This window comes from Lissotriton vulgaris, chromosome 3_1 (assembly GCF_964263255.1).
Source record: "Lissotriton vulgaris chromosome 3_1, aLisVul1.2, whole genome shotgun sequence".
NCBI classification, from domain to species: Eukaryota; Metazoa; Chordata; class Amphibia; order Caudata; family Salamandridae; genus Lissotriton; species Lissotriton vulgaris.
In genome coordinates, this window is record NC_141689.1 from 688,829,285 (window position 1) to 688,901,373 (window position 72,089).

Sequence of the window (72,089 nt, forward strand, 5' to 3'; positions counted from 1 at the left end):
ATATAGGTATAATTCACATTACCCTTATATAGGCATAGAAATCATGCCCATATTTAGACATAGCCCATGCAGTCCTAATACAGGCATGGCTACTTCCACTAGTTCCAAAAAGCCACAACGATTTCTTGGAAAACTCGGCTTCAGCAGTCAGGGACATCCCCTTTCTTGAATATTGATTTATCCTAGAAATCATGGCGTTTTCAAAGAACTACCATTCTTTGGTGACGTTATTATGTCCGACCTTATGTCAATCCAGGCACCTTCAAAGTATAAATATGCCTACACTTGCCCTAGCAAACACACAGTGGTATGGAGCAGCTCGACTATCTACTTGCTTGACGCATCTCGCTACAGCAAGTGCCGAAGGAAGCAGACCCTCCAGCTGACGCACTGACAGAGAGGCTGCCTTTCTCTTGCTGAGAATCCAGCTCCAGTGTTTCCAAGCTGCCCCCGTGGAGTGTTGGGAAATCGAGTTCCGGAGACAGAGATACCAGACCTCCTTCATTCTAAAACTAAGGTACGGAGCTGATTAAACCCTAAGAGAAATCATGGATAGAATCTTGGCAAAGAAACTAAACACATACTTACTTCTTCCCACGTACTAGACTTAGGTTAGGTACATCGGGGTAGGCGTATTTTAGAAGCACCAGTTGAGTACTTTTAGTCTTTGTTATTTATGTATGTATTTTATGGCTTAGAAACCATACCATGCTTTTACAGTATTATTTCATAATACTCTTCTTGCTGTACGCATTAAACTTTACAGCCAGTATTACAATTGTAGCAGTTAATTTCTTCTGCATGAGAAAGAAGACTGTTCAATAAAGACTTTTATTGAAAATGCCCGTCTCTCTATTTCTCTGCACCTCTGGTCTGCACGATTGATTTAGTGAAATATCTATCTATTGTTTCCACGACTATGAAGATCAGTTTATTCTGGGGGAAAAAAAAGTTGTCATGTTTATGCGGTTGTCAGAAACTAATCCCTTCCTGTGTATTCGAGAAAGTTTCTAGTGACCTCTGAGCTAGCTGACACTCACAATTTAGTCTAATATATACGATAGAGATCTAGTCAAAATAAATCATACGTCAAATCTATAGGATATATTATTCCAAAGCCAGAGCCAATTGGGAATATAGGAACTACACTACACTTGAAGTCACTCGCATTGCAGGTGGAGCTCATTTCTGTTGGGATCAGGAGCGCTGGCATCAGCAGGCATTGGGTGCTGCAGTGCAAAGTGCAGCGGTGCGGCGTGCAGTGCCCTCAGGTTGCCGTGTGAACAGCGGCTCAATGGCGGCATAAGATGGCATCATCGGTGAGACCAATGTCACGGTGCGAGGTGAAAGCGGTGCTCATCACGGTGCTGGCAGGTCCTGATGCAAGCAGCATCATTGTTGTTGCTGAAGTGCTGTCATCAGCTGATGAATGGGGAGTCGATGGTGCCGGCATTGGTAGGCCAAGGCTGCGGTGCGGGATGAGGGCGGTGCATTGTGTAAATTTATGATCTGTACCCTTGAACCATGGTGCAAGCAGCGGCGTTGATTTTGGCATGGAGCTGCGGCATCGGGGAGGCCAAGGTGTCATCCTGAAGTTAGGCGGTGTGGAGTGCAGTGCCCACAGGTTGATGTGCGAGCAACGGCTTAGTGGCGGCCTCAGCAGGCATTGTCGTGAGATCAGGATTACGGTGCGGTTGTTGCACTCTGCAGTGCCTTTCAGGACCCGGATTCGGCAGCGGCATCATAGACATCATCAAGTTGCTTTTGTTCTGTTGCAGCACCAAAACACACAGTCCCCAGTGCTGAGGGCAGAAGAGCTTGAAGTCTTTTCTGTTCCTGAGACTTCTTTAACAGGGGGCAAGCTCTACCTCTAGCCCTTGGAAAATCTCACAAAAGTAGATTGCAGAAAGTTCAGTGCAGTCCTTTCACTGCCCAAGACAGAAGCAGCCACTGTAGGCCAACACAGCAAAGCACACAGCAAAGTGCTAGTCCCTCCCCTTCTCTGGTGTGATTTCCCGGCAAGGGTTGGCGACGGCAATGTCAGAGGCAGACCAGGCCCTTTGAGGTGCAAGGAAATCTCCTCCCTCTTCCCCATCGCAGTCCAGGCCTATTCAGCCCTTCCCTGACCTACTTAGACTATCTGGAGCCACCCTTGCTTCCTAGCCATCTGTTGTCCAAAACACAGACAGGCAATCCCAATTCCAGCAGAGGCACACAGGATGACTGAGCAGGAAAACACCTACTTCCTAAAAGTGGTATTTTCAATCACAGAATGTAAAAATCACCTTTACTAAAAGATGTATCGTTAGATTCTGAGTTCAGGCATACAAAATTGTATTTTCCCAACTAGTACCCTGGGCCAGTTATGTTTATAAGATGTTATAAACACACTTACCATTCTGTCTAATGGGGAACAGGTAGCCTTGCAATAGTGAAAGACAACATGGGCTGTAATTCACTATCAGGACTTGCCACACAACCCAGGGCATGTCCTACCTTTCACATACACTGCACCATGCCCACAGGGGTACTTTGGGCCTAACTTTGGAGTGCCTGACACCAGTTTAGACCCAGTCATATGCAAATATGTCTCAAACCTGTGCCTCATGGGAACAGTCCAGTCCAAACTGCCAAGCCAGGTCCTCCCTGGATAGGTAACAAGCATCCTGGAACCGGTTTTGGGACAACATCAGCCAGGCTAGCTTGGATCCAGTACGCAGTGAGCCCAGGACCCACGTCTGGGCACACCTGGTGCCTAGGGTGAGAAATTAGGGAAACTGGTCTTAGGATGCTTGATTCTGGTCAGGGTGGCCGTGGGCTGGCAGTTCGTTCTGGACTGTTCCCATGGGGAACAGGCTCAAGCCTGATTTGTATATGGCTGGGTCCAAACTGGAATTGTGTGGTGAGCAATAAAACAATGGATGTAACCCATATCTGTGGCTTGGAGTCAATGCTGTTCTTTTTGTATGTGTCATCCTAAGTGTGAAGGGTATGCCCAGACGTAGTCCCTGTGCTCACTACGTCACCAGATTCAAGCTATCCTGGCTGACGAGAGTAAAACCCTGAAACCGTTCCTGAATTGCTTGTTTCTGATCCAAGAAGGACCTGGCCTGGCAGTTCTGGAAGGACTGTTCCCATGGGAAACAGGGTCAAGACTGTTTGCATATGGCTGGGTCCAAACTGGAATGGCGTGGTGTGCAAAAAACAATGGATTTAACCCAGATCTTTGACTGGGGGTGAATGTTCAATTGATTCAGCTTTCTTTCCATCATCTCTTCTTTTTGGGTGTGTAAGCATATGTGTTAGTTGTTAGTGTGTGCTTAGATGTGTTGGAGAATACATAAGTGTGTGCCTGGGTATTTTAGTGTATGGATCAGTGTGCGACGGAGTGTATCAGTGTATGAATAATTGTGTGGCTATGTGTGTTAGTGTATGTAAAACTGTGTCACTGGATGTGTTAGTGTATCCATCATTGTCTGCTTGGGTGTTGTATTGTATGTAGAAGTGTCTGCCTCTGTGTGCTACTGCATGGATCAGAGTGTATCTTGCTGTGTCAGCGTATGTAGCACTGTCTTTTGCGTGTGTTACTGCATGAATCAAAGTGTGGCTGTGTGCCTTGGTGTATAGATCAGTGTCTCACTGGGTGTGTTAGTGTGTGCATCTATGTGTTCCTGGGCGTCTCACTATATGCATTAGTATATGTGTGGCTGTGTCACTATATGCACCAGTCTGTGCCTGGGTGTGTTAGTGTATGCATAGGTGTTTGCCTGGGAGTGCCACTGTATGAGTGTGTGTGTGTGTGTGGGAGTGTCAGTGTATGCATCAGTGTGTCCTAGGTGTGACAGTGCATGAATAATTGTTTAGCTGGATATATTACTGTGTACATCAGTGTGTGCAGGGTGTGTTAGTATATGCACGAGTGTGTGCTTGAGTGTCCTAGTATAGACATTAATGTGTGTGCAGGTGTGGTACTGTAAACATTAGAGTGTGTCTTGGTTTATCAGTATCAGTGTATATCTACCTAGGGCCCACCCTGGGGTCATTCATTTCTAGAAAAAAGAGGTTTTTAGGCTTAGCAAGGAGTTCTAAATGCTACGTCGACCTGGCAGTAAAACTGCACACACAGGCTCTCCAGTAGCAGGCCCAACACATGTTTAAAGGGCTACTTTATCTAGATGCATCACTAGTAGTATCAGTACCTCAGTACATATATTTAAGAGTGTATCAGCCCCGTTCTGGGTGTGCCACTGAATGTGTAAGTAACTATGTCGCTACATAACTGTCTGTCTTAGTATCTCTATGGGTCTTTATATTTGTATGTATCTGGCTTTGTATATTTACTTACTGGCTCTATTACTGACTGTTGGGGTACATAACTGTGTGTGCAACTGGTATTGTTACTGCTGGATACATTAGTGTTGTATGGGCATGGGAATGCATTTGTAAGTGTCTCTGTCTCTGTCTGACTGGGTGGGTGGGTGACTGACTGTATGAATGTGTGCATAGGGATTTCGGTTGCAGTATGGGTGGGAGGCTGGATGCATAGCTAGAGGTATGAATTTGTGAGTGTGCATGTAACTCACTGAAACTTCACAGTATACGTCATACCTTTTCATCACATAGCACACTGGCATATGGCCGACTTACAGCCTACCTTAGGGGTGACTTATAGGGTATATGGGGAGACTATGGCTTAGCAAGCTGTTTAAATCAGACCAACCTAGCAGTAAAACTGTACACACAGGCTCAGCAGTACCATGCCCATCACATGTTTAAGGGATACTTGGTTGTTCCTGTTCTTCAATACATATGTGAATGAGAGTATCAGCCCCTGTGTGAGTGTATTATTGGATAGGTAAGTAAATAGGTCAGCATATTACTAGCTCTCTTAGTGAGTCTATGGGTATGTACATGTGTATGTAAGTGGCTGTATGGATTGCTTACTGGATATGTTATTTAGTGTTGTGGAATGTAACTGTGTATGCAACTTGCTCTTTTAGTGCTGCATACATGAGTGCTGTGTGGGTGTGTGAATGAATGTGTAAGTACCTCTGTCAGTGTCTGGGTGCGTGAGTTGCTCTATACTTTGTACATAGGTATGTAAGTCACAATATCGGTGAGAGACTGGGTGTACAACTGGGCATATGTAATGTAACTAGGTACCTGTAAATTTTGCAAGTACTCCACAGAGTGTCCTGGCGCTAAAAGGTCTGCAGGACAGCCAGTGTGTGCTAAGGCAGGTGAACTAGTTCTACTGTTGGAAAAGCCACATTTTTAGTTTCCTCCTAAAGATAAGGAGGTCCGGTGAGAGAAGGTAGCAGGCTGTTCCATAATCGGGATGCCACCACTTCAAAAGAGCGACCACCCATATTGGAGCAGGATAACTTTGGGATGGTCAACAGGCACTGAGTAGAAGACCTTAGGGTCCATTGTGGGGCATAGTGCAGAATCCTTTTCCTGATATTGGGTGCCCCTGAGTCGTGTAGGGCCTTACAGGCCAAGACAAGAGCTTTAAACTGGATCCTCTTTCGTACCGGAAGCCAATGCAGGGATTTAAAGTGGAGGGTCACATGGGCCCTCTTTGCCAACCATAAGAATAGCTCTGTCTGCCGCATTCTGGATCACCAGCAGGTGACCCAGTAGATAGTCTGTTATGCCCAAGTACAGGACATTGACGTAGTCCAGCCTTGATACAATCAGGGCCTGGACTACCTTCTTCCTGTGGGGGACCAAGAGCAGGGCGTTAAATTCTTAAGCATTTTCAGTAGCCCAAAACAAGTACCAGCCACAGTTTGAATTTGAGCCTTCATGGACATGTCAGTATCCACCTTAACCCAGAGGTTTTTTACAGTTGTTACTGAGGTCACCGGGGAGAAATGTCCTGTGGCCATTACTGGCGCCACTCCTCGCACAGATTAGAGCTGAAGAAGATAATCTCTGCTTTTTCCGGATTACACAAGTTAGTTTCCTTTGAGCCAAGACACCTTCATTAGGCAGTCGTTTATCTCACTACCTCTGAGCACGGTACCCTTCTCACAGGTGAACAGTAGTTGAGTGTCGTCAGTGTAAGATACAATTTATTCGCCGTATTCCTCCACTAGAAGCACAAAGGGGGCCATACACAGATTTAAAAGAGACGGGCACAAAATTGAGCCCTGGGGACTCCAACTTTCATGAAGGTGATGGGGGCCGAAAAAGGGGCGACCATACTATTTGCTGACGGTCAATAAAAAAAGGAGGTGAACCCTTTGAATACTGTGCTGCCAATACGCAATCCTGAAGTCTTTGCAGGAGTCGGTCTTGGGGCACGGTATCAAAGGCAGCGTGATGGTCTAATAGCACCAGTACCGCATTGCCCCCACTATCCAAGGTGGTTTTGATAGTTTCAGAGACTTCTAGTAAGACCACCTCGGTACTGAAGGTTGCTCTGAACCCTGACTGACTCGGATGCAGTAAGTGGTTTGCCTCCACATATTCCGTAATGACTTTGTTTACATAGTTCTCCAAGACCTTAGAAAAGAAAGGCAGCAGTGAGATTGGCCTGTAGTCAGTAGCTACCAATAGATCTGCTCTAGGTTTTTTAAGAGCGGGAGAATTTTTGCATGTTTACAGCTCTTATGCATTTGTCCCTCAGATAAGGTGGCGTTCAGAACCAAGTTGACAGCTGGATTAATCACTTCAGCAATGGACACCAGTACTTTCGATGGACAAGGGTCAGAAGGAGATCCGGATCCGGATTTAAGAGCTTTCATTATCTCGAGGTATTTGACCATTGAGATAGGAGGGAACTGCAAGAGGGACGCACCTAAATTAGGGTTACTTCTATAGGGAGCACCTGTGTTTACCCCCTCCTCTGTTGGCAGCACATCAAAAGAATCTTGGATGATTTTAATTTTGTCAAAAGAATAGTGAGCAAAGCAGTTGATCCAGTCGCTGGTAGGAGGAAATGGGCTATCCAATGCATTAGGGGATGCAAAATGGTGTACTATTTTAAACAATGTCTTACTCTTGTTCCCAGCCTATTCCATTGTGGTGGATAGAAAAAGTTTCTTTTTGTCACAGACTTTAAAGTAATGGACTTTCAAGGCCCGTTTATAAGTGGTTTTGTCAGCTGGATTAAAGTTCTTCCGCCATACTCTCTTGAGCTATTTCCATGCACTTTTGCTTTTTCAGAGGGCCTCCATGAACCAAGGGGCCAAGGCTCTACTGGCTTTTGCTGACTGAGTCATAGGACAAGCAAGCTCCAGAGAATGGAGCTCTCCAGGAACAGGGTGTGACCTGAGTGCACTGTCCAGTGCCTCTGCAATGAGCTGGTTAAAAGGCCTGAAACTATAAGCACTAGGCTTGCAGTGTGATTGAGGTCTAACTGATTCTTTATAGACTCTAAAAGTACTACTGAGACCCGGATACGGCTTCACACAAATCGGCAGTTTAAAGGCTACAGCGCACCCGCGTGCAGAGACACGGATGACTCTCGGTGATTCAAGAGGCTTGTAGCACGCCTCAAACAGTGCATTGACACCCCATTGAGACTCGCAGAAATAACCTCAGCGTATCCGCTGTAGAGTTTTAGCACTAGTGCTGTGGTTTACAGCACGCTGACTTAAGGTTCTCATGGGCAATAGATTTTTATGCCTGTAACACCGTAACCTTTGGCTACTAGCTACACAGGACTTTCTGTTTATAATTTTAATACATTGAGCAGGATTGATTTTTACACCGGTTTTTAGTTCTCTATGAAGTTTACACATGACTTAAAGACTTTGTATCTTTGACATCTGAAATGTCAATACCAGCCGAGTTGGAATTATCACCGGCAGAGCATTTTGTACCTAGACTTTCACGACTCGCTAAAACCCTGAGGAAGTCGCGGGATAACTCCCATTGGTGACGAAACACTTGACGGCTGGTTATTGTGTACGCTGTTGAATAATAAATTCAAAGAAAACATTGAACATTGCAATTTGAGACTTTTTTGGGGACTTTTCAGAACTTTCATTTGATTAACACCTTGTTCATGTGTGCCCGGGACTCATTTGACATTATTGGTTGTAGGATTTCCTTACACATACTTAGCGGGTTTGGGGAATTATCCCCTAACCAAAGTGTGCAAGAGGGAACCTAATGATGAAGCATGTCACCCTCAGGTGAGTGAGTGACGGTTCTCGTCTTTAAGACAATAATTGTCTTTCTAATTCACATTTTTCCCATTTCTCTTCCCTTCTTCTCTTTTTTAGATTCAAATTACGATTTGAGTATAGTTGCTAATAACCATCCGGATATTTTTGTGAGTATTAGCATAGGAAATAAGCTCAGGGGTCTGCCTAATACGAGCCCAAAAGATAATGGGCGTAACCTGGCTACGTCAGCAATCGACCGCTTGCCCATGCCCATCAGTAGGGGAATGAAGGCAACGTATTTGGGTGCCATAACCAGATCTCATAAAAATTTGTGTTCCGATCTACAGAGCTATTCTAACTTATCAAAGCCCCAAACTTCTGCTCCATATAGAGCAGAGTTAACTGCTTTTGCATCATGAAGTTGGAGGGCAGAAACTACGGGCTAGTGTGCGAGAGGCGGTGTTCTTTCCCTATTACTCCAGCCACTCGTTTATGTCTCAATAGTATCTTGGCTAATTGGGTCTCCAGGACATTATGTCAGAAAATCTTACACCTAGGTAGTTAAATGTGTTGACCCTTTCTAGAGGTACCTTGTCCAGCGATGGGCCATTCCTAAAAGAATTATGACAATTAAAAGCCATACGTTTAGTTTTTGAACTATTTATGACCAATCCCCACTTGTCACAAAAAAGTTGGAATCTATTGATGAGGGATTGCAACCCCACTGGGGTTTTAGATATCAGCAGGGTGTCATCTGCAAACAACAAGATTGGTATCCTTATGACCCCCAATATGGGCGAGTCTGCAGGCACCTCCTGAAGGAAGTCAACTACCTCATTTACATACAGGGAGAACATGGTTGGGGCCAGAACTTTATTGACAGGGATGTGCTCTGTTAATTGCCCCTGCTCCCTCCACCTGACCTGGGTAAAGTTTCCCTTGTGGAGCTGGATTAGTATTTTAAGGATAAATACTAGCCCGTCGAGCATTGCCCACAGCTTGGATCTGGGGACCAGATTGAAGGCAGCCTTCAGATTTATAAAAGCAAGGTAATGACTGCCCTTGCCCGGCACCACTACTTTCCAATAAATAAGGATAAGTCTAAACACTTGATCCATTGTCCCAGTTTCAGGCCTGAATCCAGCCTTTAACAGGGACAGGATAGATTCCTCCCCAATCCATGGCTGGATACTATGCAAATGCACCTGACCAAAGACTTTCTGCATGGCATCAATCAGGCTGATGGGCCTATTATTGGAAGGGTCTTCCTTTGCACCCTTTTTGTAGATGGGGACTACTTTGGCAGGCCCTCCATGGTTCCGGAACCAAGGCTCCACTGGCTATTGCATTTGCTAATAATAAAATATGGCGTGGTCAATGAGGGGAGTCAGCCAAGAAAAGATCACCTGGCAAGCCATCTGGACCCGCTGCTTTGGATGGGACAATTTTATTTATTGCTGCTTTGATCTCCAGCAAGTTGAAACACTCGGTTTTAACTGGAGGTACATTTAACCCGTCTAGTTCCTTAACTGCAGTGGCCTCTGACGTTGAATAGAGCCCTTTAAAGTGGTCATGCCAAACCTGGCCAGTATGTAGATTTGGGGTGGGCTTGTGCCTGATTTACTTTCCCAAGTGACCAATTTCACAAACAAATTGGTGTGTTTAGAAGAACATGCCCCCTTGAGTTGTTGCCAACGGGATTCGTCCCGATCTATCTTTGCCTCCCGATGGGCTGCTTTAAAGGAGTTTCTAGCAGTTTTTATTAGGGGGTGGATTTTCTCTTCGATAGCTGCGGCCAGGACAGGGCAATTTTTATCCAAATGATCAAGCCCACGGACGGATGCCCTCTCCCTATGGAAGTTGCGGGTGAGTGGAAACAGGTGTAACCAGCATTATATAGTGGGACCAGACTCCATGTCTCCTGAAAAATGGACACATCAAATCCTTCCACTAGTTGATTCCAATGAGGTAGTAGGATTTTGCTACTTAAACCCACCCCATTCCATGGCACTATCTTCAGCTGCTGATAAGGTACGGAACAAAAAGCGTCACTATGTGGAGGAACATGGGCATTGGTTGATGAGTAAATTGGTATTTGGAGGGCTGGGTGTGTGGGAATGCCAAAGGCTGACTCTTTCCCTACAGGGGTAGGGAATCTGCTTATGATAGCCCTGGGCTGGGGTCTGCCCTCTTTACAGTTTGAAGTGTTGTGAGAAGTTGGGGTTGTGAAGGGGCTAGCTATGTGATTGGGGCTAGGTGTTATAGTCAATGGGTCAAAATGATGATGGGCCAGATCCAGTCAATCATTAACCTCAACCGAGGAGGTGCCTGCCAGGAGTGGTAATGGCTGTGAGGCTGATGTCCTGACGTGCTCGTATGTTCGAGCTTGCCTAAATTGAATGAAGGACCCATCTGGAGGGCAAGTACGAAATTCTAGGAAAAGGAGGTTTTCCGCCATCTCGGTTCCCTTGAGAGTAATCTTGATGTTATCCAGTGGATGGTTTGGAGAGGTGTGCTTCCGTGCCAAAAGAATGTTGTCTCTGACCACTGATCGGCAACCCCTGTTGTGGTGGATCCAATGTCATGACCATTCTTAAAGTTAATTTTCGGGACGTTGGTCATATAGTGTTTTTTATTTTGAGACAAGTTTGTTATGGCTGGGGTAGCTGAGGAAGGCAACTGAACTCTGCTTCCATAGACACTGGATTGGGCATGTTGTGGGTATATAGCCCTATGGTTGTTGGGGGGGTCTGGTGAGTAACCCTGGGCAAAGCACTATGCTACGCTTGCGTAGTTTGCGAAGTTTGCGCAACTTCGCACTACGCAAGCTGCACGTAGCATAGTGCGACACGCGTAGTGCAGCATAGCGTAGTGCAGCGGTCATTTTTTGCTTCTTCGCGGTCCTCAACGTCATGTTGGCGACCGCGAGCAAGCAAAATGACACCCTGGCGAGATTCTCAAATCGAAGAGGTCAGGTTTCTCATTGCGAGTGGTTGCACATGCTCGTGACCGCTCGCAATGAGAAACTACCAGTTCGCGTTGAGAAAGCTGCCACTCGAGTAAAAATCTACTCGAGCAGCAGAAAACTACAGCTCGTACTGTGCAAGATGCCGTTTTCAATGATTGCACAGTGCCGGATGCTTGTCCGCACTGTGCAATCATTGAAAACGCATCTTGCACAGTGCGAACATGTTACTACGCAGCCCCCGTAGTGCTATGTGAAGTTCGCGTAGTGCGAAGTGCACTTCGCTTAGCGCTACTTCGCGAACTACGCCCACCTTTACTTGTGAGGCAGCTAGCCTCTTAAGTTTGTCTTGGATGGTACTGTCAGAGTTGCTTGCTCTCCCTACTAAAGGATCTTTGGGAGTTTGTCTGCCAGTAAGAGTGTTGAGGATGGCCGGGTGGTGTATAGTGGGCCTGTGAGAGATACAGCCTTTTCTAAGAAGAGTTGACTTCTGCGGTGCTAGATCGTTATTGGAAAATTGCGTCAGATCACTATATGCAGGGGTACCATACTGTGTGCGAGATGGGTCTGTCTTTAGTAATGTTTATCTAGGGTAGTGAGGCTTTCTAGCATGGTTTTCATAACACCTATCTCTTCTCTAAGTGATGTTATAATAAGGTGACTATCCAAGAGCTCTGTTTTGTTTTCTATAGAGAACATAACATTATCAGAAGATGGCAATAAGGACACGTTGTCATTGCGTTTGTCAGTGAGATCCTGGAGAGGTGAAACCCTGTTTGCGCAATGAATTACTGGTTCGAGCTGTGGGATACTAATGTCAGCACTGGCATTAGAGAAAATGAGGGATTGTGGTGTATCCTGAGTCGTCAATGCTAACTTGTTTGGTTCTGTTGTTGGCCCCTTGGGGGGGTTGTCTCTGAAACATTGTTGGAATAACAGGAGCGCAATTTGGGTTTAGGTTTGAGCTTAAACAAGGGCTCAAGAGTGATCTACAGACTGGGGTGCCTGAAGTTGGGGACACAGTCTGGTTGTCCACAAGAATGTCCTCACACTCACTAATCAAGGTATCTATCCGATCAAGGACACAATTGCTGCCCGGATGTTGGGATGCTCGATTTCCTCCGCTTCCTACAACGCCTTCCATGGTTTTCCTCTTGCCCATATTCTGCTTTGAAGAGGCTACCAGTACCAAGGATATACAATATGCTTGCAATGAAAGAGCCTATGTGAACTAAAGCAGTCACAAACAGTCTAGGCTATCCTAGCAGATAAATAAATAAACAAAAGTTCCCCAGGAGCCAGGTAACAGGAGACAGTCAATGGAGCATTCCCACATGATGGCTAAATATTGGTAGCAGAAGGTAAAAAAATGAAGGATAACACAAAGTACCTCTCAAGGCAGTCTCCGATAATCGGCACAGTCCTGGATACAAATGTAAAGGGGGTGGGCCTACCCTGCCTCATCCTGACAATGACGGGCAAGGACGGGCCCGCCCTTGGCCCAGGCTTTTCATGGGCATGTCCCGTGCTGCGGGAGCCCGCGTTGTTCTTATCTTGTGCCTGCTGGTGTTTTTAATGACGCTGTGCATGACGGCGCGATGCAGCCTGGGGCGAAGAGTCCTGACCCCTGAGTCCTGGAGGTGAGCTGTGTGACCGTGCATCCCGCCCTGCGGGAGACTGTGCTGGTTCTTATCCGGCACCTCCTGGTGCTTTGAATGCCTCTGTGCTGTGCATGAGGGCACGTATCAGCCTGGGGCAAAGAGTCCTGGCCCGAGTCCTGGAGGCGAGCTGGTGTGATCTGGCATCACACGCTGTGGGAGCCACATTGGTTCTTATCTCGCGCCTACTGGCGATTTGAATGATGCTGTGCTGTGATGTACTGTGCTGTGCGTGAGGGTGTGGTGCAGCCTGGGGTGAAGAGTCCTTGCCCCAGAGTCCTGGAGGCGAGCTGGTGCAATTTGGCATCCCGGCTGCAGGAGCCCACCCTGGTCCACACCATTGGAGTCAAGCTATCCTGGCTGAAGACGGCTGATAGCCAAAAACCGGTCCTAGGATGCTTGATTCCAGTCCAGGAAAGACATAGCTTGGCGGTTTAAGCTGGACTGTTCCCATGAGGCACAGGGTCAAGGCTGATTTGCATATGGCCATGTCTGAACTGGGGTGCTGTGGAGTGCAAACAAACGATGGATTCAGGCAAAGATCTCTGTACTGAGGTGAATGTATGACATTGTTCTGCATTCTGTCCATCAACTGTGGTTTTTGCATTTGTCACCCCGAGTGGGATGGGTATGCTCAGACGTGAGTCCTATGCTCTCCACACCACTGGAGTCAAGCTACCTGGCTGAAGACGGCTGATAGCCAGAAACCGGTCCAAGGATGCTTGATTCCGGTCCAGGAAAGACATGGCTTGACAGTTCGGGCTGGACTGTTCCCATGAGGAACAGGTTCAAGGCTGATTTGCATATGGCCATGTCTGAACTGGGGTAGTGTGGAGTGCAAAAAAATGATGGATTTAGGTTAAGATCTCTGTAAAGGAGGGGATGTATGACATTGCTCTGCATTCTGTCCATCAACTGTAGTTTTTGCATTTGTCACCCCGAGTGGGATGAGTATGCTCAGATGTGAGTCCCATGCTCTCCAAACCACTGGAGTCAAGCTATCCTGCCTGAAGACGGCTGATAGCCAGAAACCGGTCCTAGGATGCTTGATTCCGGTCAGGGAAGAAATGGCTTGCAGTACAGGCTGGACTGTTCCCATGAGGCACAGGGTCAAGGCTGATTTCTATATGGCCATGTCTGAACTGGGGGTGGTGTGGAGTGCAAAAACACGATGGATTTAGGCCCAGATCTCTGTACTGGGGTGATTGTATGACTGTGTTCTGCATTTTATCCATCAACTGTGTTTTTTTGCATTTGTCACCCTGAGTGGGATGGGTATGCTCTGACGTGAGTCCCATGCTCTCCACACCATTGGAGTCAACTATCCTGGCTGAAGACGGCTGATAGCCAGAAACCGGTCCTAGGATGCTTGATTCAGGTCCAGGAAAGACATGGCTTGGCAGTTTGGGCTGGACTGTTCCCATGAGGCACAGGGTCAAGGCTGATTTGCATATGGCCATGTCTAAACTGGGGTGGTGTGGAGTGCAAAAAAACAATGGATTTAGGCCCAGATCTCTGTACTGGGGAGAATGTATGACTGTGTTCTGCATTTTATCCATCAACTGTGTTTTTTTGCATTTGTCACCCCGAGTGGGATGGGTATGCTCAGACGCGAGTCCCATGCTCTCCACACCACTGGAGTCAAGCTATCCTGGCTTAAGACGGCTGATAGCCAGAAACCGGTCCTAGGATGCTTGATTCCGGTCCAGGAAAGACATGGCTTGGCAGTTTGGGCTGGACTGTACCCATGAGGCACAGGGTCAAGGCTGATTTGCATATGGCCATGTCTGAACTGGAGTGGTGTGGAGTGCAAAAAAACGATGGATTTATGCCCAGTTCTTTGTACTGGGGTGAATGTATGACATTGTTCTGCATTCTGTCTATCAACTTGGTTTTGCATTTGTCACCCAAAGTTGGATGGGTATGCTCAGACGTGAGTGCCATGCTCTCCGCACCACTGGAGTCAAGCTATCCTGGCCAAGACGGCTGATAGCCAGAAACTGGTCCTAGGATGCTTGATTCCGGTCCAGGAAAGACATGGCTTGGCAGTTTGGGCTGGACTGTACCCATGAGGCACAGGGTCAAGGCTGATTTGCATATGGCCATGTCTGAACTGGAGTGGTGTGTAGTGCAAAAAAACGATGGATTTATGCCCAGTTCTTTGTACTGGGGTGAATGTATGACATTGTTCTGCATTCTGTTAATCAACTGTGGTTTTTGCATTTGTCACCCCGAGTGGGATGGGTATGCTCAGACGCGAGTCCCATGCTCTCCACACCACTGGAGTCAAGCTATCCTGGCCAAGACGGCTGATAGCCAGAAACTGGTCCTAGGATGCTTGATTCCGGTCCTGGAAAGACATGGCTTGGCAGTTTGGGCTGGACTGTTCCCATGAGGCACAGGGTCAAGGCTGATTTGCATATGGCCATGTCTGAACTGGGGTGGAGTGGAATGCAAAAAAACGATGGATTTAGGGCCAGATCTCTGTACTGGGGTGAATGTATGACATTATTCTGCATTCTGTCCATCAATTGTTGTTTTTGCATTTGTCACCCCGAGTGGTATGGGTATGCTCCGACGTGAGTCCCATGCTCTCCACACCACTGGAGTCAAGCTATCCTGGCTTAAGACGGCTGATAGCCAGAAACCGGTCCTAGGATGCTTGATTCCGGTCCAGGAAAGACATGGCTTGGCAGTTTGGGCTGGACTGTACCCATGAGGCACAGGGTCAAGGCTGATTTGCATATGGCCATGTCTGAACTGGAGTGGTGTGGAGTGCAAAAAAACGATGGATTTATGCCCAGTTCTTTGTACTGGGGTGAATGTATGACATTGTTCTGCATTCTGTCTATCAACTTGGTTTTGCATTTGTCACCCAAAGTTGGATGGGTATGCTCAGACGTGAGTGCCATGCTCTCCGCACCACTGGAGTCAAGCTATCCTGGCTGAAGACGGCTGATAGCCAGAAACCGGTCCTAGGATGCTTGATTCAGGTCCAGGAAAGACATGGCTTGGCAGTTTGGGCTGGACTGTTCCCATGAGGCACAGGGTCAAGGCTGATTTGCATATAGCCATGTCTAAACTGGGGTGGTGTGGAGTGCAAAAAAACAATGGATTTAGGCCCAGATCTCTGTACTGGGGAGAATGTATGACATTTTTCTGCATTCTGTCCATCAACTGTGGTTTTTGCATTTGTCACCCCGAGTGGGATGCGTATGCTCAGACGTGAGTCCCATGCTCTCCATATCACTGGAGTCAAATTATCCTGGCTGAAGACGGCTGATAGCCAGAAATCGGTCCTAGGAATCTTGATTCCGGTCCAGGAAAGACATGGCTTGACAGTTCGGGCTGGATTGTTCCCATGAGGCACAGGGTCAAGGCTGATTTGCATATGGCCATGTCTGAACTGGGGTGGAGTGGAGTGCAAAAAAACAATGGATTTAGGCCCAGATCTCTGTACTGGGGTGAATGTATGACATTGTTCTGCATTCTGTTAATCAACTGTGGTTTTTGCATTTGTCACCCCGAGTGGGATGGGTATGCTCAGACGCGAGTCCCATGCTCTCCACACCACTGGAGTCAAGCTATCCTGGCCAAGACGGCTGATAGCCAGAAACTGGTCCTAGGATGCTTGATTCCGGTCCTGGAAAGACATGGCTTGGCAGTTTGGGCTGGACTGTTCCCATGAGGCACAGGGTCAAGGCTGATTTGCATATGGCCATGTCTGAACTGGGGTGGAGTGGAATGCAAAAAAACGATGGATTTAGGGCCAGATCTCTGTACTGGGGTGAATGTATGACATTATTCTGCATTCTGTCCATCAATTGTTGTTTTTGCATTTGTCACCCCGAGTGGTATGGGTATGCTCCGACGTGAGTCCCATGCTCTCCACACCACTGGAGTCAAGCTATCCTGGCTTAAGACGGCTGATAGCCAGAAACCGGTCCTAGGATGCTTGATTCCGGTCCAGGAAAGACATGGCTTGGCAGTTTGGGCTGGACTGTACCCATGAGGCACAGGGTCAAGGCTGATTTCCATATGGCCATGTCTGAACTGGAGTGGTGTGGAGTGCAAAAAAACGATGGATTTATGCCCAGTTCTTTGTACTGGGGTGAATGTATGACATTGTTCTGCATTCTGTCTATCAACTTGGTTTTGCATTTGTCACCCAAAGTTGGATGGGTATGCTCAGACGTGAGTGCCATGCTCTCCGCACCACTGGAGTCAAGCTATCCTGGCTGAAGACGGCTGATAGCCAGAAACCGGTTCTAGGATGCTTGATTCTGGTCCAGGAAAGACATGGCTTGGCAGTTCGGGCTGGATTGTTCCCATGAGGCACAGGGTCAAGGCTGATTTTCATATGGCCATGTCTGAATTGGGGTGGTGTGGAGTGCAAAAAAACGATGGATTTAGGCCCAGATCTTTGTACTGGTGTGAATGTATGACATTGTTCTGCATTCTGTCCATCAACTGGGGTTTTTGCATGTGTCACCCCGAGTGAGAAGGGTATGCTCTGACTTGAGTGCCATGCTCTCCACACCACTGCAGTCAAGCTATCCTGGCTGAAGACAGCTGAAACCGGTCCTAGGATGCTTGATTCCGGTCCAGGAAAGACATGGCTTGGCAGTTCGGGCTGGACTGTTCCCATGAGGCACAGGGTCAAGGCTGATATGCATATGGCCATTTCTGAACTTGGGTTGTGTTGAGTGCAAAAAAACGATGGATTAAGGCCCAGATCTCTGTACTGGGGTGAATGTATAACTTTGTTCTGCATTCTGTCCATCAATTGTTGTTTTTGAATTTGTCACCCCGAGTGGGATGGGTATGCTCAGACGTGAGTCCCATGCTCTCCACACCACTGGAGTCAAGCTATCCTGGCTGAAGACGGCTGATAGCCAGAAACCGGTCCCAGGATGCTTGATTCCGGTCCAGGAAAGACATGGCTTGGCAGTTCGGGCTGGACTGTTCCCATGAAGCACAGGGTCAAGGCTGATTTGCATATGGCCATGTCTGAATTTGGGGTGGTGTGGAGTGCAAAAAACGATGGATTTAGGCCCAGATCTCTGTACTGGGGTGAATGTATGACATTGTTCTGCATTCTGACCATCAATTGTTGTTTTTGCACTTTTAGAAGTAGGCATTTCTTGCTTAACTATTCTGTGAATTTGCCTACCTGTAGAATAAATGTCTGGGTTGGCTGACAGTTGGGCTCTTGTGCATTTACTATAGACAGTCACACAAAGGGAGCTGAAGTGTGTCTTGTCAGCAGGTTGATGGGCCTTCCTGAGCTACAGTGGTGGGAGAAGATGCCACTGACACCTGAATCAGGCTGTGCCTTTTGTCACAAAAATCTGTCTTTACGCCCCTGTAGTATGTCTGGAGCCAGGTCAGGGATAGGCAGGGTCTTGGGTGCTACAAAGACTTTCCTTTGAAGTTTGCCTACTTCGAAGGCAGGAAGGGAGATAAGTAATGGACCTCTGATATCTCAAAATTACAACACTTCTGCACCACGGACATTCTGCCTGGAAGGAGAGCTGGATGCTATAACAAGGACTACCACTCTGCCTGTTGCTTTGTTGTGCTGGCCTGCTGCCTGCTGATTCTGTCCTGAGAGTGAAAAGAATTATACTTTACTCTCTGTATCCTGCTTCCAATGTTCTCCAAGGGCTTGTGTATGCTTGCCTCCTGTTGCGAAGCGTCAGGATCATTAAAGACTTGACCTACCAGGGCTGAGAGCCTGGACTTGCCAAACGGTGCAAAATTTGGTTCAGGGCCTTGGAAATGTAACCTGATGAGAAAATCCACGCATCAACTCTCAGCTTCCATCTCTCAACACAGCACCCGCGTGAGGCTAAAGGAAAGATGCAACACACGCTTTGCAGCTGTAAAATAACCACTGCCCTATGTCACTGACATCCATGGCACCCGCTCCAACTTCGCTGCAGCCCCAGCTTCGCCACCGAAGATTCAACGCATTACCTGCTTCGCAGTTGTGAAATTGACTCAGTGCCTGCATCACTGGAGTGTTGCAGCACATCTGCATTTTCGACACATAGTCCCTCAATGCGGTCTCTTCATCAACTTCAGCTCGTAGTAAGGAACCGAGGCCGCATGTCCGGAGTTTGATACACCACCTCCCCTTCCATTATGGAACCAATGCATCACGTTCCCTGGCAGTAAGTAACTGATGCATCACCTCCCTTGCAAGTAAGGAACCAACCAATTACTTCCCTATTCTGGCTTCTCTCCTCCCCAGCACCTGTTTCGGCTTTGAATTTTTATGATTCCAAAGTACTTTGTGCTAAAAGGAACGCATCCATTGATTTCTATGGACTGAACTTATTTAACATTTGAAAAGTGATATATTTACTTGTGTATGTTGGGTTTTTGTTGTTTTATTCTGATGGATATTGCCTACTGTGCTAAACTGGTGTGGACTCATTTTGTTTTCACTGTGGTCCAGTGTGTGTATGTACAAATGCCTTACACATTGCCTCTGAGAGAAGCCAGACTCCTCGTGACAAGCTACCAAGGGGATGAGTAGGGGTTAACTTACCTGTGTGACTCCCTTACCCTGACTAGAGTGAGGGTCCCTACTTGGACAGGGTGCAAACCACTGACAACTAGAGACTCCATTTCTAACATTCACTAAAACTTCAAACTACATGTATTAAATTTTAAGCACCGCACCCTGCCTCATGGTTTACCTATAATCTAAGTTAGGGGTGAAAGGGGAATTTAAGGATTCTGTGTGCCTGGGTGTGTTAGTGGCTCTATGTATTTGTAAATAGGTATGGGAGTCACAATAACAGTGGGAAACTGAATGTATAACTGGGTTTATGGGTCTGTAAGTGTGTGGGTAACTCACTTTAACTTCAAAGTACATATCTTACCTTTTAAGCACATAGGGGCATATTAGCAAGGTCAATTACACTGCTTTAGCAGCACTTTCTGCTGCTAAAACTGCGTAATTTCTACCGCCCAATAAACAAGCTGTCGCTAACAGCTGTTAGTGACAGCTTACTGCCAATAGCTCCCGTTTTCGTACTGCTTTGTAAGTCAGCAATAAACATCGCTAATGACATTCAAAGTGGGCGTTCCCAACATCAAAGCGACTGAAAACAGTTGGTAACTCAAATTCCCCCTATTACCAAGTCCCACAGAGCGAAACAATAACCTGCGCTAACCATGAATATCGCCTGACAGTTATACCTGTTAAAATCCCTACTTAGGCATGCATATAATGGGAGGTGGATTATGGGGTTACGGCCACATGGCCACATCAGCAAGCATTTTGCCAGATTGCCAGGATGTTCGCTGTTTTTTCAGCAATTTCTGGCTGTTTTTCACACTATCGCTGGAATATTTAACGCCATAGCGCTATTCGTTGCTAATACAGCGTTACCATGGCAAAATATTCCAGCAATAGCCAGTGATAAAACTATTCGCACTATGCGCTGTCTGCGATGTTTATCGCAGTTTGTTGGTAATATGGCCCATAGTTCCCTACCCTATAGCCTACCTATAGACTACATTAAGGGTGACACATATGTAGTAGAAGAAATGTTTAAGGCTTCACAACTTAAATGGGTAACTAACTATTACACTATATGACTGGCTGTCTTAGCATCTCTGTGGGTCTTTGTATATAACTGACTGTATAAATAATGTACTGGCTGTTTTACTCAGTGTTGGTGTATGTAACTTGCTGTACAGCTTGATCTGTTATAGTTCATTAGATAAGTGCTGTGTGGAAGTGAGAGCAAATGTATAAGTGGCTCTATCTCTGTCTGACTGGGTGGATGAGTGTCTCTAAGCTTTTGTGAATAGGCATGTGAGTTGCAGTGTGGGAGGGGGATTAGATGTTTACCTGGACATTTTGGTCTGGAAGTGTGCATATGTGTCACTAAAACGTCAATGCACATGTCTTACCTTCTACACACATAGCACCCTACCCTATAGCCTACCTACAGGCTACCTTAGGGGTGATATATGTATTTCAAGAAAGGTTTATGGTTTGGGAAGCAGTGTTAAATGTGTAGGCATGTGTTTCATAGTTCTGTATTTTATTCCACTTCTCAGTGGTCAGTTCTTGTTAACCATTTCTTTGTCTCCTGTAAGAAACCCAATCTGGTAGTGTTTATGGGCGGATTCCCAAATCCGTTGTGATGCTCAGTGCGGGCCCCGTGTAACTCTACAACAGATTTGCAAATCTCTGCGGGAGTCTGTTCAGCCATTTAACATTGCACTACTATGAATTTTCATTTACATTTTACTTTTTCAAGTACTATTGATTTAGAAAATAAGTATTGTACGCATTGCAAACTTTCTAAACCACTCTAATTTTAACTGAAAAAAGTACAGTGTATTTAGGACCTTTTCCCCTACTCAGCTTTATATCAGTTTCCAGAGCAACTCCCTTTGGAACACTCTTTTGCTCCAGTAGATCAAAAGTTCACAACATTGTCTTTAACTAGCATACTAGCTTCAAGTTCAGCTGTAGGAGGTGTGGTTGACTGTTTGGAAATATAGACATATATAAAATAGTGTCATATTTTTTCATATTTCCAGAGCCTATCACAGATCGAATTACTTCCTGCTAAAAACCACTACCTAATTTTAGCTAACTACTTATTTATGACATCCACTCAAAAAAAATTAAAACAGGTCCTGTCCTCCATTTTAGCTGCCTTTCATTATAAAAACTGTTTCATTCAGCTCCAGCCTTCTCCAGTGTGCTACTTCTCCTTGTCTTCAAAATCATTAGTGTGGCTTGTGGGTCATTGCTTTGTGTTTCAGGTCCAAGAGAGTGCTATAAAGAGTGCCATTGACATGGATTTGGGTTTGCCTAATGTGGACATTACTTGGGTAGGTCAGAGAGGGTTGAAATGGCATCTGTTGCTGCCTTTGGTTGAAATCATTGCAGATTGCCAAAATCCAGCCCTCATAATTGTGTACTGTGGTGGTAATGGCATGTTGACATTTACTAGGGACCCCTAACTTATTGTAGATAGGCCCCCTAGAAACTCACCCCGCTTTTAACATACCAACTAGGAGCCAGAATAAAGTTGTTTTGCCCACTAGTTAGGCATTTTTAACTCACTGCACTCCACAACACCACTGCACTACACATAGCTCTAATGATGAAGCATGTCACCTTGGGGAAACCCTGGTGAGTGAGGGGACTCAAGAAAGGAAATTTCTCCTTTCCAACAGATTTTCCAATTCAAATTGAGCGAAAATCCATTCATTTTTCTGCTAGGTTCCTTATGCGACATCTTGGATTTTGTAGGTCTACTATTGCATCAGGAGGGTGGACCAAGCATTTCCCTCTGCCTCCCCCCGTTTTTGATTTTTTTCTATCTTTCACATACACTGCACCCGGCCCACAGGGTTACCTTGGGCCTACCTTAGGGGTGCCTAATATGTAAGAAACGGGAAGGTTAGTGCCTGGCAAGTGGATGCATTTGCCAGATCGACATGGCAGTTAACAAACTGGGCACAGGCACTGCAGTGGCAGGCCTGAGACATCTTTTCAGGGCTGCTCATGTGTGTGGCACAAATAGTGCTGCAGGCCCACTAGTAGCATTTGATTTACAGGCCCTGGCATACTCAGTGCCCTTTACTAGGGGTTTATCAGTAAATCAAATATGCCATTCATGGATAACCAATCATAATACCAATTTACACAGGGAGAACTTGAACTTTGAAACTGATCAGCAGTGGCAAAGTGCCCAAAGCATGTAAGCCAGCAAAAATTAAATCCAGCACAGCATCAAAAATACTAGAGGTAGAGGGAAAAATTCAGGGGAACCACACCAAGGATACCTGGTCTACCAGGTACCTTTGGTCAATTACTTGAACTTCTTCCTCACACCGGCTTTGGTATTATAACATTTGTCAAAGGTAGGAATGGAAGTGGTCAAACAGATTCTGTCCACAGATAGACAAAGGTAGGAAACATATCAATAAATTGTTTCTGTATTCTTCAAATACCATTACATGGGTTCCAGCAACAAAAACAATTTACGGAGAGAAAGGCAAAAGGATTTTCTTAACAACTTGAAAGACTGCATCCTGCTCTATGTGTAGTTATCATTTCCATACAATAAGCTAAAAGGTTCTTCTAAGAGCCACCCATTTCCTAAGATCTATTTACTTTTTGCTTTAAATCCATTTTTAAATATTGTTTTTCAATTTTCAAATCTGTGGCAAATTTGGAGAGCAAAGGCACACATTTAATACAAAATAGCACATTTAGGATTCACAACTCTGTGTTTTACCTTGTGCATCTGGCAATGGCTCTGCAAGTTGATGTCTGAGTGACTAAGTTAGTATTTGAATGGGTGCATGAGTCTGCGGGTCTGTGAATGAGTGCATGAGTGGGTCTGTGAGTGGTTGCATGAGTTCTGAGTATATCTGTGTGTGGGCTTGTGACTGACTGAGTAGATCTGTGAGTGGGTCATACGTGTCTGAGTAGGTGTGTGATTGGGTGTGTGACTGTATGAGTGGGTCTGTGAATGGGTACATGAGTAACTAAGTAGGTCTGTGAGTGGGTGCTTATCTGATCAGGTCAGTGAGTGGGTGTGTCAGTGTCTGAGTGGACCTGTGAGTGGCTATTTGAGAGTCTGAGTGGGTCTGTGAGTGGGTACGTGAGTATCTGTGTGGGTGTACATGTGGGTGAAAAGTGTCTGAATGTGTATGTGAGTGGGTGGAAAAGTGGCAGAGTAGATATGTAAGTAGGTGCATGAGTCTCTGAGTAGGTCTGTGAGTGGGTGTGAGAATATCTGAGTGGGTCTGTGGGTGCATGCATTAGTGTCTGAGTTGGTATGTGAATAGCTGAATGCGTTTTTGAATAGGTCTGTGACTGGGTGTGTGACTCTGAGTGGGTTTTTGAATGGGTGCATCTTTGTCTTGGGGGTCTGGCAATGGATATGAGAGTGTCTCAGTGGGTGTGTGAATGGGTGATGTATATGTAATAAAAGGGGAGTTTAGGGCTTGGCAAGGGGTTTTAAACACCAAATCGAGCTGGCAGTATACATTGCATGCACAGGCTCTGCAGTGGCTGGGCTGACACATGTTTAAAGGACTACTTATGTGGATGACACAATCAGTGCAGCAGTTCCAGGCATTTACAGGCCCTGGACACATGTAGTCCACTCTACTAGGGACTTATATGTAAATTAAATATGCCAATTGTAGAGAAGTCAATCCAACCATGTTTAGGAGAATGAGTACAAGCCCTTTAGTCCTGGTTAGTGTTAACTTGTACAGAGTCCTAAGACCAACAGAAAAAAATCAGCAAAAAAGGGGAGGAGGAAGGCAAAAGTGTTTGGGGTTGACCCTCTAGAAACGGCCAGTTCTAACAGTTGGTATACCTAAAGATAGGAATTCCTCAGATATCAGCTCCCTAATAACTTTCTACCTGTTTGACAAATCCCCCAAAAACTTTCCAGACCTATATAATTTTCTACATTTTGAGATGATGCATATTTTTTAGGTGAATCGTTAAGGGAGTGCAAAGGTAAAAGGTGGTCCCAAAATGTGTTTTTTGACCAATAGATTTTCAATAGAATATTATATATGACATATTGTGGAAATGAAATTAAATGAAATTTCATAAGATTAAACATTATGTTGCTGAGATGATGCGTTTTGGGTACTGCCGTTAAGAAGAGTCTTTTTTAAGTTACAAGGCATTTCAACATAGTGATATCTGCAGTACTTTCACAGAAGTTCACAAAACTTTGTGAAACTACCATGGTACATGGCCATAAACTTATTTAAAAATATATTTTTAAATACATTCCTCTACCTATTACCACTTCGATACAGTGGTAATAGGTAGGGACATCCTACTTGCCTATATCAAAGCAGACCACTGACATAATATCGACAGACATAATATCGACCTACCATAATATCAGGACAAAAAGACTGATTACACTAATATCGAGATGCTATACTTATTTAAAGAAATACACAAATATCGACAACAAAATATCATTAACATCGATATCAGTATTATCGACCCAAAAGATATTGTGATAACTAATATCGAACATATTAAGAAAACATACAAAGTGTCAAAAATATTGATAACAAAAAAATAGCCTACAATAATATTGTTAAAAAAATATATCAACATCTTAAAATTGTTTATAATAATACAAAACATACCCCCAAAAATATAAAAATATTAATTAACACACATAGCACACAAAATAAATCGATTAACACATATTTTCATGACATTTAAAAATAATATTATAAAGGTTATATGGCTGAGATACCCGCCACCCCCTCTCAACACAATCCCCAAGGATGGGAAACCGGAAACAGTTCTGAAGTTTTTGGAGACGGGAGGGAGTGACCCTCCCGGGCCGTATTTATTAAAATATGAAACAAAATTAAAACATTAAAATAAACAGTTTCATATTATGTACAATTTCATTACCACATTGCGATGTTTGGCTAACCTTAACATATCCTCTAGTACAAAGGTTCTCCTAGCCGAACTAACATCCTACCAAACATTTACTTAACTTTTGAAATTGTACATCCTAACGTTTAAGGGCCAACGGCAAGGTCGTAACCGGTGTCAAGATCCCTAACCCAGACATATCCCCCTCACTTGTGAGGGGCGGCACGGAGGCTTACCTCAAGTGCAACTACCAATTTCCCTTGACTTGACGGGGGCCCCAATAAAACTCGACGCCACTTAAAGGTCGTACGAGGACTCGTGTGAGGTATCTAGAAGGTAGCGTAGACCCCCCCCAAACCCCACACAACTTACCACATCTGCCGTCGCAGACGTACTGGCCCCGGGAAATTCCCCAGGAGGGGGCTGTAACCCCTCCTACCCATGAAGGGGCCTTGACCGCCTTCCCTTTCCTTTCGGCGACCCATCCTTAGAAGGGACCGCCTCCCCGTTGAGGGGCCAATGGCCACCTCCCCCGAGCGCCCCCATCCGTAATGGGTGACGCCCACTCATAGGGATCTTCCAATTAGTGCTCACCGATCATGACCTTACCGCCCAACCAAAATAAATATGACATGATAACTAAATAACTAAAGACTAAATATAACAGACAGTAGCAACAACAACTTTATTCAAAGCATGCCTACTGATGAACACTAAAGCAGAATTACTTTATTTGCAAAACATAACACAAAAACGATCATTCTTTATTGCATACTCAAAATCTTCACGATAATACCGCAACCTGTAAACGAAAATAAGAATTATAAATCAAACTTTATTTAAAAACCACTCGCTGTCTTCAGGGGCTGGTGGGTGGGTCAAAAATGGCTCTTCGTTCCGTCTCGAGCTCACGTGCAGCGAGGAGGTGCAGCTTCAGAGCACAGGAACAAGAGGATGCTTTCCGGTCTTGTTCCTCCTTTTATCCGTCTTCAGGGCGGGCGTAAACCCGCCCCTGCCTGCCCCAAGGGCGTGGCCAGCCGCGTCAGTGTCTAGGCCAACCCACTCTAGGGCGGGAAAAGGCGCGCCCCGGCTACGCCGCTTCGGGCATACCAGCCGAGACTCGCCTCCCGCCCAAGATGGCTTCCCGGGGGGATCGTGGTACTCTGCCATACGTTCGGGGGGACCGATTGGTCGCCCCTTGCCATATGGCTGAGATACCCGCCACCCCCTCTCAACACAATCCCCAAGGATGGGAAACCGGAAACAGTTCTGAAGTTTTTGGAGACGGGAGGGAGTGACCCTCCCGGGCCGTATTTATTAAAATATGAAACAAAATTAAAACATTAAAATAAACAGTTTCATATTATGTACAATTTCATTACCACATTGCGATGTTTGGCTAACCTTAACATATCCTCTAGTACAAAGGTTCTCCTAGCCGAACTAACATCCTACCAAACATTTACTTAACTTTTGAAATTGTACATCCTAACGTTTAAGGGCCAACGGCAAGGTCGTAACCGGTGTCAAGATCCCTAACCCAGACATATCCCCCTCACTTGTGAGGGGCGGCACGGAGGCTTACCTCAAGTGCAACTACCAATTTCCCTTGACTTGACGGGGGCCCCAATAAAACTCGACGCCACTTAAAGGTCGTACGAGGACTCGTGTGAGGTATCTAGAAGGTAGCGTAGACCCCCCCCCAAACCCCACACAACTTACCACATCTGCCGTCGCAGACGTACTGGCCCCGGGAAATTCCCCAGGAGGGGGCTGTAACCCCTCCTACCCATGAAGGGGCCTTGACCGCCTTCCCTTTCCTTTCGGCGACCCATCCTTAGAAGGGACCGCCTCCCCGTTGAGGGGCCAATGGCCACCTCCCCCGAGCGCCCTCATCCGTAATGGGTGACGCCCACTCATAGGGATCTTCCAATTAGTGCTCACCGATCATGACCTTACCGCCACAGGTCCGGATAGTTGACCGGCTATCCGGACCCCCCACCACACTCCTACCTAAAGGTCATGTTTAACGTCTTCAGCCAAGCTATGAAGTCTCCTATGAGTAACTCATTCCCCATCCGAGACAAATGAACACCATCCCCCAAGTACATACTGTCATCATTAATACATCCATGCGCGATAGAATGCAGTGCATTGGCACAGAACAACCTACTTACTTTGCTATTAATTTTTTTCACAGAGTGATTTAAAGCAGACACCGAAAAAGCCCCCGCCACACTTTCCGTGGGATCATATGGGACCATGCAATCGTGCACCCTGGAACTCTCCTCGCTAACCAACTTACAGTGGAAAGCATCGCTTCCAGGAGAAGTCGTCTACCAGTGGTGACCAAATCATTGCCCCCAAGATGTACTATGACTACAGACGGCGGTGACCTCGTCCGCCCTAGCAAACCCTCGAAAAATGATTGGAAATGGTCAATACAGAGACCGCCCTTTCCGTAGAAGGACACCCTGTACCCGTATTCCCCAGCCACGTGCACCATGTCACCTGCCTTGAATACGTCCGCGGCACGCCTCACGTATGAGTGGCCCACGACCCACACCTCCTTTTTAACAGCCGGTGATGTCTGACCGCTGGCCCGGTGTTGGGTCGACTGCATAGTCCGCCCCGCCTCGTAGGCTTGCGTAACTGAAAACCAAACAAAAACAAGAAGCGTGAGTACATCATTACGGCTTCACAACATGTGCAAACGCACATACCTTTTATAACAATTGGAGGACCAACGCCCCACACGTTTAACTTGCTCCACATTCAGACCCCTGGCTGTAGCCTCTGTAGCAGCCCCTATCCGAAAGGAATGGGTCCCAAATTCACCCGGGTTCAAGCCCGCAGCTGTAATCGACATCGCAAGCACCCGCTGAAACTGAAACCTTGTCAGTGGGGTGGCGTCAGCGTGTCTCAACAAGGTCCCCCCCCATGATGCCACCCTTTGTGTTAAATAATCCTCTAAACACTTCACTGGGCACATGGACGACCCGGGAATCCTGCGTATAATTATGCAGTCACCCATCCCACTCTGGTCGGTTTTGGACCTCACAAACGAGACAGTCATCGTCTCCCCTCTGATCTGAACGTGCTCTGCGCACAGTCCTCCCGTCACATCCTGCTTGTTCCTTGCCACTAATTCGCTTACCCGCATAGCCCCATGAAATGCCAGCGTAAAAGCGGCTCGGAATAACACTGTCTCAAACTGAGACGAACATGTTGTAGGGAGTCTGGATAATAACTGGGCCAACCTATCCAAACCTATCGGGCGCCTCTCATCTACTCTGCGACCCTCAAGGCGTTGCCACCCACGTAGCGCTTTTTGCACAACGAAAGACGCTGTCGGGTCCTGGATCCCATGAGCCCTAGCAACAAAGGAAATGGCAGCCCGATGTCTCTGGGCCGTGGCCACCGTTTTCCCTGCCAGATGTAATGACATCAGAAAGTTCACAACCCCTTCCTCCTGGCCCCAAAGCTCCTCTCTAGCAGTTCCCAAAAAGGCTAGATAGGACCGGAACGCCCCTTCATATGCCTTCCTCGTCCTGGGTGCTAAACTCTCTCCCACGAGGTTACGAAGTTCGGGGCACCGAGAGACCAAAGAGCTTCGGGAAAGGGTGCCGGCTCCGGGTCCGCTGTGGGCAGAAAACCCCAGAAGGCCTGCATACGAAAACGAGAAAGGGCATCAGCCGCCTGGTTCATGACCCCAGGGACATGTCTTGCTTTGAACAACACATTCAGTTGCATACACAGTAATACGATTTCCTTGAGCAGCCTCAAAACCCATTTGCATCGTGCTGCCTGACTATTGATACACTCAACCACGGTCATATTGTCAGACCAAAATACCACAGAGTGATCTCTGAACCCTTCGGGCCACGTTCTCAGGGCCACGAAAATGGGGAAAAGTTCCAGGAAAGCAATGTTACTTGTCAGTCCACTGTTATGCCACCATGCCGGCCATTTTTGTGCAGACCATCGAGCACCGAAAATGGCACCAAAACCTACACTCCCTGCCGAATCTGTCCACAGCCCCAGCTCCTCAGAGGACACGGCTGGTTTATTCCAGACGACTCGACCATTGAAATCCGCCAGAAATGCCAACCAAATGCGCATGTCCTGGCGGACCTCGGCCGAGAGCCTCGTGCGATGATGGCCCTCCTTCAATCCGCCCATGGTTTGAGCGATCGAACGGGAAAAGGGGCGGGCCATAGGTATCACTCTCAGGGCAAAATTCAACTGGCCTACTAACTGCTGTAACTGATGCAGCTTAACCTTAGCTTCACTCAAACACATTTGCAGGGATGCCCTGAACTTTAACACTTTATCACTTGGTAAACGGAAACAACCTTCTCCGGAGTCTAACTCGATCCCCAGAAACTCGAGGCAAGTCGAAGGACCCACCGTCTTACCTGGTGCCAATGGCACGCCAAACTGATTCATTAAAACACAAAATGCAGCCAAAGCTTGCCCACATTCCGGATCCCCGGCTGCCCCCAGGAACAAAAAATCATCGAGATAATGCATCACATGTTGAAAACCCGTCTTCTTTGTGAAGACCCATTGTAGAAAACTACTGAATTTCTCTAAATAGGCACAAGAAATTGAGCATCCCATCGGCATACATCTATCCATATAATACTGACCCTGAAACATGAAACCCAGTAGACGCTGATCGTCTGGATGTACCGGGAGCAACCGGAACGCTGACTCGATATCAGATTTTGCCATCAGCGCCCCGGGCCCCAGGCGATTCAAAATGGCCACGGCCTCATCGAAAGATGCGTACCGTACCGAACACATTTCCGGGTCTATCGCTTCGTTTACGGAAAGACCACGTGGGGCTGACAAATTATGTATCAGCCGAAACTCACCCGGGTCCTTCTTGGGGACCACTCCTAAAGGCGAACAGACAAAGTTAGCAACCGGGGGTACACTAAACGGACCGGCGACTCGACCTCGAGTAACCTCCTTCCGGATCTTTTCCTGTACCACGGTCGTATGCTGCAAGACCGATATCTGATTTTTGCATTTTTCCACACCCTGAAAGTCCCCCACTGGGATGCGGAAACCATATGAAAACCCGTTCCGCAACACCCCAGCGGAAGCACGATCCGGGTATTCACTGAGCCAGGGAATCATTGCCAAGGTATCAATCGGGGTAGGTAAAGGCGCCCCTCGGACTATGTTGGACCTGTTTGGCACCTCCTCTACCCCCGTTATCACCCGTTTTGGCTCTGCACGTGGACTCAGGATGGGATGATTGCCCACACCCACTACACTCGTGTTTAAATTTGCACGATCCCTGGGGCCTAGTACATTTACTCCTGTTAAAATTCCAACAAACCCCCTTTTTACCTGTATTACCGGTAGGCCTCGAGTGATTGTCGGTACCCGTACCTGATCGAAAAGGCGTCCCCGCATACTGACGGGAGGATTCGCCCACATTACTCCCTACTAATGGCACTTTCAACATACCAGTCTCCTTCATTTTGGACCAGGACACAGAATCATAACAATCCCAAGTTAAGTTTTTATCATGTTCTTTCGCTTTTCTGAAAAGATTATCATAGCAAAACCAATGATTACCCTCGTGTGATACCGAGTACCCCATGATCCTTGACTGATAACTCAGCAATTCGGGTAGCAATTCGGGCCTCCGTTCTCCCAAGATCGATGTGAAAATCCCCCATGCCTTGCCCCAATTGCCAACGTTTTCATTAACCTTAAAGGCGGCCATCTTTGCGCGCCAAACACTCGGATGCATGAGATCCTTCTGACCTTTAACATGCTCCATCTCATAATGATCAGTAAGCAACGAGAAGATGTTTACATATTCCCCTGCCCATATCTTTTCTTTAATAGCTAAAGGAACATGCTGACCCAACCTCTCCCTTCGAGAGGGAGCCGACTCTTCCCTCGCAATCGGCAATGGCCGCTTACCTGAACTGGACGTTGTCTCTGCGACTAAAACCGTCCCCTGTGGCTTCTCTACGACCGCAGCCGGCGTGGATACCTTCGCTGCTTCACGAGTTTCCCGCAGTTGCTTCATTAACACCTGCGCGTCGACAGCCGTGGCGCCCTTGCTACTTTTACCCAACCACGCTGCTACTTGTGCTGCCAGCTCGGGTGGCATGTCTTCCCCGGACACGGGGGTGACCACCACGGGAATCGGATTCCCTTCCTCCGGCACAGGAGTGGGTGCTTCGAGCGGGGCACTGGGACCCGGGGTATCTCCCCCAGCTGCTCCTCTCCTGGGCCTCTTGCCTTTTCCTCCCGGGGCTGTTCCCTCCAAAGGACGTTTCGGGCCCCCTTCCTCATTTTTATCCATCCGCCTCTTTAGGTCGGTCATCTCCTTCATGAGAACACGCAGCATCTGTTCGGTAGTCATTCGCTTTCCCGCCTTCTTCTGCATTCTCCGACCGAGTATCTGTAAAACAAACGAGAAAGATTACAACGCTCAAAAATGGCTCTTCGTTCCGTCTCGAGCTCACGTGCAGCGAGGAGGTGCAGCTTCAGAGCACAGGAACAAGAGGATGCTTTCCGGTCTTGTTCCTCCTTTTATCCGTCTTCAGGGCGGGCGTAAACCCGCCCCTGCCTGCCCCAAGGGCGTGGCCAGCCGCGTCAGTGTCTAGGCCAACCCACTCTAGGGCGGGAAAAGGCGCGCCCCGGCTACGCCGCTTCGGGCATACCAGCCGAGACTCGCCTCCCGCCCAAGATGGCTTCCCGGGGGGATCGTGGTACTCTGCCATACGTTCGGGGGGACCGATTGGTCGCCCCTTGCCATTAATTACACAAAATGATTTAATGTTTCAAAAATTACACCTAAATTATAAAAAAAATTATTTAACATCTAAAACAACATAAATTACATATAATCTACTATACAACTTAAAAAAAAATTACAGTAACTCAAGCTCAATGAAACATTATTTTACATTGCAACTAAAAAATCAAGAATAAGGAGAAACTCAGCCAGATTGCTACAAGAATATTGGACTACATTATAGAAAATTCTGATTCCAGCTAAACAAAATAAGTAAAATAGCATTTAGAAACTACTGCTACTGCAAATGTTCTCAAAGATCTTTTTATATGAAAAAAATAATTCATATACATTTTATAAATTATATCTACTCTACAGACAATTCTGAAGACACTCAAAAACCCACAGAACACTGTGAAAAATCAACTTGCAAATAAAGTAAGTATTAAACTCAAATAAACTAACACAATTTTCAAAAAGTGCCAAACAGAAGTCCAAGATAACCACAACTCCATCCCACTAAAAACACAGTTGAACTCATTTATTAAAATTACTCCTTTTTTCAACAGGAATTTCAACGGGAATACTAAAGGCAAACAGCAAAGAAAACCCGACAGCTTTGATAAATGACAATGCACTTTTTTAGATGATAAAACAGCACAGGAATATTTTTAATAATTGTTATATACATTTCTCTTAGAATATGAAACATTACCATGAATGAAGGGGCCCAATTCATTACCTCCCAGAAAGGAACATTTTTGTTATGTTATATGGGGGCTTAAATTGCAAGAACGTTTAATCAAGTTGTGGCGATATTTTAAAACTTGTGGAGTTAACTATATGTAAATTAATATACTGTACCTGCCAACGGGATTAAAACCAGAAAAGGCAACCAAACAGTGCCTATTAAGAGAGACGCATAGTTGTCTTGACAAAGATGGAATAGTAAATAGAACCATCCAAACGTGTCAACGCTGCACTCAACACAATCCGTGGGAATAGCTTATCCTACAGATAAGAAAGATAGATTGCATCTAGGATTAGCGTTTAAATTGTTGGACTCGGATGTGTTATCATATGACAAAATGTACTGTCGGTATTTGTCTCTCTGTGAATTGTTTTTTGGTACATAAAATTTAGGTACAGGGGTTTCTTCTTCTCTCTACATAGGATTGGATTCAAGTATAACGTTTTTATATTTACCCCCTCAGTGAAACATGGTCTTCCTCATGTATATGTAAAATATATGTTTCTATGGTATATTGATTTAATTTCAGTGTGATTGCAAATCATTTTTATTGTGTTTTTTAACTGCAAACATCGATTTTTAATAAGAATATTTTTTAATATATACTCTACATTTTGCATGGTTATATTTAGAACTGTGTATGATCTAACATATGGGCTAATATTTCTGGTGCTGGTAACTTTTAGACCCAGTACTTATATAACCTTCCAGCAAGGGAATTTAATTTCTACCCATACGGGTTATGTATATACCCAAGAAAAGCAAACAGGCGACAAAGTCAACTGGAAATGTAGTAAATATTAATCTAACAAATGTTATGGGAGGGCTGCAACAAAGGAAACAGCTTTACTATATGTTAGAGAGCATAATCACCCCCCCCCCAAAGTAGCTAAAATTGAAGTTCGGAATGCTTTAAATAATATAAAGAAGCTAGCCCTAGATCTGAAAAGTCTACAACATACAACTGGCCAGCTGCCCTTAATATCGTCACTAAAAAGAACGATAGCTAGAACTAAAAAAAGCTACTGCTACCACCACACCTTTCCCCAACACGTTTGCTGAATAAAAAATACCACCTGAACTCACGGTTAATGATAATGAAGAACAATTTATTCTTTATGACAATAGAGCAACTGACAAAAGAATAATAATATTTGGAACCCCAACAAATTTACAATAACTACAGAACTGTGAGACATGGATGATGGATGGGACACTTGAAATATGTCCCAAACCATTTTACCAGTTATATACAATACATGGACTTTATCAGAATACAAACATCCCCTTTATATATGCTCTATTACCAAACAATCAAAACACCACCTATGATGAACTTTCAACCAAAGTAAAATAAGAAACCAATAATTACTTTCCCCTAAAAATAATCAATGACTTTGAACAGTCAATGATATTGCTATTATCACTTTAACCAATGCATTTGGAGACATCTCCAAAAAATCTACACTAAGGGGCACATTACGAAGGCGGACAGAAAACCCTTCTGTCTGTTGTGCTCGCAGTAAAAAACTGCCCGCATGTACCTTAGCTTTGCCGCCGATCAGATTATGATGCAACATACGTAAAATCAGACCGCAGCAGACAGAATTCCCAAAAGCGTCATAGAGTCAAGGGTCATAAAAGCTGTAAGTCTGACTGTGGCAGACAGGTAAATCTTTTCAATAGACTTAAAAGGCGGCCACTGTTGCAGAATGACCACACAGCCAATTAGGATGAGATTGCAGAGCTTGCGTATCAATAATTGCAGTTTGACCGCCACGGTTGCGCACAGGCAAAATGAATGCGATGAACAAACTTCACTACAATGCTGAAAGTGTGCCTGTACTCTCTGCAGCCCTCAAGCACATCAGACATGCACCAATGATACACCACCAATGTATTCCTGAAATGAAAGCCATGGTCAGCATGGAAGATACATCTGGTGGCCATCACTCATGTGGACACACCCATATACCACAGTAGAAAAAAACAATACATTCCTTGAACAGCATCCTTTGCAAAGCAGGTGTAGAGACAGGGAGAGCTAGAGAGAAAGGACACTAGTTTGGCACACAGCACAACATCACACCCACCCAACTCCACACATTACCACTTCTCATCCACACGCTTGACACACCTCACACTCTTCACCACCACATTGCACCCTACACCTGTCATTCATTTGCACCAAGCCCACTCAAGAAATGTCCAAGTTCTCAGACACAGAGTTGAAAGTTGTAGTAGATGAGATAATTAGGGTAGAACCACATTTGTATGGGAACCCAATTGTGTGCAAAAACCAGAAGTGGGCAAGGTTCTAAAACAAAGTAAATGCAGTAGGGATCCCCCTACGCACACTGCATGACATCAAAAGGCGCTTGACCAACCTCAAGGCCCGGGTCAAGTCTTGGGCCCAGAGGAACTACAAGGTTCCCCAAAGCCCTCCCATTCCACCACTAACCTTCAATGAATGGGAGGGGAAGGTGCTTGCCATACTGCATCCAGACAGTCTCACCGGAATTGAGGGTGGAGTGGAGGCTGGTAAGTACAAACAAAATGATCACATCTCACTGTAATGTACTGTTGTACACAAGTGAGCCTCAATTGCCAAACCAAATCAAATACATGTAGAATGCACGCTTGCAATATGAATGAATCACAAAGCTAGCATTTCCTTCCTCTGCTTCAAATCACAGGTAGGTAGTCAGGTCATGCACCCTGCCCTCCCTCCCAAACAGCATGGAGCATCCACCCCAACCCAGAGCCATGTGGCAGCCATCCCTGTCGACAGTGCCTCCTAACAGGTAGGTAGCCATCTTACTGGGGGGGGGGCGGTTGTTGAGCTCTGACAGCAAGGCCACTACTCCCACAAGGCCCTCTGTACTCTCACTCAAACCACATGGAGCCACCTCCCCACCCCAGAGCCATGTGGCAGCCATCACCCTCCTCTGCTTCACTTAACGGGTAGGTAGTCAGCTCAACACCCTGGCCTCCCTCCCAAACAGCATGGAGATATAAGCTATAAGCAAATCTACTCCCTTGTGCCCGATCGGAGCTGTGTGGTGGTGCTTGTAGGTGGGGGAGAGGGGAGCAGTGTGCCAGGCGGAGTCAACACAAGGCAGTCTTAGGAAGCCCTGAGGGTTTCACTCATATAAGTTGAGGGAGCCTCACACACTTCATTTTGCATATTTCACAAAACATCGTAGAGCTGGCCCTGCCTGTACCCTTGTCGGGAGTTGTTTTTGTACCGGGATTGCGTGGGTGGAGATGTTTTGGACATACCTCTGCTCTAGAGTGCGCCAGCATCTTATCTGCTGGCGATGCATCAGGTAGAGCAGCGGATAGGCCTGTAGAGCTGGATCCATGGTGGCTAAGGTCATATGCAGGTGTTCTAGCTCATCTTTTCGCCTCTGTTTTTGTGCTTCCTCCATCCGCGAAGAGGTGGTTTTTCCGCTGCAGTGAGATTGGCTGTTTGATACATCGTAATCTGGCTGGTGGTTGGTCATGATTACGCACGCAGTTCTTGCTCTATTGGCTCTATTTTCCACCCTTGCACAATGTAAAAATGTGCAGAGCCTGAAACACCAAGGCGGTCGGACAAAGGCCTATGTTAGCCCATTGTAATATGGCAGTCGCAATGATTGCATCAGGAGCTGATAAAATAGACTTTTTCTGCCACCGCCTCTACTGCGGATACACTTCTATCAGCCATCATAATCGACCCCTAAGTGTAGAATATATAACAAATAGCACCTTTGCATATCGAATAAAAAAATGAATAGCACTGGCATACGTCAGGACAGCACAAAATCCAAACTACGGCGCCGCCCGTGAGGATTGCGGTGTTGGGCACAGAGTCACATAGACCACAAAACAACAGTACCTTGGAAAATGAAGTCGGTGACGATGCACGGTGTCGAAGATGACCGATGTCAGCTCTTGTGATGATGTGATGTCAGCGAGTTTCTCCAGTCACCCTCGGCATTTATCGGCACAGCGTTAACAAGATGCAGGCGCTGACGAAGACTGAGTCGAAGCGAGTGTTGGTGTCAGTCACGGACGATCACTGCCGGCATCAGTGGGTATCGTAGGGCGTCAGTGCTGTAAAGCCGGCCGGGCGCTGCGTCGTTGACTTCAAGAGTGGCTCCCTGGGCCTCGGTGCAGGTTGTGGCGTCACAGCAGCAGTGTTGACGTCATCGGAAACAGAATTTCTTCTTTCTCTTTAGTTCCTTCTAGCACCCAACAGCAGTAGCAACCTCCAGGCGGCCACACACAGTTACAAGCACCTCCTGGCAGGTCGGATCTCCCATAAAAGCAAGTTCACATGAGCTGGGGGTTAAATCCTTTTGTTACTGAGACTTTAAAACAGGAGGCCAGCTCTTCTTCAGGCTCTTGGAGACTTTCCTTAAGCAGGGCAAACAGCAAAGTCCTTCTTCAAGCAAGGGACACAGTACCCAGCAAAGTCCTTCTCTTTTCTTTGAAAGAAACAGCAACTGCTGGCCAACCCCAGACACAAAGCAAGGGCAATACTTTTTCTCAATTTCTTCAGCTCTTCTTCTCCGCAAAGGTTCCTCTTGATTCCAGCAATAGTCTAGTACTTATACCCCAAAATGTCTTTGATCCCTTTGTGGAAAGTGGCCTGAGCCCAGTCCAAGCCAGATCTGGGGCCACTTTGCCAGTGCACAACAAAGTCCTTTGTCAGTGTGAGCCTTGGTTTCAGACACACCACAGGGGACGGAGCCAGCATTGTGGCAGCAGGTACAGCCCTATTCAGGTACCGGCGCTACTCCTCCCACCACTCCAAATGCAGATTGGACCCATTCAGCCTAGTGCTAACTCACCCAGACTCCTGGAACTACCCAGGCCTCTGTCACTCCAAAGCCAGACAGTCAATCCACAAACAGGCAGAAAGGTTTAACAAGAACACAGCCACTTACTAAACGTGCTACTTTCAAACACAGAATTTAAAAACCATCCTTACTGAAAGATGTTTTATTAAATTCCGAGTTCAGGGATATCAGACTCCAATTTTCGATCTTACTCCTTTGGGAAGATTACTCCTATGGGAAGATATGCTCGTAAAATGTTACACCCCACTCTGTCCTATGGGCAAGATAGTCTTTCAATAGTGAAAAACCAAATTGGCAGTAATTCATTTTAAAAGATACGTCATATCTGGCCAAATTAAAAAAGGATGAATGAACAGTTGCTGAATGAACAGTTGCTATATAATACTTATTCATGTATTTTTCCTTGACTTATTTTATTGGAATGATTAGGAAATACCGGCAAAAAAGAATCCAGTATTGTAAAGGTTCCTTTTCTAAAAACATGAAAGCATTGTTTCTTGCACGTTGTTTCTTTCCTTTGATACGTTTACTTTGACACGTTATGATTTGCACGTTGTTCCTTATATACACTAAATCACAAGAGCATGTGTATCAGAAAATCCCACCTCACTGCCTGCCTATAAAAGACTGACAGTCCCAGTCACGCGCACTTGCATTTGTTTTGACATTTCCCTACTCACCTGTGGCTCCAGCACACAAGCGAGCACTCCGGATCCTGACTTCAATTTCCGACCGCCTCCTGTTTTCCCTCCGCTTCCCGTGTCATCCCGTGCAGCACTTCCTGGATCTCCGGTTCCTCTGACAGCCATTGGATGTCTTCTGGGTGAACCCTTTGTCTCCTAGCAATCTTCTTGCTCCGGACAGCTTCCACCTAGAACTCAGATACTGCAATAGAAAAAAACCTTCCTTCTATTAACAAGTGAAAGAGAGAACACAGTCAAGTAAGATTTTTCCATTTATCTAGTGCGCAAGAAAGATATGAAAAACAAATACTTATCTTGTTTCAGGATCGAACTTTTTGACATTATTTTGCTTCGCCTCCAGAGTATAATCTGAAAAATAAAAAAGAACCAGAAGAGAATATTACATATCAGTGTTATAATAAAGGACAAATATTGACACTTTGATTTCCTCATAACATAGAACCCAATTATCGTGTTTGATGCAAACATTAGTAGTAAGTGTTTAGTTATTGCAGAAAAACCTTAAAGTAACAATCGGTTTAAGAAAGAATGTTTGTTTACATATTGTTTATTATATTTCTTTTTTAGGGTCCTAGCATTAATAACAATCATTCTCCTGAACTCTGCCAATTACAGTATTTGAAAGGTGACCTAAATCATGAACAACAGTGATACACAAAAGGTATTAGTTATGTGTGAATAATTGAAACAAAGAGTTTAAATACCTATGAAACATTCAGTATAAATAACTATTGTTTCTTATCATTGTGATTTTATTATCAATTAAGGAAGGTCAGCATATTCCTCTAAAGAGACGAAGAGGACAGTCATATTTCAGTACATTAGCAGTTTTGGAGTGTTGTTTTTCACTTTTATTTAGTTTTGGTTATTTTCTCCTCTTATCCCCATCCCCTGGAAATCTAATTTAGCCAAACTGGTATTGTAAGTCAGTTTAGGTTGACTTAGGTTTTTAGGGGACTAACGGAAAAGTTCCTCAAAATCTCTCAAGTGGAATAACCTGGAGTTTCAGGTGAGTGAAGGTTAACAATGGGAGCCTGAATAGTGGACTCGTAGACAGGCTCCTATAGCAAAAACGGTGCCCGCTACAGTTTGCATGCATGGAAAGGGGGACCCATGGGTACCCCAAGGGTCCGAATCTGAGGGCTCCAGATGATGGGGGGCCTACTATGGGCCCCAAAAGAACGATTCCTGCATCTTTTTTGACCAGGACATACCGAATCGTGAAGGCAGTCCGAATCATGCATGGTAATTTCTCACTCGAATGCAGCTGTACGAAGTGTCTGCTTACAAGTCGCACGGATGGGATCGAGTTAGGAGACAATTTGGTCGGTGCGTACATGATCTTTGCAGGGCACTTTTTACTTCGGACCTGTGTACAATTAGGTTGGAAAAAAGGCTATGCATCGGATCCGGTAAAGACACATCCGATTCCAAGGCCTTCCGATCAAAATCGGAATCAACCCATATATATGTAAAAAAATTAAAATAATTGTAAAAACTTTTGTAATAAAAATGTTTAAAAACATACATGTTATAAATGAAGTACACTATGGGCCTCATTCGGATGTGGTTAGGAAATCTTCCCGATCTAATTGGTTTATGAATGGTTTCAGACCAACTCGGATCGGGAGAGTCTGACCGACTGAGTATGATGCATCCGGATGCTTCCAGATACCATTTGGTTGGACTCCCAATGAAGTCTATGGGAGCCTATGTTCCTAACCACATCGTAATCTGGCCCTCGGTCAGGAAGACACGTTCCTGATCCGATTTGGAAAGAGCAAATGCCATTAGGAGCCTTCCTAACCGCATTGTAATCGGGCTCTAGGAGAGAATGCTTTCCTAACCGCATCAGAATCAGTCCCTTAATGTAATAATGTATGAATATTTAAAACATAAATAAATAATGTATCACTGTTACCTAAACAATATTTTGAATGAAGCAATGTTTGAATCCTAATAAAAACATAAATAAAATATGAACATGTTACTGTACTTATTTTACATTAATTTCAACATTGTATATGTAATAAAATATGTATGTTACATCAATGTACTTTATAAACTATGCTATTTTAATAAACTTTTATAAATATATCATTATTCTGGACACTAAATATATATAATTTACAATTCCCATTTCAATTTATTTTAAGTCAGAGAAGATGCTGGACACTAAATATTTATTATTTTCTACTCCCACTCCAAACTATATTAACTCTGGGAAGATACTGGATACAAAAAATATTTAATTTACTATTCCCACTACAAACTATGTTAAATCTGGGAAGGTGCTGGACACTAAACATATTTAATTTACTATTTCCACTCCAACATGTATTAAGGGGGTCATTATGATGGCGGACGGACTGCCACTGCCAGTTCTGCGGTGGAGATCTGTCCGCCATCAAACTTGGCATGACCGCCCGCCCTATTAGGATGGTGGGCGGACCCACACTGCGACCGTGGCGGACCCAAAGACCATATGCCATGAACCGCCACAGGTAATCGGACCGATGGCCTGGCGGACTGTCCAGATAGGGTAAAATGGTGGTGGTGCCTAGCAGGCACAGTCCATCATATTACGAAAAAATGATGTCAGCTAGGCTTTCCATGGCAGCCAAACTGCAATGCAAAGGCTGGCAGGGATTTGGTTTTGGGGCCTGTTGCGGGCCCCTCTTGTGTTGGGGGAGGTGTGGTTATACTTGGAGGGTACTCCAGTACCCCCTGCATCTCCCTGCACTGAGTGGCAGTCTCCGTGTGGTGCCTGCCACGCAGTGCTGGGAAATGTAAAACATGCATGTTTACTACTGCGGAGGGTGCTGCAGCCAGCAGAAGCCACCGCAATTGTAAAGATGCATGATACAACCATCATGGTGGCGGTCGCATCATAATTAAATATGCAGGACTGCCACCGTACAGGTGGAAAGACCCACTACCGCAACGAAGGCAGTCAGGCGAAAGTCCAATCTCCATCGTAATCGGCCCTAAGTAAGGAGGGTGCTGGACAGTAAACATATATAATTTACTATTCCCACTCCAGCCTGTTTACTAATCTTACTCGACTTGTCATCAGCATTTGACACGGTCAAATACAACAACCTGCTAGAACTTAGGATGGGAATATCTGGGTCTGTGCTTACCTAGTTTACCTCTTTCCTCCAAAATAGATCTCAAAGATTCAAGGTCAATCAAACCATATCTAAGCCCGTGCCAGTCATGTTAGGAGTACCGCAAGGTTCTTCCCTCTCACCCACACTATTCAACCTTTTCATGGAGCCTCTCACCGATCTTCTCAGTCTCTTAGAGGTCCATTTCCATATGTATGCAGACGACACCCAACTCTACATCAAGATCCATTCTCTTGAGGACATCAAAGCTCTCAACACAACGCTACAAAAAACTCAAACAAGGATGGCCGAAAACCGTTTGAAACTAAACGCCCTCAAAACTGAGTTTCTCCTAATCGTCCCCCCCAAAAAAATCAGTCACCATCCTGGAATGGATGAAGCACCTAACAGCACTCCAAGGGCAAACGCTCATTGTCCAATCAGCGAAATTTCGAGGGGTGATACTGGTCAGAAGCCTAAAAATGCAGAAGCATATTAGCGCCTTCACAAAAGAAGCAAATTTCCACTTGAACACACTGCGAAAACTAAAACCCTTCTTGCCAGCAAACAACTTTAAACAAGAAGTTCTGGCCCTAGTAATCCCAAGAGTGGAATATGGGGCTGTATCCTTATGCGGCCTCCCCAGGTCGTTGACTCATCACAGTATCAGAGAGGACCTCTCACATATCTCCAGACCTTAGAACACTCAACTGGCTACTGTTTGAAGCTAGAATTCACCTGAAAATGGCATATATGATGCACAAGGCCATACACCACAATTCCCCAAGCTATCTAGCTCAGCAACTGATACTCTCTGCTCGTAATAAAGAATCCAGAAGCTTGGAGAATCTTTTACTGAAACCCAAACAATTTGCCAAGAAAAAAACTTACAACCGGTCCTTCTCTGGAATGGCTCCCAGGATCTGGAATGCCTTGCCCACAGAAGCAAGATGAACCCACCCACTGCTGCCTTCAAAAAAGAAGTGAAAGCAATTCTCATGGCCAAATTCACGTGAACGATTTACTTTTTACTAATTGTTAATTACTGTTGATCACCGTATTTTAATTGCTACTTTCGTACTACTGAGCACATCATATGAATCTTATTCACCTATATTTGTATTCTTCTATGCTGATTTTTCTTTTTTCCATGTCTTACTCTAGTTTTCAATTTATGACATGTAAAGCGCTCTGATACCCCCAAGGGTCTGGTTCGTGCTATATAAAACCTTCAAAATAACATGAAATTAAATAAAATAAATATATTAACTCTGGGAAGGTGCTGGACCCTAAATATATATCCTTTACTATTCTGACTCCAACATATATTAAGTCAGGGAAGGTGTTGGACACTAAACATATATAATTTACTATTCCTACTCCAATTTATATTAAGTCAGGGAAGGTGCTGGACACTAAACATATAAAATGTACTATTGTCACTACAAACTATATTAACTCTAGGAAGGTGCTGGACAGTAAACATATATAATTTACTATTCCCACCTAAAAATATATTAAATATTGAAAAGTGATAGTCAGTATCGATTTTAAAAAACATATTATTAAATAGCAATTAGTCATAACAATAAGTTTTTAAATATTGTAAAAAAAAAATTACATATATTTTACAATATAACAAAGAAAAGGCAAGCGGCAGACCAAGGTCCCACACATCCAGTCGTTTAGTACAGTGTATTTTGAGGTGGTGCAATCACTTCCCACACCCGCCATCCAGAGGTGTCAGAAACCATCAATTTTTTCAAAGAAAGCAGAAGGTGCACACGTTGCAGAGTCAAGACGCAGCAGTCAGAATCATTTCCAAATCACTTCTTTTTATTTTAATAACTCTTTAAAACTGGCACACAGCCAACGCCTTTCATTCTCGTTTTATAACAGCACAGACGCGCATATTATATTTGAATCATACCCTTGGGTGCCCCAATCTTAGAATGTTTTTCGGATGGGGATGTGATATGCTATTTAGAAATTGGTATTGCCTTTTCATTTGGAGCTTCATATTTATTTTTTGCTTATTTGGGCTAACACCCGCACTTCTTTTCTTTCCTTTTCTTTCAAGAACATTTGCAGCATCTCACTTCTTGAGACTAGTCGCTTCTACATTATTCCGCCTTTTGAATTCTCCTCCCTGCTTGATCGCTCATATATTAGGTGAGTCCACGCTTATCAAAATTGGGTTGATATTAAATAATCTTTTTCCTTGTTTGTGTGCCTACCTCTTGTGTTAGTGGCTTTACTTACCGCAATTCTTTCAGGTCATTGCCATATATTTTTCTTTTTTTACTTGTATTAACTTTTTACATGTTCTTTTAGTGCATTGTAAATTAGTTCCGGCCCACCGGTTTCTGAACAGCCTGTACCATTCTCCTTTTTATCTTGGAGTTTGGAATACAGACTTCTATTGATATTTTTATTTTCATTTGCAGTGTTTCTTGAACCCACTTACCTGCTTCTATCTTCTTTCAAGACCATATAAAAGAGGTGAGACGACCATTCTCCTTGCTTCCTTCTCTTCTAGTCCTCATTTATTCATTTGTAGTTCCTTCCATTTGTCTTTCACTTACCTGGAGTCTTAAACTTGGAGATTACTCTTTCAGAAGCATCACCTATTAAATAAATTGGTACATTACGGCCTTCTGGATAGATAGCTTGCTTACATGATCATGTACAATGGTGTATCAATTTTTTTAACAGTGGATACTAGATCCTACCCTATAGAGGCTATCATTTTCGCAATTGCCATAATAGGGTGTTGCTTGAAAATATATGGACATGTAATTTTGTATTAGATATAGGCAGCTTTCATGACAGTGTAGGATACTTCCTTAGTGTGAATTTTTAATGACTACATGTATTTTATATATGTGGTTTATATGTGGGGTCTCTATTTCATTGTTTCTTTTTTCAATTGGGTTTTAACTGTCATCATTTTCTGGCTTCATTTTTCTCATATATGTGTTGTTGTTAAGTATGAAAACGTTGTGTTATTTGTTATCTTTAATTCGGATATGTTTTTCTAAATGTCTTTTTAAATGTTGCTCTAAATGTTTTGAAATGTTTGTTGGATGTTGGTGAATGTGGTTCTAAAGTCATGTTTTGTCTATGAAATTACAGCCCTGACGACGTTCCCACTGGCTAAAAAAACGGGAACGAAATGCCTTGGCTGTGTGACAGTTTTAAAGATTTATTCAAATAAAAATAATTGATTTGGAAATGATTTTGACTGCTGCGTCTTGACTCTGCAAAGTGTGCACCTTCTGCTTTCTTTGAAAAAAATATATTTTACAATATATTACACACATAAATATAAATATTTGATTCAATTGTGCAAATGAAAAAGAAAATTCATATTGACAAAATGTAGATATATAATCCAGTAAAAACAAAAAAAGTTTACTCTCATTATTAAAAAACAAAATGACTCAAATATTACATTTACCTTTTTAAATTTTAAATTTGTAATTTAAAATAAACTACTCAACTTTATCCCCTATAAACACAACATAGTCCACTGCCAAAATATTATTTTGGGAATTTAATATTATAATATTTATTTTATTTAAAATAATACATTTCTAAAACACTCCCCACCCTTATCCCCCATAAATCCAACATCCCGCTCCTAAAAAATGATTTATTAATTATTTTTACATTTTTTAATATTGAATTTTTAAATTACATTCTTTTTAAAACACTCCCGCACCCTTGTCCCCCATAAATCCAACATCCAAATCCTAAAAATAATGTAATGAATTATTTTTAAATTGTTAAAAAAACGTTTACACATTTTAAAACACTCCCCAACTTTAACTGCTCCTAGAAAATATTACATTTTTAAAAAAATATTTGAATATTTATTATATTTTGTAAAAAAAAAACACTCCCCACCCTTATCCCCTATAAACCCAACATCCTGCTCCTAAAAACAAATTATAATTCAAACCTTTTTTAACTTTAATTAACTATTATTATAACATTTACAAAGATGTAATATAACAAACAAAAGACTAAAACGATACATTTTCATGACGATATTTTATCACAACAATTTTTTTAACAACACACTAAATGGAAATTATTAACATCGATATTTTAAACATCAATATTTTGTACCATCGATATTTGAAACTCTATATATTTATATGTTGATAATAAAAATTCAATACCAACAACGGCCCTTACACTGAACACAGCCAAAGTGTAGTAAGAACAGTACTGCTGCCTTTTCATTTTGTAAAAACAGCCATTACCCAATTATATACTGGCTTGTCATTGCCATGAACATGGTATACTGTAATGTTATCACAATATACCATGGCCCAATTTTAATCAATTGGGCTAGCTATATTATTTGATTGTTGTACCCTTGTGTCACTCATGTTGTCAAACAGACAATGCAATTCTTAAGTCAGATTTACAGAGGAACGTGCGTGGACCTCCGTATTGATAAATCTGCAGAAATGCAAGGCAGAACAATTCACTGATTTGCATTACTCTGTACACCACGATCTACGTTCCTGCTTAAATTCAAATACATCTGTATTTCACACCACTGTGGCAGCTTCACTCAATGCTATTCCACTCTACGCCACTCCAGTCCATGCTATTACACTGTACGCAACACCACTGTATGCCACTACAATCTAAGTCTCTTCACTGTAGGTCAATTCACTGGCTGCTACTCCACTATACGCTATTCCACTCTACTCCATATTACTTTATGCTACTCCACTCTACTCTGTTCCACTGTATGCCACTCCACGCTATAATACTCCACTGTACTCCGCTGTATGCTATTCCACTATATACCACTCCATAATATCATACTCACTCTATGCCACTCCAATGTATGTCACTCCTCTCTATGCCACTTCTTTCCATGCTATTTGATTGCACCCCACTACAATGTATGCCACTCCACTCCACTGTATGCTATTACCCTCTACCTCACCACTGTACGCCACTCCAGTCTACACCACTCCATTATATGCCACTACAATATACTCTATGGCACTATGTACTATTGCACTCAATGCCACCTCACTAGACAACACTCCACTCTATGCCACTCCACTGCTATCACACTGTACATACCTCTACTGCACACTAATCCACTATACGCTATTACACACTATGCAGCTCCACACTACGCCTCTTCAGTGTTCACCACTTCTCTGTATGCCACTCCACTATACGCTTCTCCAGGATATGCTATTTCACTCTACACCATTCCACAGTATGCCACTACACTGTACACTACTCAACTCTAAACCACTCTAGTGTATGGCACTCTATTCTATGCCACTAAATTCTACGCTATTTGATTGGACCCTACTCCAATATATGCCACCCACTGTATGCTATTACACTCTACCCCACATCACTGCATGCACTCCAGTCTACTCCACTCCATTATACGCCACTCCACTCTACACAACTTCACTACAAGCTATTACACTTTCGGTCACTCCACAGTACGCTACTACACTATATGCTATTACATTCTACTCCACTCAACTGTATGCCTCACCAGTCTACGTTACTCAACTCTAAGCTACTCAACTCTGCGCCACTCCAGTGTACTCCACGCCACTCTTTATAACTCTACAAAACTATACTACACTCTATGCCAATCTACTAGACTCTCCCCATACACTTCACGGTCCGAATTTGCACTTAACTCTATCCGTGTACACTCTATTGTGCTATACTCTACCGCCGTTTTAAACACTGTACGACACTGCACTCCACTCTACAGTTGGAGATGCCACTCCAATTTGTAAGAGTTTTATAGACTGTAAGCTATGCCCCTTCAATGTATACCACCCCCTTCTACGATAAGCTACTGTACCCTTTGCCACTCCGCTGTACACCACTCCACTCTATGCTATTTCACTCTTTGCCCCTTCACTCTTCTACATTATACTGTAAAGTATTCAACTGTACGCTATTGCACTGTATGCTACTCCACTTTTTGGTAATCCACTCTATGCCACCACAGTGTATGCCACTCCACTCTACACCATTCCACTCTATGACATCCTACTCCACTCTATCCACTTACACTCCACTGTCCTAATCTATACTTCACTTTATGCCCGTACACTCCAATGAAAAAAATACTCTATTCAACTATACAACACTTTTCTATATGACACAGCACTCCATTCTGCTGTATGAGACCCATTCCAATGTTTAACTGTTTAATACCCACACTACACCATTACACTCCACTCCATGCATCTCTACTCTATGATACACCAAACACTCTATTGTACTTTACTCCTGTTGGAAAATGTCCCTCTCTGAAAGGTTACACCAAACTATTTTGCTTCCTATTCCTCTTTTTTCTGACATTGTTTTTGTTGGCATTATGACCTCTAACAAAGGATAAAGTGCATGTGATCACTCCTTTAAACATTGTATAATTGTTTTACACCTGCTTGGCATAACTAATTTCATTTTAAGTCTTGTAAAGTGGTATACCCTATACTCAGGGCCTATAAATTAAATGCCACCAGTCAGCCTGCAGCACTGATTGTGCCACACACACAAGAACCCATTTAAACCTGTCTCAGGTCTGCCACTGCATATTATGTTTTATTTCTTTGGAAGAGTGATCGTAAATCCTCTTTGATAGTAAAGCTGGACTTAACATTACTCTTTGAGAAATGCCACTTTTAGAAAGCTGTTACTGCTCTGTGTGCATGCAGTCTGTCTCCAATACACGTTTGGGGTGGATGACAGCTTCACTTAGTGCATTCCCTCTAAACAGCCACGAACACAGGACAGCTAGGTATATCTGCATTAATCTGCATTATGATGTCTCTTCCTGAGCAGGAAGGGAAGAGGAAGCTGGCATTTGCATCTGAATAGGCAGTGTCCTGTTTCCCACACAAAGGACTGATTACTCCCTAAAGATAGTCTGGAGCCAAGGCTGAGAAGAAAGGATCTCTGTGCACTTCAAAGACCCTTCTTTGAAGTCATCTCCTACTTCAAAGGCACAATGGGGTATACGTACTGGGCCTCTGACCCTACCAAGACAGTACACCACTGTACCTGTGAAGAACCCTATCAGGAAGAAGGACTGTTGTGCTGCTGCAAGGACTGCCACTCTGCTGAACTGTTGCTCTGATGAGCAACCTGTTGCCAGCTTGCTATCCTATGCCCTGCTGAGGAAAAGATCTGGGCCCATTCTCAACTGAACCAAAAGCCATTCCAAGGGCTTGCGGGCTTGCCCCCTGTTCTGAAATCTCAGGGCCACCAAAGAATTTCTCCAACCCTGAACTCTGCCATCTGTGATTTCTGCCTTTCCAAATTGTGCCAATTCAGTCCTGGTCCTTGGAAATGCTTGTTTCTGTGCAGACCCCGCAGAACCCACACCTCGATGACTTTGCGCCAACTGGAACTGAGGCATCACATAGGCAACACTGATGTAGCTGCTGCTGTATGACATTGCTTCAACAGACTGCAGCTTGACGATATTGGACTGTGTAGCTCAATGATGACGCATCCCCTGCACCACAAAGGGGTTAGTTGACAAGGCTTTGCTGACTGCACGGATCGAAACCGATATATTGCCTGCCCCACAGGAACAATGAAGATGTCTGACCTTCTCTGCTACTCACAGTGGATCCTCGATGTTGGTACTTTTTCAGCGGGACCTGAGTGAGTCCTGTAGCTGGCCTGCCCCCCAGCATGGTTGGCCTGAACTTTGGATTCACACCAGTCTAGCATGACCCGATGTCCCTGGTTGGCGCTTTATAATATGAGCACTATATTTTGATTTAATGTTTGAAAATTCATAACTCAGGTTCTACTTATTGTATTTTTGTGATTTTGGATTTTTGTGATTTTGGTCTTGTTTTACTACGTTTTGGTCTTAGGTTTAGCTGAGAAAAAATATTAACTTTACTACCAGTAAATGCCCTTTGTGAATACCAAAATTGTAAAGTTAGACTTTTGTGAATCGGGTCCTCTATCTATTTTTCAAAACCTGTGTGGAATATTTATGTGGTGTTTTAATTGTGTAACTGTGACTATGTGTGTAAGGGTAAGGACAGGTTATTTTTTACTGTGAATCTAACTTACCCCATTTCTAAAACTTCACGCTATGTTACACCACTCCACTTGACTCTACTCCACTGTGCAAGACTTTACTTCACTCTGGAGCTCATTGTGATGGCAAGCAGACATCAGTCCGCCCCCCACCATAACAGTGATGGGACCGACCGCCAGACATGAGGTGGTCCCACCGGCCCAATTAGGCAGTACCTGCCACTTGGTGCAGAGAACTGCAGGGGGAAGTGCATCCCCTTACCCCCCATTCCCCCGGGGGCCCGCAATGGGCCACCAAAGCCAAACACTGCCAACATTTCCATAGTGGCATTACCTCCATTTCAGCACACACATCCTAGTATGGATGGCGGTGCCTGCTAGGCACCACCACCACATTAGTGGCCCAAATCCACCCGGCCGGCAATCGTAACGATTACCGACCAGTGGAAAAGTGGCAGACGGACTTTGCATCCGCCATGAAACCCACCACCATCAAAATATGGCAGGGTTATTTCACATTAGGATGGCGTGAATATGCCATCCTAATGAACCCCTCTATCTTAGTATACAAAAATCCACTCTATGCTGCTCCACTGTTTCACACACTACTGTACTCTATGCAAATCCACTCTACAACACACTACTACACTCTATGCCCTTCCCTAAAACTTTACTCTAGTCTATATCCCTTCACTTCACTGTTCAACACTATACTACACAGTATGCAACTGTACAATACTCTAGTTCACTATACAACATGGTATGCAACTCTTTGTATGCCACTGCATACCACTTTACTGCACTTTAGACTGACACAGTACCCGACTCTACTTCACTACATCATCTGTATGCTATTCCACTCCCCATCACTCAATGCCATTGTACTCTGTAACACTTTATGCCAATCCACTGTACTGCTCTACAACACTGTACTTTATTGTAAACCACTCCACTCTACAAATATCAACTACACTGTATGCCACTCTACTCTACTGTAGTCTACATCACTTTCTAGTACTGTACGAAACCCCACTGCACTGTACTGTGCAACATGGTACTCCAATTTATGATACTTTACTCCGCCCTATGCCACTCCACTGTCCGATAATCTACTCCACTGTATGCAATTGCACTCTACACTATACTGCACTTTATGCCAATCTATGGCACTCTATTCCACTCTATGCTCATCCATTCTATGCCACTGTACTGCACTGTAAGGCACTCAACAACATGCCACTCAACTTCTCTCTAGGATACGCCACTGAACTCCACTTTGCAACAATCTCCTGCACTGTACTTTACAACACTTTACATGATGATACTATACTCTATGACACTCTATTCTATAACAGTCTACAACACCCTACTCTACTATTCCACATCATCCCACTGTACAAATTGCTGTTCCAGTCTACAATACTTGACTCAACAATATGAAACACCCTTGCCACTGCCCTATTTAACACTTGACTGCACTGTACAATACGCTACTACACTCTACTCAACTCCACTAGATTCAAATCTACAATACTCCAGTCTATGACAGTACAGTTGCAATACTATCCTACACTGTACTGTGCGACACTCCACATAACTAAGTCTGGGCGGTGAACTCTGCTCTGCTTGTTATGTTTGTGGAGATTTCCACACTCTGCGTTACGAGGAGCTCCGCTATTTTTTTCAATAATCCATCTCCTGGCGAGATTTTTTCTTGTTCGCGACCAGCAACATCAAGTTAATGAGCGCGAGCGTGAAAACTCAACCTCCCGGCGAGATTTCTCAACACAGGCGGTCAGATTTCTCATTGCGAGTGGTCACTTATGAACATCTGCATTGAGAAAGCTGCCGCTCGAGTAAAAAATCTACTTGAGCGGCATAAAGGAAGCAGCGGCCGCTTTCGCTGTGCATGGTGCCATTTGCGATGTTTTCACAGAATGGACAAGCCCTGAAAATCACTGCAAGCAGCATTTACCCAACCCACTCCACCACTTGTGGAGCTCCGTGCAGGGAGTTTTTTTGCACTTTGCGGAGTTCTGCATAACAGAATTCCACTAACTATGCCCAGACTTACAAATAACAACTTTCCACTTGAAACACTGGACTCTATAATTTAAAATACATATTTATAGAAAATTCTAAAAATCCATTGAAATTCAATTAAACAAATGAAGGTTGAACCTTAGATATATGTAAGAAAACTCATTTTAGCTATGCAAACATAGTTCAAACTACACAAACTTTAAAAATTCTAATTTGTGTACAATTTATCGACTACATTTAAATAATTATATGTAGCAGTCCTCATTACACACTCTATTCAGCTCGCTACCCAGAAAACACTAATTATAACTTCTACTATATTTTCATGGCATATGCTTGCAATCAATGCTCCTGATTGCTAAGTTAGACCTATTGGCTTTGATAATTCTCTAGGAGTGTGCCATTAGTAATGATCATGAACACATCTACGGAGCAGTCTACAGCATGAAGGTTTGGGCCACCAGTAACTTGGGTTAATGGTGTCACCCTGTCTCATTCTATTTTTTTTTTAATTGATAGAAAGAAGGTAAGCTGTACCATAAGGATTCAAAATTGATTAGCCGCTTCGTTACCTCTCTGTATTTCCAATATCACAGTCTTAGGAGTTATGCCCAGGAGAGGTGATAAGAGATACTGAATTATATGAAGAGTATTGGAAGAGAAGGTATTGGACATTTACTCCCTTCGGGGCATATTATCAAGAACAGCGTTAAAAATTATCACTGGTTTAGCGGCAGAAAACTGCAGCTAAAGCGGCGATAATGGGCTTGATCATATGCCCTTGAGATTTCCAATAGAAGACCATGTTCTGGTGTGAAATTGGGCTTCTATTGGAATTCTCCTGGGCATATTATCAAGCCCAATATTGCTGCTTTTGCTGCAGTTTTCTGCCACTAAACCGGCAATATTTTAACGCCGTCCTTGATAATATGTCCCTTTGTCCTTTGTACTCTGCCCTCTATACAATCCCACCATGTGCCAGGTGAAATTGTATGAAAATACTGGCCATTTGAGTAGGAAATAGTCAGCCCCACAGCCATAGAAATGATTTCTAGTCACAACCCATTCAATGTAGGCACACGGACACACATATGCTGCTTGAGCGCCAGCATGCGTGATGGAGTAAGTGGTTGTCTTATTACAGTCTAAGTAGTACTCTGCATTCATATGATGTGATGGAAACACTTGCTCATTGTGAGGGATTCAGAAGCTTTTTTGGCTACGTTGGTGAAGCAGTGCATTGACCAAAACATTCCTCTCTCACGTGCTTAGCCCGACTCTTTTTAAAATATTCATGACCCCTCTGGCGGTCCTGGCGGAGTCTTTCGGGGCTCTGATCATATCATACACCGATGACAACCAGCTCCTCTTCAACTGTGGTAGGGGTGCTGAGGTCAACGGAGAGAGCATCCGTGGGTGCCTTGGGGCTGTTTTCGACTGGTTTCAGCGAAACAGCCTCAAGTGCAACCCTGACAAATCAGAGGTGCTTTTCTTCGGGTGTCAGGCTGACCCGAGGTGGCAGGATTGGTGGCCTGTGAACATGTTCCCTCCCTCGTCTTCCTCTTTGGTGGCTAAGAACCTTGGGGTCAAAATTGACAACAGCCTATCTCTGAAGTCAGGCACCAGCTAAAAACAATGTTCCATCTCTCAAAACACCACCTACAGATACGGAAGACGTGAGCGAATAAAAGCTACATTACTCAGACAAAAAAAGTGACACATCACTCGTCCTGGTTAGGTCTAGTACCAGAAATGCAAGCACATGCACAGGTCCTCTGCTACTCTATTTCATCTTCGATCCTGAGCAAAGTAGTCTGTTGCCAATTTACAGTTGTGACCCCTGCCACTGTCTTCTGCAGAACAGAACAGTAGTCTATAAAATGATAGCAGAAGTAAAGAAAAGTTCTCCCTCTCTCCGGGAAGCATGACAATATTGTTTTGATGGTACACTCACTTACAATAAATTAAAATACACAACCCTGTAACCCTTTTTGATGCCTGATCGGTAACACCAATATTCTATGTAAGAAATTGCTTTTGACAGAAACCTATTTTTTTCTTGTTGAAGGTGCTATTCATCAAGTGCACCACAAATGTGATATAGTGTCTGGACAAACTGCATCCTGCAGTGACGCTGGAATAGAGGAGGCTGTGCTGCCTTAACCAGATCACCAGATAAAAACCATCATTTCACCCAAACAGCGTGAATGATTTGCCAAATAACTAGAAACAAAGCTATTTTGTGCCCAAGACACCTTTTCCATGCAGAAGTAAAACCTTAAGAAGTAAGACACGAACACAAAAAAAACATTCAACTACATGTAGATCCCTCACTTTTCTTTAATATTGGACAAAGGTTCATCAGGTAGCTTAGTAAACATAATTGTGTCAGGCTCCGACTCTTACAGAACTATGGGGCATATTATCAAGGGGGTTTATCTCCGCTTTTTTGGCTTTAAAAGCCAAGAAAGCGGAGATAAAATTATCTCCCTATTACCTAGCTGTCGCTAACACCAGTTAGCGACAGCTAGTAGGAGATAGTGGCCGTCTAGGGCCCCACTTTGCATGTCAGTGATATTTATCACTAATGACATGCAAAGTGGGCGTGCCAAGATGTTAGAGACTGAAAACAGTCGCTAACATCGCTATCTCCTATTACCAACTTTTGGAGATATTTGCGCTAAGCGCGAATATCTCCAAAAGCTAACACCTGCCCTGAGCAGTTCTTAGCCATGTTATCCAATGGGAAGTGGATAACATGGCTAAGAGCATTAGCTCGGTAATGCATGAATATCGCTGAATTTTCTGCGATATTCATGCATTGCGGCGATTTTTATCGCATTTGCGATAAACCTTGGTAATACCAAGGTTTATTTGCGGTAAAAATCGCCGCAGCTCAGCGGTAAATTTTTATCTCTAACCAAGCAATAGTGATAATTATCGCTATTGCTTGGTAATATGCCCCTATATTCCCAATCGCCATTTCTCGGATGACATTTAGCATGAGCTGCAGTATTGATTGTTTTAGGGTCTGTGCTGTCGATTTCTATCAGCAACAGGCAGCAGGGTGCTGCAGCTCAACAATGACCCACCCATAACGTGTGTCGTCATTGTCTACTGGGGAAGTGTTTAACAATACTGAGGAAATAATGCAGTTTATAATAAAAACGCAAAATTAAGTGTAGGCTTCAATGAAAAAATAAAATGCATTTAAAGCCAAAAGTTGAAGTAGGAAGCCATATTTACTCACACCAGGCCACATATGGCTGAAGCAACAGTGCCTGACAAGCTGACATGACTAAAAGAATGCTTAAGTCATATACAATGTTAATTTATTGACTTTCTCATGGATGTGTTTTTCATAATGAATGCTGTTGCCTAAATGTTTTCATCTAGGTCTGCAATTGTTTCTGCTCACATAATGTTTGCTGCTAATAAATTAATGTTTGTTATTTAGAAAATTCCCTCATGAGAAAGCAGTTTTGAACAAGAAAATGAAGTACAACTAGACCAGATGAAACCACTAGATGATAAAAAATTGTTGCAACATTGAAAGCTGCTATGTAGAGTCGTGCTCCCGTCAGAAGACGAGGAGTGATCCTGTTCCCATGAGAGCATCAAAAGACGATTGGCTGGCTGAGGAACGAAAGAAAAAAAACCACAAACTGTAGCATTGATAAAATATGTTGTCTATAATAGTGCATGTTCTTAGAGCAGAACCAGACTTAATCATTCCATTCATCCTCCCTCTACCCAGTATACGCTGCTGTGAGACTCTACTGAGTTTCTTGAACCTCTCTTTTAGTTCTGCTTTGATTGATTCTTGATTTATTGAGAGGATTTTTTACGCTAAAGCTTTAAGCTTGCACACTCACTCTCTCGAACTAGAACTCTTTATGGGTTCTGACTAACACCGTGTCTCCCTTTTTCTAGAAATGGGATTCATTCCTTTATGGAAAGCGCTTAATGCATTTTATTATGATTATTTGATTGACTAATATTGATTACCGATTTGTCTTCATATTTGATGATTGAGACTAATACGAATGAATGTTTAACCTTGAATAAAGATGATTCACTAGAAATTGGATTAGTAAAACCCTTTAACTCGTAACAAACCCTCATTATTGACTGAAACTAGATTAGTGATTGAGATTATAACTTAATGAGATGTGCAGACCTGGTCTTATCTAAAACAATGGCAAAGAGCCATTGTTTGAGACACGGGGATAAGCCCTGATGATCGTAAACCAATATTTTAATTTAAACCAATCCCTGTTGCTCCAGTAAACTTGGTAGCAGAGGGACAGTTTACGTTAAATTAGAGTAATGGCTTCCCGTAGCCCAGCCACAACATTTTAAGACTGACAAGGTGCAGTTTCAAAGTCGGTTGCTGTATTGAAAGTGTGAGTATCAAAGGAGTTATGCATTGCAGTTGTTGTTGATTTTTGTTCCCTTGTTAAAGAAGAGCGTTGGAAGAACTGGTGATGCTTATTGTCAAAAAGTTGGAGAGGTTATTGGAATCTTTAGAGGAGCCTACAAAGATTGTTGATTAACGTTTGCTTAGAGTTGTAGAATTGTATGTACAAGCAATATTGTAAAGGAAAGATGAACCGCTTCAAGGAATGAGATCATATGTGCTAGTGTGCCATCCTGTGATTTGTTGGTTATTGTATTGCAGCACAACTATTGGTTGACGACAACACAGTGTGCGTTGCCGGTATAGATCAAATGTTGTGCAAGTGCCACATTGAGATTGGTTAACAAGTCTTCAAGTATTAAAGCTGTAACAGGATTGGAGGAATGAGATCTGAAGTATATGGAATAGAATCAAAATAGTGGAGACCTGAATAAAGCTGTTTGGTATTTGTTTAGTAATCAGAAATTATTAAATGGTTTTCAACTCTTAGGGGTTTTGTGAGAGATGGAGTAACAATTCCAGTACTGGAGGGTGAAAAGGTGCCTCTCGAGGGTACACCAGATAATTACATGACAACAAATTTGGGGTTGCTCATGTTTGTGGCTTTGTCAATGGTGCAAGATCACTGAAAATGAGAACCTCTGAGCTTTCCAGGATACGGTACATTTGAATTGAGAATCGTTGAAGGACTGAGAGAAAAGCTATTTGAGATGAAATCACCAGGGGGTGTGGCTAACTGCCAAAGATGGCAGTAGCATAGTTAGCATAGTTTATAGGCTCCCAGACCCAGGAGTCCTGATTCTATTATATTTCCTCACATTATCCAGCATGCATCAAACTTTACACTGGCCAGAGCTGTCATCCTTTGGAACGGGCAGTCCTGCAGAGGTGTTTTGAGGCTGTGAGGTGATGTTGAGTGCCGATTCCTGGTACTTTCCTTCTCTGAGTCAGTAATGGCCGTCGGACAACCACAAGCCCAGCACCCCAGAAATGAATTTGGGGTGTTGTGCAGCACTGTGGCTGCTACATCAGAGGCCTGCGCTCTCCCCAGTGTGACTGTGCAGCAGAGAAGATTGCTCCCGATCCCCGGCTGAGGCATCCAGGTGAGAGGGGCATGGCCGAGCACACCTGGGAATACCACAACAGCCTGTGGTGATGCCTGTGCGCCTGGTGACCTGGTGTGGCTCCAGCGCTGAAACAGGTGGCTGGCCCTGAAGTAGAGCAACAGAACCTGCTCATTGTCTACCTCGTTATGGACAAAATGACCTGTGGGCCTGAAGATCGCAACTCTGAACCCTGACTGCAGTGTGGGCAAAGGCCAGATCATCTATGTGTGGTGTCCAGTGCCTGACCCCCACCTCCTGAGACTCTAGAGATCAAGGCTACCAACGGGACACAGAGTGAGAATCCCTGGGTTGAGATGCCGGGATGACAGACTAGCGATAGCCTCTTTGGTGCAGCCACTGGGGCCTACTAAATGCCAAAGTTCCCACTGGCCTGACACCTTCCCCCTACTGCATGGGGCATAGAGGGAGCCACTACTCGATCTCCAACTGCAGTGGGTGTTGCCATTGATTATTTTCAGGCTTCCGCAGTTGAAGGCCCTGACCATTGCTGGTTCCCCACATGAGGAGGTAAGAATATCCTCGCTTGGTGTGGGGGGAAGCCCAGCTGGCCCTTTCTTGTGTGGCCCAGTGGGTGCCACTAATTCTGGCACACTTTATTAATAATGGACCTGTGGCTGGGCAGGTGTCTTTCCTTCCCGTATTCTCCTGGCCACCTGTCCACTGCTCAAAGCACATTTGCACTTGCATCACTTTATCGAGCATTTTGATGGATAGGGGTATCCATTACTGACCTGCAGGAAACTAGCCCACCAGGTGGCAGAGTGGAGACAAGCCCACTGATGAGATGTCTATTTTGCCTGTCCCACACATTTATACTGACAGCGTCCCTTTGAGCACCGCAGCTCCGGGCTGTGTTGCCCATACATGAGAGGTGCTCACACTCTCTCTCCTCTCCCCTTACCTGTGTGAGACAGTTGGGTGGTGTCTTGGTGGCCGCCGAGATCTTTTGAGGCTGGTGGGCTGCATGCTGACTGCTCGCACAAGAGGTGTGAGCTTTCACACCTGATCGAAGAGATCCCCCTGGGTTGCTACCTATCATGCCAGTGGGGATTGCCTGCCTGTTGGGATCCCTGCACCGGAGTGACATGTGGGTCCTGCTGGATCCCCATGGAGTTACTATAGTGACAACTGTCATGCCCAAGAGTTGCTGGCAAATATCATTAGGCTCACTATGAGCAAACCTGAGAAGCCTGACCCGCACTCTCAATCTTATTCAACTCCCTGAGAGAGCTCCTTAACTGAAACACCTAAGAACTATGTCCCCTATATGGCAGCGCCTCCCCCAATGGACAAACTGGATATCTTCCTACTGGAAATCCGGCACTCATGAGTAGCAATTGAGCAATGCCAAGGGGTCATTACAAATGACATCACCCTCCTTAAGGAGGATCAACGTACATTTTTCAGACTAAGTCAAAAGTAATAAAATGGTCCACACTACCTTATCCCCAGGACAAGTAGACCACTCATCACAGCTCGCCATCCTGTGCCAGCAGGTAGAATATCTCTAGCACCACATGAACAATGCTGAGCGGAAGGTCCATCGAAACAACGTCTGCATTGCGGGTGTCCGAGAGGGCGCAGAGGGGCTTCATGTCTCCCAATTAATATAAGACTGGCTCCATGACGTGGTGGCAATGGTGGGGCTGTTGGAGCTGTTTGTGGGTGAGCAGGCACACTGGGTCCCCTTCAGGAAGTCTGTGCCAGGAGCTCCGCCGTGACCAATGATTGTCAAGATTCTTAATTTTGAGAGCCGAGATGCAGTACTACGTGCTGCTGTGAAAAGGTGTATATCCTCAAAGTGAATACCAGGGTCTCCCTATTACCAGATGACATGATCACTGTTCAGCGTCTGTGTGCTTCCTTTCAAAATGTCAGGAAACATCGGTGCACATCGGGGCTCTTATATGCTCTGTTATTCCCTGTGAGGATCAAGGTGATCCATGCACAGCAGATCATCTTCATTGGACCTTTCGGATAAACACTGGTCCACTCTGTTAGCGTAACCCGCAAAAGTGTCTCTCAACTCGAGATTTAATTTCATTCAATTTAAATAGGGTGTACTGAACCGGCAATAGAGACAGCCATATGCTTTCATCGGTCTCCTCAGCGAGTCCCCGATGTCATACTGTGGATGCTACTCTCATGCATGCGCTATGGTCCTGCTCATCACTATCAGACTATTGGGCTGAGATTTTGATGATATTAACGGACCTAACTGACATCACACCACGGGATACCCAGGCATGCTATCTTTTAGGCTTATGTCTCAGTCCGAAGAGCTTCGAAGTGTTGTCACGCTTGATTGACCTAGCCCTTTTGTTGGCAATGTGGCTGATTACCAGAAGCTGGAAATCCCTAACAGCCTCACAGCTGACTATGTGGCATGAGTATGTCATTCACCATGGAGGGAAGAATATAGGGGGTTGTGGAGGAGACCCATCTCACTTGACTGGGATGCCCTCTTGGAATGGTTCAAGATACAAGATTCGGTCTCCAATGACGAGTAATAGACTTGCTTTTTCTGGCTCTCCATACCAAGGATATTTTGCCTATACTTAGGCCCCTCCCTCGTCCTCTCTTGCTACGAGTCCATGTACGCATATTGTCTAACTTCGTGCTACATGACAATGCATTTGCCGCCCCCAGGCGGGTGGCCGGTTCCACCTTAGCACTCTCCTGTGATTCTACAGACAGCATGGCCTCACACACACACATATCATCCTCCATAAATTATTATATATTCCCCACAACTTTCAGATAGTTGACTAAGTTCAATTGTTTTTGGGGGAAGGGAGGGGATTGGTGTGTTGTATGCTTTCCTGAATAGTGAACTGCTATGTAAATTTATACCTATTTTATGTCTCACATGTGTGGCAAACGTATATGCTAGTCATTATACGGTCTAATGAAGCAACTGTAATAATTGCGCTGCAAACTTATTAAAAGCAATAAAGTTTGTACATAAAAAAAATAAGAAGCCATCACCTGGAACGAAACAGTACAAAGCATTAAATGTTTGGGAGTAAACAGCACATGTTAAGGAGAGAAAGAAATTCCACAATCTAACTAAGAGAGCAGTACATAATTATACAGATGCTCAATGGAATGAGTAACAACATATGTGGAGGAAAGCCATAGTCGAGTACACTAGAGTGTGCCCAGCCATTACTATTGAAAAGCCTCAGAAGTTGAAAAAAAGCTCAGGGCAATGAAGATGAAAAAGCTATTAAAAAGACAGATACAGATAGGGAGTCTCGGGATGACATTGTGGATGTATTGTTAGCCTAGTGCCCACCACCTTATGTGGCCCATGTAACAAACAGTGAGAGTGCTTTGAAATCTAATGAGACAGCGGCTACAGCTCCTGTTGACTAGAATGCAATACACAGATTGAAAGACCATTACAGATGGCAAAGCCTATTATACAACCTGTTCTATATAATGTTTTGCCTGCCCGAGTTGAGAATTTTCCTACAGAGATACCTAAAGGTGTTACTGCTCCTATCGTAACTGTACCAGCACCTGTTCCTAGAGTTATAATAGCAAAGCGATTAGAAATTTGCACAACTGCTCCAATTAATATTTTTCCAAATGTGATAGTTCAAAGAACTGTTGGAGGTGCACCTTCGACAGGGTTGATCCTGACATCACAGAATTGTTGTTTGGACATCACCACGGACAGTTCAGTTGAAGTACCACAAAATAACATAAAGGGCTAAACCTACCAATAGCCCAATCCCATTACCCAATATTCAGTCACTTGGCAGTGAAGAAGGTTCGATTGTTTATTAAGCAAAATACTCTATATAGGAACCACTCCAACCCTCACCCATCAGGTGCGCGGAGAAGACTGCTGGCTTGTATTCAAACACGCGATTATATACCTATTGGTTCAACACACATAATCACTATAAAAGGAAAAACACCAGTTGGCCCATGAGCTCCAGGAAAGGACCATTTATGGCACACATGATTAGTTTCAGAGCTTAACTATTTATTACTGGGAAGGTCAGGAGGGGTGACTCCCTTTCGTCTCGGTGTCCAGGAGTGTAGGCACGGCGCCTCGAGGAATGCGCTTATCGCACCCATAGCCAGATGCGACCTTCATTCCCAGGATATTCGAGAAAACAATCTACTTTCAGCTGCTCTTAGTAACTCAAATGAACTGGGGTTTGACAACCGCCAAAGAGTATCACATGTTTACAGCCCTTGTTCAAGCAAATGTTCGAAAATGGCGTCTGTATGTTTTTTCGGCCTGTCCCGTTATCAATGGATATGCTAGCAGTAAACAAACACTGTCCTTCCTACAAAGCATATATTTATATATCAGAAAAAAAGGTACATGTAGAATCATCATGCTAACATAATATAGGTCCGATACTCCTGATCTAAGGAAAATCTAATTTTTATCCCTCACAGTCATTCACAGAAGGGACATGGATTGCCTTTATGACACCTGTAACTCAAGGTGAGACTCATATGTTTGAAGATGGGGATTTATTTTGTCTATGTTTATAAATGTATCCTATTGAAATGTAATTAATGAGTGTCAGACAATGATGTTTTGCTAATCTAAGATGTGAAATAGATTGACATACTGAAATCAGTTTGTTTTTAATAGTGTTTGGTTCAGGGTATGTTTTTAACCTTTATATGTTATTTGACATATGGATGACGCTGCATTTTAAAAAAAAATATATATATATATGAATGAATTATTTCATAACAATGTGATAGAGTTGAAGCTGGTCACTGTATATTATTTCTTAGTGCATCTCCATTCAGCCCACGGGTAGAATGTTGGGTTTTTTCTGCTAAAGGCTTGCACAAAAGGGAATATATTTTGCTTTAAATACAAATCGTTCTGTCCCTTTTGGCAGTAAAGGGTGATCTTCATGTAATTGGAGCACTCTAGTTACTCAGTAGAACACTGTAGTAAAACTGATGATCACCAGGGAATTAATTGGCAGTCTGCTGCTGGTGTTGAAAGTGCATGTTTCAGTCTGCTTGGCACAATGTTTTAATGAAATAGAAGAGAAGATACTTGAGAACTTACTTAAAACGTGTCCTCATTTTTCTTTCTACAACACTAACCATAATGTCTATGACAAACTGAACCCCCTCATTTTGTTCTGCTTTAAATTAAATGTTTTTAGTTTTAACAGTTTGATTAAAAGAACATGGCTTCAGGTGTGCCATCGTTTTGTCATAAGTAACACTGTTAGTGCTCAAGTTGTTCTTTAGACCACTCTGGGAGGCTGCTCCTGTTGGAAGTACATGATTTGCGGAGAATGTTAGACTTCATTTTAATATGGCTGAGAAAGATAGTTTGGGTTTACAGAAAATATGCTCTCATTTTATCTTCTGGAGCACCTTCCATAACCTCTATAGGAAAATCATTATAAAACAGTTTTCTCTCAAATATGATTCATGTGATCCCAGCAGAACAATTTTTACAGGGTAAAATCACCTTAGAACACACCACAATTCCTCAAATTAGAATAGTACCATCACCAAATGATTTATAATGTAACTTAAATCTGTTATCACGGTTTATACGCTCTCATTTTTGTGACACTCAAAACCTGCCATTCATGACAATGCATTTCGAGGAGGTGCTGTCATGTATATTGGTCCCAAGATGGATGCCAACATTTACTGGTTAAAGCATAGCAGCCAATCAAATTCCACCATGAGATCTGTATTTAGGTTCCTCACAGATATACAAATTTGGTCTTCCTTTAATATCTCTAAAACTACTGAATGGATTTACACCAAATAATAAAAAGTGTGATCCACGGGACAAAATCTACCTTTCTGTCAAACTGGACATAATTTCCTTCAGCAGTTCAGGCCACATGTGCATCTAAATAATCTACGTGATTAATATATAATATAATAAACTTTTTTTGAAAACATTCATGAAGATTTGTCACATGGCACCAAAGATATAGGGAAGTTAAAAAACACTTTTCCTATGGAAACATGGTCCTAGCTATATCTACCAGCAAACACTCTAGTGTATGTGCAATTCTTTATTTCAATATCTTGCCGCCAGTTCCAACCACTGGCGTGTTTCAGCTTACACATATACTTTCTCAAAGTATATATATATATATATATAAATATATATTTACATGTGTGTGTGTTAACCATAAATCCAATTAAACAAAGGCACTGCTCACTGTGAAATGTATGTATTGCCACAATGTCAAAAACAACGTGTTTTGACTTGACAGCCTTTCTCAAGTCAAGTGCCTATTTTCCGTGGAAAATGAATACAACAAACCAATCACCATTTTAAAAGACATAGTAAACATACTTTGTCGAAAATAAGCTCAACAATGACATCAATTGTGTTAAAAATGTATATCTTAGTATGTGCTGCATATGTAAATACAGGTGTAAATCATCAATAAGCATATAGCATGAAAGCCTTTTCATTGCAAAGGTATTAGCGATGTAATTCAATGCATGTCATGATATTTGTTAAAAACAGGCTTCATTGTTACACAATGCATCTCAGCGTTTCATCTCGCTTTTGTTAGCTCACTCGCATCATGATATGCAAACATATGTCATGGTAATTTTTGAAAAACAAGCCTCATTGTCCCACAGTGCACCTCAGTGATTCATCTCGCTATTGCTAGATCACTCGCATCGTAATATGTGCAAACTTCTGGCAGTTTGCCAAAAATCAAATGCATAATCAAAGGAAAAATCAAATCGTTTAGCATAATCTGACATCTGCTGATAATGGTGTCAAGGTTCAATGGAGACCATGTGGGCATTTGCATATATATACATTTCTGTTTCACATCATAATATGTAATCATAATCCAGTATCTGCTGGTGATTGTGTCGGGTTTAATGCTGACCAAGTGGACATACCCATATATACACATTTCAGTTTCGTATCATGGTATGCAAACATACATCACACTGTGTTCTGAAAACAGGCCTTTTGTATGTATACACTTTCTGTATAAGGTAAATTAATATACTGAAAAACCTTTTTACAATATAAACAATATGAAGCCAGATTATATCTGATGGTGTTTCATAATACGTCTTGGTGATTTCATTAGCTGTGGGCACACATGAGGTCATAATACAATCCATGACCAAATCCTCTCAGGTTATTACATCAAAGTGAAAATTATAAAAGGCAATCATAAAAATCACTAAAGCAAAATTATGCAGCTATAAGATCAATTCAATTAATTTAAATGTGTCATCTATTTTTATCAAATCTATTTTCGATTATGGCGGTGGTCATGGAATAATTCATACCATGCACTGCATTTTGTGAATTATGTGCGTCAAAAATGCCCAGCGACAAGGAATCACATAAATAAATTTAATTTGCCCTCGCGGACCTGCAATGTTGTTTCACTTTCTGACTATATAAATAAGTGTTTTTTTGTTTACTTCGACCATCTACGCGCTTGCTCTAGGAGGCCAGGTCCTGGAGTCCAGGCAGGAGATTGTCGATCAGCGGCACCACCAGACAAGAGAAGCCATTGTGGCGATGTATTACCAGCTGCTGATCTTGGATGATCTTCTCTGCTACATCCTGCATTACCTCTTCGTCCGTCTTCCGCGCCACAGTAATTACTAATGAGCATTCTGCTCCCACAGAAACTCCAAGCAAAAGTTATCATAATAATCTCCCTATCCCTCCAATATGGCCCCCAGTGGCAACCACCAATCACATAAAAGGATACAAGATCCACACCACGACCTGTTTTGCACTAATCCGAGGGCTGTTCCTGTTCCTGTTTGTTCAGGTGAGTTGAGGGCGGCGGTCCTGCTTTAGCGGACTCTTGGGCCCCGTTCCATGAGGGGGGAGGATGGTTGTTTCCACATGTGTGTGTTCTCCATTCTTCTTTGTCCTGCTATAGCAGACTTCTAGAGTTGCCGTGCCTCTCAGTTCTGTTTTACCCTTCCTTGTGTAGGGGGTGAATCCTGGGTCACTGTGGTGGAGGTCCCGCCGAGTCCTGCTTTGTGGACTCAGCGTGTCTGCCTTCTTTTTTGCCTCGAGCGGGTCCTGCCGTGGCTGACCTTGCCTGGTTGGTGGTTTCCTAGAGGGGCTCTCACTCGTTGGGTTTTGTCGTGTCCTGCCTTGGCGGACTCGGCATCATTTGCTTCGGTGTTATCTCCAGGGCTGCTGCGGCGCTGGTGGGCTCCCTCCTCCCTCATGGGGTCCGCTTGCATGTTCCTTCGGCTGGGCTGATGGGGATCACATTCATCGGATACACATTGGAGGGCGTGGCCTATTCCGTATGCGCGTGGTTCACTGCCTGTTTGTAGGGGTATCCTGGCAGTGACATCATGTTTGTGGGGTGCTGATGGTCATCCTGATGTCTTTGTTTTGATTTCCGTGGAATACAGACCCTACTTATGCTGTCATATTGTCCCTAGAAGGAAAACGTTTGGACGCTTCTTTATTGATTGCTTTTTGAGTGCTCCTTATGTCATTCTGGGGTTCTTCTGGCTCCCTGGTCGCTATTCCTTCCATCGCTTTGATTCGGATTATGCTTGTTATGTTGTCGGCTGCTGCTTTACGTGTTGCGGTCTCTGTTCATCCTTCTTGGTGACCCTGATGTGTGCCTGGTCCTTACTGTGAATCAGGTGGGGACGATGATGTGTTACTTGCAGGTCATTTTCTGCATGGGTCTGCTCTTGTGGATGTTCTGCAGCGTGTTCTTGCATTCCAATATGATCCTGTGTCTGCAGTGGCTGTGGAGGACGCTGTTTGTTTTCTCTGCATCAGCAGGTTGGCCCTGGGTCATTGCCCGTCCGCTCCTCTGTCTTCATGATTTTGCATTAGGACTGGGAGGGTGTGGATATGGTTGGCTTCCCTGGTTTCTGGCCTATTGATGTCCTTTGCAAGGCTTTGCAGTTTGGTTTTTGAGCTCTGTAAAGGTGGGTTCCTTTTTGTCTGGCTTCTCCTCTCAGGGTACTATTATTTTGGGGGGGTGCCTCTCTGGCTGGTCTGGTTGGTGAGATGGTAGATGCGGCAGTGTTGCGCTTTTTTACGCTGCCGTTGTTTCCGTTAGGGCTGCTGCCTTTTCCTCCTATGCCTGTCATGCCTTTCTGATCCTTTTTAGTCCTAGGCTGAGTTGTTGGTCCAGGGCGATGTCTTTTTGCCCTAGGTCGCTCTGATGGTGATACGGTTGCGTCTGCTACCTGACATCTCCTTTATTTTTTGGGTGGGACGGCTTCTAATTTGGGGTCTTCTGTGGCTGCTCATGGCCGGTTATTGCTCTGCTCATGGATAGGCTGTTGCTGTGCATTACTCGTGATGATCCCATTTTCTGAATTTGCATATAGTCGTACACTCTGCGGAAGGTCGTACACTGCTGGCGCCATGCTGAGCTGGGCGTTCACGCCTTTCCTGGGCTCGTGGGCCTTTGGTCCTGCCCGTCAAGGCCGGGCTCATTTGCCCTTTTATGACCGGGGTGCTCCTTCCTTGATGAGTCCCAGTTCCCTGCCTCCTCTTCCTCCTCTCCTGCAACCCTCCGTGTCTTGACTGGGTGCCTCCTAATGTTGGTACTTAGGAGGGTCGCCTGTCTCTCTTTGTTGTCGACTGATTGCGGACTGGGTCTGCTGATTAGTTTCTTCCGGTGGGTCGGTCAGGTTTTTGCATGGGGCCGTCCAGCCTCCCCCGGACTCTTTTTTGGGTTGCTCATTCCCCTTGGGACGAGCTGCTGTATGTGGCTCTGTTGTTTGGTGTCTGTTGCCTTGGGGTATGGGGCACTGTTGTTCCGTTGTTCGGGGTTCTGTAGGGCCTGGATGTGTCCTCTATTCTCTGATGGTGTAGTTGCATGCATGTTATGTTATGTTATGTTAAAGATTGTCTTAATATAGCGCTCAGCTACTCCAAAGGAGTATCCCGGTGCTTCCGAGGAGCATCCAAGGAGCTGTGGCACAGTGGTGAGTCATGTGCCTCTGATGGTGCAGGCTCACAAGGGACGTGGACTTGATGGGGTCCTCTGGCCATTCTTGGTCCTGATATGGTTGGATCGGTTTGTTCCCCTGTCTCATTCAGGGTGGGGTCTTTGCAGGTGTTTCTGCCTCCGATCAGAGTTTTTCTGATTTCCCTTGGCCGGCTGGTTGCTTTTCTCCATATCCCTGTACGTCTGGACTCTCGGATGTTGTCCGCTTCTGTGTGCTGGGTGGTCTTTTACACTATGGGGTGTTGCCCTTTGACCTGTGTTCCTCCCTTCTTGTCTTTGCTGGAGTTCTAGCCCCTCTGCTTGGGCATTTCCGTTACATGGGGGCTGTGTTCTTCCTTCTCTGGATGTTTTGTTGGTTTCTGTTTATCTTTCTCTTAGGCAGAGTTCCGAATCAGGGAGGTTTGCCTGGTCCTCGTGGGTCAAGGTATTCTGGTGAGATCGGTCATGACCCTGCCTGGTTCCTTCTCGGGATCTGCCTTACGTTAGGGCTCCCTTCTGGCCTCTGTTGAGGTTTGTGCTCTTGCCTCCTGCCTGGGTATTGACTGTGGTGTTGGTGCTTCAGTCTTTGTTATCGGGGACTTGCCCTCTTGTGTGCCTTGGGTGTTACCTGGTTCACTTGTGGCTGTGGAGCTGCTGTCCTTCTCCTTGGTGGTTATTTGGTCTCATCTGCGTATGTTTCCTGTGATGGGCCATCTTTTATCTGTTTGTCACCCCTGCGGTCTGGTTTCAGACAGGGGTTCCAGTGTCGGCCAGGCTGAAGGGGTGTCTGTTTTGATGCTTGGACGCTGATCCTATGTACAGGGTTGTGCGTTTCGGTTTGTTCCCTCACTGGTGGTCGCTTTGCGTACCCGTCACTTAGACTGGGGGTGCTACTATGGACACCGCTTTTGTGCTCGGCTGGTTGTTGGTCACTCTGATGTCTTGGTCCTCCATTGCAGGTTGATATGGCCCATTCCACTGGGTCTCTTGGTGTTTGCTGCCTTGCTGGTGTGTCACCATGTTTATGTACGAATGGACTGCTAAGTTGTTATGTCCATCATCTGTATTAAGGGGGTTATCATGTTTGTTCCCTCGGTTGTCGTAGTCGCCTCCTTGGTCTTTGAGTGGGGTCATCATTGGCCTCCCTGTCTGCAGTTTCCCTCTCAGGCTGGGTGCTTGTTGTGGCTGCCTGTCTGGGCTGGGTCTTCCCTCCCTGGGGTCTTGCCTCTGACCCGGGTGCTGTTCCGGAAGTTGCTGTGATGTTTTGGTTGTCTGGTGGTGGAATTGTTTGTGTCTACGGACGTTCCTGAGGTCCATTGTTTCTGCACGTTTGTCCCTTATCAGATGTCTTGGAGGGGGGATGCACTGTCCTTCCTGTGGCCCTTGGGCCTGTTGTCTGCCTTCCTCTGGTTCCCCTGATTCCGGCGATTGTGCTGTGGTTTGGGTGTGATGGGGCATTGGTGCCTCTGGTGGTTCAGGGTTGGCTTTTCCCCCCATGGAATCCTCTGTTGTTGGTGGCGGCTTTGCGTCCAGGTTGGACGTTGCCGTTCCTTTTGTTTCCATTCCATGGACCCTCTGGTTCCTCTTACAGGGTTCCGGTCTGTGTTCCTTCTGCGTTGGCTCTTGTGATGTATTATAATAACAAAAAGTGTCTAAGGGTAAAAAAGAACTCAACTATGTAAACCGTCCGAGACACAACTTATAGAAAGAACAGGGAGTGATAGGGGAAAGTAGTGCACCAATGTATCCTAAAGGTGCAGCATGGTAACTCTAGGGTGTAAAAAAGTACCCATCAGTTCCCGCTCTTACCGCCCTTGTCATCATTTGGGTCCTTCTTATACCCAGCAGAGTACGCTGCCAGCCACTAGATGTTGCTGTGACTGGCGCACAACCAATGATACCTGTATGTGTAGGTGGGAAGTTCATTTGGGGTTGCGGGTCTTGTCCTGCTGGGCGGGCGCCCCTCTGCTTTTGTTGTCTTTCACAACGCATTGGGTCCCCTTTGCTGTTTGGTGTCTGCATTATGGTTTGGCTCCTGATTGGGCCCTGGATCTTTTTGGAGGTCAGTGTTGGTTGGGCTTGGCCCTTTCTGCCCTCCGTGTTCGGGGGGCTGCCTTTGGAATTTTTCCCTTGGTCTCCTTTTTGTACCTGTGGGGCCTTTGGAGTCTCCTCTTTTCGCATCTCTGACACTTCTACGCCCTTGTCCTGTGTTGTCTCCTCCCTGAGGGCCCTTCCGTGGTGTTGTGTGCATTGTAAGGGGTTCCCTTTTGTCTGTTACAGTTGGGGGACATGCTGTTTCTGGCGTTCTGAAGGTTTGGGTGCTCTTGCGTGTCCTTCCTTCTTTTGTGCCTGCTTGTGCTCTTTATTTAGTCAGTTGGCGGAGTTGTTGCTTCCTGTTGACTCCTATTCACATTTTTGGTTATGTAGCGTGCCTTGGTGTTTTAATGCCTCGCGCGGCTGCTTTTTCTGTGGTGGCCTATTGTTTGTCGTTTTGGCTGCTCCGTTGGGGTCTGTTGTCATCTCTTCCTCTCTCTATCGCTGGATTTTGGCGGCTCTCCTTTTGGTGTCTGTTTCAGTAAGTGGTTCCCTCTCATCTGCTTCGAGGTTCTTCTACTCCTTTTGTGGCTGTTTCTTGGACTGCCTTTCCGGTTGTTTCCATGGGTGTTTTACTGGTCAGCCACTTGGTCTTCTGCTCCTGCCTTCTTTTCTCATTTCCGGCTTGAGGTTGGTGCTTCTGTTGCCTTTGCCTCTTTGTTTCCGTTTTCAGTGGTTTCTTGAGAGGTGTCTCTCTCCGTTGTTGTCACTGTCGTTTTTTTGTTGTACTGCCTTCTGAGTGTTGGCTGGGTTTCCTATCCATGAAGCTGATATTGCTTTGGTATCTGCTCATTATAAATTACTGTTGCGACGAAGACGGATGAGGAGGTAATGCCCCGGTTACTTACCGTTAATCTTCATTACTCCAAGTCCTTGTCTTCCTTGCCACAGTATAGTTTCTATTCCCTCCCGGCCCTTTGTCGTGGCTTCATGTATACAGCTTTGGTTTACAGGTCGTGGTGTAAATCTTGTATCCTTTTATGTGATTGGTGGTTGCACTGGGGGCCATATTCGAGGGATAGGGAGACTAGTATGATAACTTTTGCTTGGAGTTTCTGTGGGAGCAGGATGCTCATTAGTAATTACTGTGGCGAGGAAGACTAGGACTCGGAGTAATGAAGATTACCGGTAAGTAACCGGGACATTTGCCCCAATGCTGGCAGTGGCCTGCTGCTAACAGTGAAAACATCACCGGAAATCCAAGGGTTTTCTCTTATGAATGATGCTAGTGAAAAAGCTAAAGGGTTCTAATTCCGTATCACAAGAAACTAGACTTGAAGAAAACACAGAGTGAGTGGAAAATCCAAACAGAAGCCATCTTGATAAAACAACTAACAGCATAGTGTAGAGTTATTTACTAAAGTTAGCTCAATTAAGTCCTCAAGTCTCCGGACTAAGAAAAATGTTATTTCAGTCATTTCCATACATATACATTGTGGGAAAAGTGCACTCTACCTATTGTTGGCGAGCTCTTATTGGAATTAGTTTTCTCATCTATGATGTCCCTTTCTTTTCTGGTTTGGAGGAGTGGTGTGGGCACATTTGCAGGACACCAGCTTCATTCAAGTAGGTAAGCTGAAACTGGAATCAAGAACACTGGAAAGAGAAAGAAAAGAAGAAGCAGAACATCTTTCCAATGATTTATTGATTCAAACAGCATTGTTCCATATAGTTTGGGAAATGCCCTCTCTTGTTCAGCACAGCGACAGCAGCAAAAAGATAGGCTTTTGATTTCACCTGGTAATATCGGCTGCCCGTAGCTAAAAAAAAACCTCGGACAAAGATTGCGGTAACGCTGCTTAATTATTGCAATTAACTTTACGTTCATTGTCACTGTGGGAACGTTCACAGCCAACCGCTTTATTAGACAAGTATTAGGCGTGCTGAGAAAATGACCGCGTGCCCCTTGATTCCGTTACCTGGGAGGGTGTGAGAACAGCGGCATCGAATGCAGCGACGCTGCTCTCACTGTTCAACTCTGCTGTGGGGAACAATTACCAAAGAATCGATGACGTGGGCGAATCTTAACAAAAAGAGCTGAAAATGAGCCTTGAGAAAGGAAAGCCACCAGCAAGCTGGGCCATTGTGCTCCGTCTCTCGCCGTCTCGAAATGCTTTCTTTCCAGGCAAGCAGTTCCAAGTTAAATATTTGATTGAGCTGCAGATTTCAAAAGCTTCTTATCACAGGCAAACAATATATTAAGTTGTTGACATTATTTCATGTGGGAAAACGATAATTCGTCGCAGAGAATTATCCTGACTCTCAGGATGCCGATTTGAGGGGGTGGCTGGTGTTTTCAGCAGCCAGTCTTTCTCGGAAACATGAGGCAATATATTCCTGTATGCTTTTTTAAAAATTACCAGCACCCTCATGTAAAATAAAAAAATAAAAAGAAAAGGCAGACACGCCAATGCCGGGACAAAAATATCACCCAATGTAAGGAATTGTGCAACGCACAGAACGCTCGAGGCCCTGCCGCGGAACGTCTGTCTTTCAGATCCCAGCCTTCCTAACTCAAACAAAACGGCAAAGATTTCTGAGTTTTCACACATCACCAAAATATTGTTTCTATCTATTTTCGTACTGTCAAACAGCCGCTGGCTGAAAGCCACAAGATCACAGATTTTAAAGCGACGTGTATATATTGTTTCTACATTGATTTGACGGCTTCAACCTCTCTCTTGGTTTGGTTTATTTAAACTACTGCGAGGGAGCTAATTTGCAGCGCTGAAAAAACGGTTCAGGAGCACGAGCCTGCCAGCTTTCATTTGTGTGAAATGAAGTAAGATTAACTCATTGATAAGCTCTCAGTAAAATGAATGCATGAAGCACGTTTTCTCGATGCACTTGTGGGCGCTGTCGTATGACTGAAGCATCCATCGTGGGGTCAGGACGGTGTTGTCCTCAAGAACAGATGAGGCGATATGTCCCTAAAGAAAATATTCTAGACAACATTTCCAAATACTGCCAGTTATAAAGATTCACTCAAAAGGGAGTTCGAGATCAGTTATAATTAAAATCATGAAGT